At 37.6% G+C, this 72089-nt stretch overlaps 1 protein-coding gene across 2 annotated transcripts; it reads left to right on the top strand.

The window, feature by feature from the left end:
• The first annotated feature begins 39729 nt into the window (after window positions 1-39729).
• Window positions 39730-51456, top strand: HMGN5 (high mobility group nucleosome binding domain 5). 2 transcript variants are annotated; one of them, XM_064278610.1, is made up of 6 exons: window positions 39730-39891; window positions 41611-41640; window positions 42200-42229; window positions 42688-42741; window positions 44746-44877; window positions 49078-51456. In XM_064278610.1, exons 1-6 carry the CDS (start codon window positions 39877-39879, stop codon window positions 49792-49794), a joined length of 978 nt encoding a protein of 325 aa, XP_064134680.1. In that variant the 5' UTR covers window positions 39730-39876; the 3' UTR covers window positions 49795-51456. The 2 variants fall into 2 exon arrangements, with proteins under 2 accessions (XP_064134680.1, XP_064134681.1); XM_064278611.1 differs by lacking the exon at window positions 41611-41640.
• Window positions 51457-72089: the final 20633 nt, after the last annotated feature.

Here is a 72089-nt window from a genome sequence, read left to right as displayed (position 1 = left end):
CTTTTTACTCTTTCGGTGAAGTCTTTTGATGAGCATAAGTGTTTAATTTTTAGAAGATCCTAGTTATCTAGCTTATATTCTGGAGTTTGTGTGTTGTTGGTTATGGTTTGAATCCTGTTAGTGCTGCGTAGGGCCTCTAGCATTGATCCTATTTTTTCTTCTATGATCTTATAGTTTTTGGTTTTATATTTAGGTCTTTGATTCATTTTGAGTTAGTTTTTGTGTATGGTGTGACTTATGGGTCCTGTTTCATTGTTATGCAGATGGACATCCAGTTTTTCCAGCACCATTTGTTAAAAAGAGTGTCTTTTCCCATTTAATAGACTTTGGGCCCTTGTCGAAGATCAGGTGACCATGCATGGATAGATTTACATGTGGGTTCTCAATTCTGTTCCATTAGTCAATGTATCTGTTGTTGTACCAGTACCAAGCTGTTTTGACTACCTTAGCTGTATAGTAGGTTCTGAGGTCAGGGAGTACAAGTCCTCTTACTTTTTTCATCTTCAATTGTGCTTTGCTTATCTGGAGCTTCTTCCCTTTCCATATAAAGCTAAAGATTAGTTTCTCCATCTCTTTAAAAAATGTTGTTGGTATTTGGATCAGGATTGCATTGTATGTGTACATTACTTTGGGTAGAATTGTCATTTGCACAATGTTGATTCTACCTATCCATGAACATGATATGTTTTTTCCATTTATGTAGATCTCTTTTGGTTTCTTGCAGTAGCATTTTGTAGTTTTCTTTGTACATGTCTTTTACATACCTGGTTAGATTTATTCCTAAGTATTTTATTTTTTAGGGGTTATTTTAAATTGTATTGTTTTCCTGATTTCCTTTTCATCATTCTCTTTATTGGTGTGTAGGAATCCAACTGATTTTTGTATGTTTATCTTAAATCCTACTACTCTGCTGAATCTTTCCTTTAGTTCCACTAGTTTTTTTGTGGAGTGTTTTGGGTTTTCTATGTATAGTATTATATCATCCACAAATAGGGACAGTTTAACTTCTTCATTACCAATATTGGATGCCCTTTATTTCTTTCTCTTGCCTTATTGCTCTAGCTAGGACTTCCAGCACAATGTTAAATAGGAGTGGTCATAAAGGGCATCCTTGTCTTGTTTCTGTTCTCAAGGGGAATGTTTTCATCCTCTCTCCATTAAGATTGATGTTGGCTGTTGGTTTAGCATAACCTGTAACCAAAAAAAACCCATTGCTGTTGCATAGATGCCCTTTATTATGTTGAGCAATTTCCCTTCTATACCTATTTTATTGAGAATTCTTTTTTATCAGGAAGAGGTGTTGGACTTTACCAAATGCCTTTTCTGTGTAGAGATAATCATGGGATTCTTTTATTTATGTGGTGGATTACATTGATTGATTTTCAAATGTTGAACCATCCTTGCATACCTGGTACGAACCCTATTTGGTCATGGTATATTATTTTTTTATATAATGCTGAATTCTATTGGCAAAAATTTTGTTGAGAATTTTTGCAGCTATATTCATGAGAGATATTGGCCTGTAATTTTCTTTTTTGGTGGTATCTTTGCCTGGTTTTGGTATCAGGCTTACACTGTCTTCATAGAATGAGTTAGGAAGTATCGCTTCCTTTTCTATATTCTGAAATTGTTTGAATAGTGTTGTGTAAGCTCTTCTCTGAATGTTTGGTAGAATTCTCCAGTGAGGCCACCTGAGCCAGGGCTTTTTATTTTTTAATGTTTTTTATTACCTTTTCGATCTCATCTCTTGTTACGGGTCTTTTCAGATTTTCAACATCATTTTGTGTTAGTTTGGGTAGGCAGTGTGTTTCTAAAAATTTGTCCATTTCCTCTAGGTTTTCAGAATTTTTGGAGTATGGTTTTTCATAATACTGTCTTATGAGCCTTTGTATTTCAGTTGGGCCTGTTGTAATGTCCCCCGTTTCATTTCTTATTTGGGTTATTTGCATCCTGTCCTGTTTTTCTTTTGCCAATATGGCCAGTGATTTGTTGATTTTATTAATCCTTTCAAAGAACTAACTTTGGTTTTGTTAATTCTTTCTATTGTTTTCTATTCTTTTTTTCATTTATTTCTGCTCTGATCTTTATAATTTCCTTTCTTCTGGTGGTCGTGTTTTTTTTTTTTTTCTCTTCTCTTTCTGTTTGAGTTATGTGGCTAATGTTTTGATTTTGTCCCTTTTTTCTTTTTGATGTGTACATCCATTGCTATAAACTGACCTCTGAACACTGCCTTTGCTGTGTCCCAAAGGTTTTGGTATGATGTGTTTTCATTCTTATTTGATTCTAGTTATTTTTTGATTCCATCTCTGATTTCTTCTATTATCCAGTGGTTTTTAAGCAGGTTGTTATTCAGGTTCCATGTAATTGATTTTTTTTTCCTTGTTCTTCCTGTTGTTAATTTCTACCTTGATGGCTTTGTGGTCAAAGAAGATACTTTGTATTATCTCAATGTTTTGTATTTTGTTGAGGGTTGCTCTGTGGCCTAAGAAGCATCCTATTCTGGAGAATGCTCCAAGTGCACTGGAAAAGAATGTGTACTTTGCAGCTGTTGGGTGGAGTGTTCTATACATGTCTATGAGGTCAAGTTGGCTGATTGTGCCCTTTAGCTCTTCTGTATCTTTTGTCAGTTTCTTTCTAGATGTTCTGTCCTTATCGAGAGTGGTGTGTTGAAGTCTCCTACTATCATTGGAACTGTCATTTTCTCTTTTCAGTTCTATTAGGGTTTGTTTTATGTATTTGGAGCCCTGTCATTGGGACCATAGGTGTTTATTATGACCTTCTTTGTATTTTATGGTGAATTTTGTTTTAAACTCTGTGATCTGAGCTTAGTATTGCCATTCTTGCTCTTTTTTGGTAGCTGTTTGCTGGATGTTTTCCTTGTTCTTCTTATTCTCCTGTGCTAAATTTCTTTTTGTTTGTGGATTTTTTTTTTCATTTATTTTGTTTTGGTAGATTTAGTTTTAACTGAGACTTTATGTTTTTCTTCTTTATTTTAATGAGTAAATTTGTTAAATTTCTTTGTGATTACCTTGATATTTACCCTTATCTTCCTAGGTTTGAAACAGTCTCTTATTACTTGATATCGCCTTGCCTTCTTCTTCATTAGAAAGTTCTGTACATACACTGTTTATTCCCTCTTTTATTGTTCTGACATTGTTGTCATTTACAGATTAATTTCTCTGGTTCCCTGTTGTAATTCTTTTGGCTTTGAATAGTCCTTGTGAGTTCATTTCCTAGGTTGGTATCTAGCTGGTATGGTTTTGCATCCTAGATTCAGGTTGTAGTCTGATGTTTGTTCTCAAACTGAAGGACTCCCTCTAATAATTCTTGTAAGTTTGGTTTTTACATATTCCCTTAATTTCTGTTTATCTGGAAATGTCCTAAATTCACCATGATATGTGAACAATAATTTTGCAGAATATATTATTCTTGGTTTGCATTTTTTTTCTTTCAAAGTTTCGTATATGTCATCCCATTGCCTTCTTACCTGCATGGTTTCTGCTGAATAATCAGAGTTTAGTCTTATTGTTTCCCCTCTACATGTGACTTTTCTTTTTTCTCAAGCTACTCTCAGGGTTCTTTCTTTGTCTTTGCTTTTAGTGAGTGTGATTATGGTACGCCTTGATGATTTTCTTTAGGGGTTTATCCTATATGGGGTTCATTGAGCTTTGTGGATGGTCACCTCTTCAGCTTTCATGATAGTAGGGAAGTTTTCTGTCAGCAATTCTTCCATGACCCTCTCTGTGTTTTCTGTTTTCTCCCTCTGTTCTGAAACTTCAGTCACTTGCACATTTTTGCTTTTGATTGTATCCCACATAATTCTCAGGGTTTCTACATTTTTATTCATTCTTTTTTAAAATTTTTCCTCAAACAAAGTTGTATCCAAGTGTTTGTCTTCAATTTCGCTGATCCCATCTTCCATCATTTCAAACCTTCTCCTCAGACCTTCTATGACACTGTCGATTTCTGAAATCTTGTGTTTTATCTTTTGGATTTCTAATTATTGTTTTTATACGATTTCTAGTTGGGAATTTATTTTGACATTTTGTTCCTGTATTATTTTCCTGAATGCTTCCTTTTTTTTTTTTTTTTTGGTTTGTGTTTTCCATGAATTTGTCTTATTTTCCTCATTTTTATCTGTTTTTTTGCTTCAAGTCTTGGATAGCTCTGAATATTAGAGATTTGAATTCCCTATCAGGTAGTTCTAGCACCTCTTCTTCTACTGGAATGTCATCTGGCATTTTATTTTGGATGTCTACTGGAACCATTCTGTCCTTTTTTTTTTTTTTTTAATATGTTTTGGTATTGTCTGCTGTCTTTGGGACATTCAGTAGTTATTTTCTTTGTTTATTGATTATAGCTTTGTTTGTTTCATCCTGCTTTGTTGTTTTCTTTGGTTATATCTGAACAGGCGGGCTGTGTGTTCTTTGTTGTTTGCTTGTCTGTGGGCATGATATTTTCACCTCCTTGTTCAATGGGCAGGGCTAGTCGCTTAGCTATGGTGCAGCAGGGAAAGTCCAGCTTAAGGGGAAGATCCAGCTGAAGGGGAAGGTCCAGCTGAAGGGGAAGGTCCAGCTGAAGGGGAAGGGCTGGGATGGGTTGTTTGTGGCATGTCCTAGGGCTGACAGTGTGGGCTGGGAGTCAGTGCAGGCAGGTTCCAGTAGGCTGTGCCTGTGCTACTTGGGGGTGTGATGTTCATCACATGGTACAGGGAGGCAGGAAGGAGGGGGGAGGTTGTGATGTGTGGAGCTAAAATGGGTATGGGAAAGAAGAGAGAGGAGAGAGAAATAGGAGCCAGAAACAAACGAATAAAAAAAGAGTGCCATTGGTTTGGAGAGATGAGAAACCGAGAAATGGAGAAAAACAAAAAGGAAAAAGAAAAAGAGAAAAAAATAAAATAAATAAAAATCAGAAAAAAAGGAAAAGGAAAAGGGATCCCACTGGTGTGGCTGCGAAGACCGGGGAAGTGGCTTCCAGGCCATGCAGTACAGCTTGGCTAGAAGGGGCAGAGATGCCACACAGTGCCAAGTATTCAGGAGACAGAAAATGAACGTAAGTATAGAGAGGCGAGAAACTGAGAAATGAAGAAAGATAAAAAGGAAAAAAGAGAAGAAGAAGAAAAAAAAGAAATGCCCCCAGGGATCCCATCAGTGTGGCTGTGAAGTCCTGGGAAGTGCCTCTCAAGCCTCGCAGTACAGCCCAGATAGAAGGGTCTCCCAAGCTGCAAAAAGAAAAAGAAAACTAACAGTAAAACAAAACAAAAAACCCCAGGAATCCCACCAGGGTGGTGGTACTGACTGGAGAAGCAGTTCTCCAGCTGAACAGTGTTTCACAGCCTTTCAAGAAGGAGCAAAAATGGCACATGGAGCCAGGTATTCAAGAGAAAGGAAGGGGGGGAGGTAAGAGGCAGGGAAGAAACCAAAAAAAGCAGGAAAAAAGCAACACCAGCAAAAGAAACAAATGGCACCGAAGGCACCAGCCAGTGTGGGCAGGGCAAATCCAAGCGCATGGAGCTGGAGACAGGGCCTCCCAGAGGCTGAGTGAGGGGAAGAAAAATGAGGGGTAGTAAAACATATATCACTGGATTCTGGGTGCTCTTTCTCCTGCTGGGAGCCCCGTGAAGCTGCTGTCCAGTACTGCATGTTCACAGATCTCCGACAGGAATCCAAGATGGTGAATCTGTGCTGCGTTAGCTGATAGGGGACCTACACATGTATCTCTCCTGGCTCTCTGTTCTCTGTCAGCTTCTTATTCCATTCGGTGCTTGGTTGAGTTCTTTATCTCTTCATTTGATGCTTAGGGTTCCAGGATTGATGTTTGTCTCTGTTTCACTTAGTTTTTTTGGGTCTCTGCTGTGGAGGGACGGCATGGTGCTTCTGTCTACAGCACCATGTTCGCTCCGCCTCTGCAAATGATTTTTGTGCATTGATCGTCTATCTTCCCATATTGCTGAATTCACTTATTAGTTCTAGGACTTTTTGTTTGTCTGTTTATTTATAAATACCAGTAGATTTTCTATGTAGGCAATCATATGATGTGCAAATAGAGACAGCTTTATTTCCTCCTTTTCAGTCTGTATGCCTTTCATTTCTTTTTCTTGCTTTATTGTGCTGGCTAGGACTTCCTGTACTACATTGAGTAAGAGTGGTGGGAATGTATGTCCTTTCCTCTTCATTATTTGGAAGAAATTGTGTAAAGTCCATGTTAATTCTTTCTTAAATGTTAGAATTCTCCAATGAAACCACTTAGGTTTGGAGAGCTCTTTTTCTGAAGGTTTTGCATTATGAATTTGATTTATTTAATGGTTATAGGAACATAGGATTATTTCATCTTGGTTGAGGTTTTGTGGTTTGTGGCTTTTGAAAAACTGTTCCAATCTATAAGCGTAAAGTTGTTTGTAGTATTCCTTTGTTTTCTTCTCAATAGCTGGAGGATCTGTAGTGATATCCTCTATTTTATTCCTGATATTGGTGTTTTGTGTCATCTCTATTTTTATCTTGTCAGTTTTAGTTATAGCTTTATCAATTTTATTGATTTTTTTAGCTTTTTATTTCATTGATTTTTCTCCAATGTTTTCCTATTTGTAATTTCATTGATTTATCCCCTTTATTTATTCATTCCATCTGCATATTTTGGGTTAATGTTCCTCTTCTTTTTCTAGATTCTTGAAGTAAAATCTTAGATTATTGATTTGAGAATGTTCCTCTTTTTTAACGTAAAAGCATTTTGTGTGTGTGCTTTTCTCTCCCAGCACAGCTATAACTGCGTATCTATTTTGATATGTTGTATTCTTATTTTCTCTTAGTTCTATGCATTTTTAATTTACCTAGAAATTTCCTCTTTGATCCATGGATTATGTAGAAGTGTGTCATTTAATTTTCAAGTGTTCGGTAATTTCCCTGTTGTATTTCTGTTATTGACTTCTAGTTTGATTCCATTATAGTCAGAGAACATATTCTGCTTCATTTCAATTCTTTTACATTTGTTGAGGTTTGTTTTATGGCCTTGGATATGGCCTATCTTAGTTAATGTTCCATGGGCACTTAAAAAGTATGTATTCTGCTGTTTTTTGGGTGGGGTGTTCAATACATGTCAATTAGATTCTGTTGGTTGATTGTACTGTTCAGATCTTTCATATTCTTGCTGATTTTCTATTAGCTCTGTCAGTTGCTGAGAGGAATGTCTTGAAATCCCCAAGTAGAATTGTGTCTAATGCTTGCTTCAGCTCAATCAGTTTTTGTTTCATATACCTATTTCAAGGCTCTGTTGTTTGGTGCATACACATTTAGGATCATTATGTCTTCCAGATAGATTGATCCTTTTATTCATAATATAATGTCCTTCTGTCTCTGGTAATTTTCTTTGCTCTGAAGATTCCTTTGTTGTTGTTTTTTGAAGATTCTTTTTTTTTTGTTGTTGTTGTTAGGTACAGTTGAGTTGGTTTCAACTCACAGGAGTCCTATGTACAACAGAACAAAACACTGTCAGGTCCTATGCCATCCTCACAATCGTTGTTATGCTTGAGCCCATTGTTGCAGCCACTGTATCAGTCTATCTCATCGAGGGTCTTCCTCTTTTTCACTGACCCTCTACTTTACCAAACATGACGTCCTTTTCCAGGGACTAGTCCCTCCTGATAACATGTCCAAAGTATGTGAGACAAAGTCTCACCATCCTTGCTTCTAAGGAGAACTCTGGATGTACTTCTTCTAAGACAGACTTGTTTGTTCTTCTGGCAGTCCTCGGTAGCAACTCCTAATTTTTCTGTGTGTGCTTTAAGTGAAAGTTTACAATTCAAGTCAGATTACCACACAAAAACTTATACACACATTGTTATGCGACCCTAGTTGCTCTCCCTACAATGTGACAGCACACTCCTCTCCACCCTGTATTTCCCGTGTCCATTCAACTAGCTCCTATCTCCCTCTAACTTCTTATCTCACCTCCAGACAGGAGCTACCCACATAGTCTCATGTGTCTACTTGAGACTATGCTGAGAAGCACATTCCTCAACAGTATCATTTTATGTCTTATAGTGCAGTCTAATCTTTGTCTGAAGAGTTGGCTTTGGAAATTGTCCCAGCCCTGGGCCAACAGAGAGTTTGGGGGCCATGACCTGTGGGGTTCCCTCTAGGCTCAGTCAGACCATTAAGTCTGGTCTTTTTACTAGAATTTGAGGTCTGCATCCCACTTTTCTCCTGCTCCATCAGGGATTCTTTGTTGTGTTCCCTATCAAGCAGTCATTGGTGGTAGCCGGGCACTATCAAGTTCTTCTGGTCTCAGGCTGATGGAGTCTCTGGTTTATGTGGCCCTTTCTGTCTTTTGGGCTCATGTTTTCCTTTTCTCTTTGGTTTTCTTCATTGTCATTTGCTCCAGGTGGGTTGAGACCAATTGATGCATCTTACACGGCCGCTTGCCAGCTTTTAAGACCCAGACACCACTCACCAAAGTGGGATGCAGAACATTTTCTTAATACACTTTGTTATGCCAATTGACCTGGGCATCCTCTGAAACCATGGTCCCCAGACCCCTGCCCCTGCTACTCTGTCCCTCAAAGTGTTTGGTTGTGTTCAGGAAACTTCTTAGCTTTTGGTTTAGTCCAGTTGTGCTGACTTCCCCTATATTGTGTGTTGTCCTTCACTTCACCTAAAACAATTCTTGTCTACTATCTAATTAGTGAATACCCCTTTCCCTCCCTCCCCACCTTCATAAACATCAAAGAATGTTTTCTTCTGTATTTAAACTTTTTCTTGAGTTCTTGTAATAGTGGTCTCATACAATATTTGTCCTTTTGCAACTGACTAATTTCACTCAGCGTAATGCCTTCCAGATTCCTCCACGTTATGAGATGTTTCACAGATTCATCACTGTTCTTTATCAATGCATAGTTTTCTATTGTGTGAATATACCATAATTTATTTATCCATTCATCCGTTAATGGGCACCTCGGTTGCTTCCATCTTTTTGCCATTGTAAACAGTGCTGCAATGAACATGGGTGTGCATATATCTGTTCTGTAAAAGCTCTTATTTCTCTAGGATATATTCCGAGGAGTGGGATTGCTGGATAGTATGGTAGTTATATTTCTAGCTTTTTAAGGAAGTGCCAATCGATTTCCAAAGCGGTTGTGCCATTTTACATTCCCACCAGCAGTGTATAAGAGATCCAATCTCTCCACAGCCTCTCCAACATTTATTATTTTGTGTTTTTTGGATTATTGCCAGCCTTGTTGGAGTGAGATGGAATCTCATTGTAGTTTTGATTTGCATTTCTCTAATGGCTAATGATCAAGAGCATTTCCTCATGTATCTGTTAGCTGCTTGAATGTCTTCTTTACTGAAGTGCCTGTTCATATACTTGGTCCATTTTTTTATTTGGGTTGTTTGTCTTTTCGTGGTTGAGTTTTAGCAGAATCATGTAGATGTTAGAGATCAGGCGCTGGTCGGAGATGTCGTAGCTGAAAATGTTTTCCCGGTCTGTAGGTGGTCTTTTTACTCTTTTGGTGAAGTGTTTAGGTGAGCATAGATGTTTGATTTGTAGGAGCTCCCAGTTATTTGGTTTCTCTTTGGTGTTTTTAGTAATGTATTGTATTCTGTTTATGCCATGTATTAGGGCTCCTAACCTCCCCATTTTTTCTTCCATGATCTTTATCGTTTTAGACTTTACGTTTAGGTCTTTGATCCATTTGGAGTTAGTTTTTGTGCATGGTGTGAGGTATGGGTCCTGTTTCCTTTTTTTGCAGATGGATATCCAGTTATGCCAGCACCATTTGTTAAAAAGATTATCTTTTCCCCAATTTACTGACACTGGGCCTTTGTCAAATATCAGCTGCTCATATGTGGATGGATTTATATCTGGATTCTTAATTCTGTTCCAATGGTCTATGAGTCTGTTGTTGTACCAGCACCAGGCTGTTTTGACTACTGTGGTGGTATAATAGGTTCGAGGCCTCCCACTTTCTTCTTCTTTTTCAGTAATGCTTTACTTATCTGAGGCCTCTTTCCCTTCCATATGAAGTTGGTGATTTGTTTCTCCATCTCATTAAAAAATGTCATTGGAATTTGGATCAGAAGTGTATTGTATATATAGATGCCTTTGGTAGAATAGACATTTTTATAATGTTAAGTCTTCCTATCCATTAGCAAGATATTTTTTTTGACTTATGTAGGTCCCTTTTGGTTTCTCTCAATAGTACCTTGTAGTTTTCTTTGTATAGGTCTTTTCCGTCTCTGGTTAGATTTATTCCTAAGTATTTTTCTTCTTGGGGGCTACTGTGAATGGTATTGATTTGGTGATTTCTTCTTCAATGGTTCTTTTTGTTGATGTAGAGGAATTCAACTGATTTTTGTATGTTTATCTTGTAACCTTATACTCTGGTGAACTCTTCGTTTCAGTAGTGTTCTTGAGAATTCCTTAGGGTTTTCTGTGTGTAAGATCATGTCGTCTGGAAGTAGAGATAATTTTACTTCTTCCTTGCCAATCTGGATGCCCTTTATTTCTTTGTCTAGCCTAATTGCTATGGCTAGGACCTCCAGCGCAATGTTGAATTAGAGTGGTGATAAAAGGGCATCCTCGTCTGGTTCCCATTCTCCAGGGAAATGCTTTCAGGCTCTCTCCATTTAGGATGATGTTGGTTGTTGGCTTTGTATAAAAGCCCTTTATTATGTTGAGGAATTTTCCTTCTATTCCTACTTTGCTGAGAGTTTTTATCATGAATGAGTGTTGAACTTTGATTTCTTCAGCTGCTTTATCTGTGTGTTCCTTGGCTTTTTTTGTACATTGCCTGATTTCATTTTTCGGGTGATCCCTGACATTTTGAAGCATTCAGTATGTTAGTTTTTTATATTCTACATCTGGCAATTCCAGGAATGTATTTCATCTGGGAAACATTTTGATTCTTTGATTCGGGGGTTTGTAGAAGCAATCATGGTCTGCTTCTTTATGTGATTTGATATCGACTGCTGTCTCCAAGCAATCTATAAGATATTGTAAGGATTTCTTTTATATTTGCTCACTGAGTCTCATCTTCTTGTTTTGTTTTGTTTCAATACACCGAGATGGGCTACTAGATTGTGCTAACTTGATTGTCGTATCCTTTGAATCACTTATGTCCTGTTACCAGCTCATTTGAGCTTTTACCAGGTATATAAGTCTATGAGTCCATTCACTTTCCTTGAATAGAATCAGCTCAGGTGTCCTGATAGTGGGTCACCTAGTGTGTGGTGTAGACTCTTACCTATTAACTCAGAGGAGTAGGGGTGACGGTTGTATGCGCCAGTTTCTAGTAGCAGCAGGGGGTCATACTCTGAGGAGGGCAGGATGCTGACAGCCTTCCCCCAATGCCAGTGAGGTAGGAGTGTCGCTGTTCTCTAGAGTGCTCTGGTGGGTGGACTCTGCAGCTGTACCTTAGGCACCCAATGCTTGTACCTCTAAAGATTGGTAGGCATCACTATCCTCAGACCCCTTTAGCAGGTGGCTAGGTGGTGTGGGTGGAGCCTCAGCCCTCAGTTCCCTGCTGTGGATCCGTGAGGGCTCTGTTTAATAGGTAGAGAGGTATCTGACCTCCAAAACTTACCTTTCCACTGCTCAGCTAAAACAATTACAGTCAGATCTCTATCGGAATTGCCTTTGCATTATAATAGCCATCTGGTTCCCTGTACGGGTGAAAACCAAAGACCGTAGATCTCTTATGTCTGGATGGAGCTGGTTCTGTATTGTTATTCCAGTTTAGGGAAGTCAGGGAAGGATTTTTCCCCTGATTGTTAATTGCTGCTTTTCTCAGGTCAAGAGAATGGGTTAGGAAAGGGGAAAAAAAAAAAAAAAAACGACATAGCACTTCACTCTCTAGTAGGGAATTCCAATGTTAATGAAGCCGCCTGGGGCAGGGAGGGTAGGGATCAGATAGGAGAGAGTTGTGCGGCAAGATAGACAAAGTTACTTATCTTGTTTGGTGAGAACTGTTTTATCTGAGATTCCAGAGGCGTGTGTAGCCTGTGTGTGTTGGCTGGGTCCCTGCCGAAATTGCCCCAGAGGGTTAGGAGTGCATCCTATGCTTGCACTGTCTCAGGAAGCCGCAATCAGCCCCTCCGAGCTTAGTCCAAAGCCCAGTGCCAAGGGCTCCTGGCTGCGAAGCTGTACTCCAGGCTCCGAAACCAGTCGCTGCTTCCCTGTGGTTTCTCTTTCCCCTGTCAGCCACGTAGGTGTGCAACTGGCGTGCACTGGCTGGATCCCCACTGAGGTTGCTCCAGGGGGTTAGGGCTGTGTCCTGTGCTTGCCCCGTCTCAGTAAGCCACGATCAGCCCCACTCTTGCACCAGGGAACCACAAGTGCTCAAGGCTGCGGCACAGCAAGCCAGCTCCAGAAGCTGTCACTGCTTCAGCTTTTCGCTCCCCTGTCACTCAGGTCAACTCCTTAGTTCTGTGTTTGATGTTCAGGGTTCGTAGATTGTCATATATGTAATCAATTCACTTGTTTTTTCTAGTCTTTGTTGCAAGAAGGATCAGCGGAAGCTTCTACCTAGTCAGCCATCTTGGTCCTGCCTCATGTGATGGCTCTTATTTCTCTAGGATATATTCCAAGGAGTGGGATTGCTGGATTGTATGGTAGTTCTATTTGTAGCTTTTTAAGGGGAAGCACCAAATCTATTTCCAAAGTGGTTGTACCATTTTACATTCCCACCAGCAGTGTATAAGTGTATAAGTGTTCCAGTCTCTCCACAACCTCTCCCACATTTATTCTTTTGTGTTTTTTGGATTAATGCCAGCCTTGTTGGGTGAGATGGTATCTCATTGTAGTTTTGATTTGCATTTCTCTAATGGCTAATGTTCATGAACATTTCCTCATGTATCTGTCAGCCGCCTGAATGTCTTCTTTGGTGAAGTGCCTGTTCATATCCTTTGCCCATTTTTCAATTGGGTTATTTGCCTTTTTGTTGTTGAGGTTTTACGGTATCTTGTATATTTTAGAGATTAGATGTGGATTAGATTTGTCATATCTAAATATTTTTTCTCAGTCTGTAGGTTGTCTTTTTACTCTTTTGGTCAAGTCTTTGGATGAGTATAAGTGTTTGATTTTTAGGAGCTCCAAGTTATCTAGTTTCTCTTCTTCTGATTTTTTAAAAAGGAATGTTTGCACTATATATCTTTCTCCATCCTGTTGAAAAATACACCTATGAAGTGAATTTCCTGTAAACGGTATATAGTTAAATCATGCTTTTTTTCCACTCTGCCAATCTCTGTCTTTTGACTGGGTGTATTTAGACTATATTCAAGACTATAATTGATATGTTAGAGCTTAAGTCTGCCATATTATTATTTGTTTTCTGTTTGTTTTTTCTGGTTCTCATTACTTGAACATTTCTCATTATTCTATCTTCAATTATTTACAGTTTTTTTGAATGAATCACTTTGATTTTCATAGAGCTTGCTGTAGGCATTACAATATATGTATGTGATTTATCACAGTCTACTGGTTTCAACATTTTGCCACTTCGAATGAAGTATGGAAACCATACTCCCACTGAGGCCCCTTGACTTTCCTAAATTTTTAAATATCATTCCTTGGCATCAGATGGTGTTATAACTTTTATTCAAACATGAAATATAATTTTCAAAACTCCTGAGAAAAAGGATAGCTCATTGTATGTACTCATATTTCTTTTGTTAACAGTTTTATTTAGAACTCATATGAGTCACTCATTTAAACTGTACAGTTCAATGTATTTTAGTATAACAGGGTTGGGCAACCATCACCACTATCAATTTTAGAATGTTTTTGTCACTTTAAAAAGAAACCCCATACTCATTAGCAGTCACTCTTAGTGTCCTCCCCTCTCCCCAATCCCAGGCAACTACTATTTTCTATCTCTGCATATTTGCCTTTTTTGGAAATTTCACATAAATGGAATCATATCATAAGTTATGTTTTCATCACCGTCTTCTTCCACTTTGCACAATGTTTTCGAGCCTCATCTATATTGTACCATGTATTGCTACTTCATTCCTTTCTATTATTAATTCATATTCCATCGCTTGGATATACCAACATATTTTATTTATCCACTCATCAGCTGATGGGCATTTGAATTGTTTTCACTTGTTGGCTATTATGAATAATGCTGCCATGAGCACAGTGTAAAAATTTTTGTGTGAATTTATGTTTTTACTTTTCTTGGATATAAATCTAGACGTGCAATTGCTCAGTCATATCAGATCTTTTGTCTATTTTTAAATTGGGCTATCTGTCTCCTTTTATTGAGTTGTTAGAGTTCTTTAAAGGAGCCCCGGTGGTGCAGTGGTTAAGCACTCGAGTGCTAACCAAAAGGTCAGCAGTTTGAATCCACCAGCTGTGCCACAGTAGACAGATGTGGCAGTTTGCTTCTGTAAAGATTACAGCCTTGGAAATCGTATGGGGCAGTTCTACTCTGTCCTATAGGGTCGCTATGAGTCAGAATTGGCTCAACATCAAGGATTTTTCTTAAGAGTTCTTTATATATTCTGGGTAAAAATCCCTTATCAGATATACGATTTGAGAATAGTTTCTTCATTGTGTTGTCTTTCAACACATTTGATGATATTTTTGTAGCACGAGAGTTTTTAATTTTGATGAAGTCCAATTTATCTATTTTTCTTTTGTTGACTGTGTTCTAAGAAACCATTTCTTATCCCAAGTTCACAAAGATTTACTTCTGTGTTTTCTTTCTAAGATTTTTATAGTTTTAGCTCTTACATTTAGGTCTATGATCCCTTTTGATTTAATTTTTGTGTCTGGTGTGAGGATGAAGCCCGACTTCATTTGTTTACACATGGATATTCACTTTTTCCAGTGCCGTTAATTGAAAATACTATTTTTCCATATTCAATTTTCTTTGCAACCTTGTAGAAAATTAGTTGATCATAACTGTAATGGTTTATTTCTAGACTCTCAATTATCCTCCACTGACCTGTATGTCTGTCCTTATACTACTGTCTTGATTGATATTACTTTGTACTATGTTTCAAAACAGGAATTGTGATGCCTCCAACTTTATTTTTCTTTTCCAAGATTAATTTGACTATTCTTGGCCCCTTTAATTTCCACATGAACTTAGAGATTGTGTTGAATTTGTAGATCAGTGGGGGGGGGGTTAGGGGAGAATGAGGAGTGTCTGCTAACATGTACAGGAATTCTTGTGTGGGTGATGAAAATGTTCTAAAATTGATTGTGGTGATGGTTGTACAATTCTGTGAATGTACAAAAACCATTGAATTATGTCCTTCAAATGAGTAAATTGTGTAGTATGCGAATTGTATCCCATTGCTTATTGAGAGAAAAAAGACAAATCTGGGAAATGTGGAGTTTTAAGATAAATAAATCATTAAAGAAGCTAAATAGTAAATTCAAAACTCATCGCAACACTCAAGTTTAATATGAAATCAAATGATAGTGTCCAAATTCAATGAGAAGGTCCTAAACTGGTTATTATCAATCCTTGTAACCAAAAAACACCACCACACAATTGAGAAATGGCAGTACAGAACAGAACATAATTTCTAACAGACTAAAGTTCAATTTTTAGTCAACTGCTACGTTTATATTAGAGAAGTTTTCTAACGTGTGTTTTTTTAGTGTCACTCTTGTTTTGCAGATGTAAATCCAATCATAGAGCCATCATCAATAGATTCATTAACTTCTTGTACTCATTAACAACAAACAGGTATTTCCATGCTCGTCATAATTAAAAAATTTAGTTAATATTTTATTTTTTGGTGAAAATATACACAGCAAAACCTGCTCCCATTCAACAGTTTCTAGGCATAATGATCAGTGGCATCTGTTAAGTTCTTCACATTGTGTTAAAATGCTTGTCCTGTTCTAGTTGCTTCATTCCCATTAATTTAAACTCCCTGCCACCCCCCAACGTTCTCATCTATGCTTTAAAATAGCTGTTGTCTATTTGGTCTTATACAGATAATAATAATAATAATAATAATAATAATAATAATAATAATAATAAAAGAATGCAATAGTCAAGGGTAACAATCTTTGCTTTTTAAGCTAACTTGTTACTTATTTTAAAGGTGAATTCAGGGGATAGTTTCAATTTAAGGTTTGAAGAGTAACTCAGGTCCCTAATATTGGGAACTCCACCAGCCTCAATAGGTCCAGTAAGTCTGGATTTTTTAAGAATTTGAAGTTCTATTCCACATTTCTCTCCCTTTCTATCAGGATGCATCTATTGTGTCCCTGACCAGAACTTTCGGTAGTGGTAGCCAGGTGCCATCTAGTTCTTCTGGTCTCAAGGTAGAGAAGGCAGTGATTCATGGAAACATTTAGTCCTGTAGTCTGGTTCTTTCTCTGATTCTTGAGCTTCCTTCTCTCTCCATTGTTCCAAAAGAAGAGTGAAAATACTTGTATCTTAGATGGCCACTTGTAAGCTTTTAAGACCCCAGTCACTACTCATCATACTGGGAGAACATAAACTTTAAAAACTATATTATGTCAATTGCCTGCATTGTCCCAGGAGACCATGACCCTAAAGCCCTCAAACCAAGAGATTGGTTATGTCTAATTAGTATCAACAACTGTAGCCTCCCCTTTTTTGGTTGTTGTTATTGTTGCAAAATTATGTGTAACTTAGTATTTGCCAATTCATGCTTTTTTCTTCTGTACAGTTTATTGGCATCAGTTATATTAGTCAAGCTGTGAAAACTTCACCCACATTTGGTGCAACTTTTCCCATCACTATAAACAAAAAATGATTACTACCTAGGGAATACTTCCTTCTCTTTTCTCCTCCTCCCAGCACCCTTGGTACCCACCAATGAACACTAACCCAACCCAGTGCCGTCGAGTCAATTCTGACTCATAACAACCCTATAAGACAGACTAGTCTCTGTATATTTACCTATTTTGTCACTTTATAAGAATTAGAATATACAACATTTGTCATTTTGTTATTAACATTTCGTTCAACATAATGTCCTCCAGGTTCATGCACGTAGTAAGATGTTTCAGGCACTCAATTTTCTTTATCACCGAGTAGTAGTCCATTGTATGTATGTACCACATTTTGCTTATCCATTAATCCTTTGATGGGCACTTAGGTTGTCTCCATCTTTTTGCTATTGTGAATAGTGCTGCAATGAACATAGGTGTGCATATGTCTCTTTGTGTCACTTCTATTAGATACGTAGGAGGGGAATTGCTGGGTCATTTGGTAGTTCTATTTTTAGATTTTGAAGAACCACCAGACTTTTTCTACAATGGCTATGCCATTTTGCATTCCCACCAGCAATTGATGAGTGTTCCAATTTCCCTACATTCTCGCCAGCATTTATTTTTCATGATTTTTATTATTTATCTTAGCTGTCCCTAGTGGGAAATGGTATCTGACTGTGGTTTTGATTTGCATTTCTCTGATGACTAATAACATTGAATGTCTTTTCACTTGTTTATTGGCCATTTGAAGTGTCTTTTCATGTCCTTCGCCCATTTTTTGATTGAGTTATTTGTATTTTTGTGGTTAAGTTGTAGAATTTTTATATATATTTTAGATATTTGACCCTTATCGGTTATATTGTTCCTGAAGACTTATTCCCTCTCTGTAGGTTGTTGCTTTACTATTTTGATAAGGTCTTTTCATGACCATAAGTATTTAACTTATATGAGATCCCAGTTATCTATTTTCTTTTCTGGTGCTCATGAATTTGTTGTTGTGTTTGAGAAATCTATCAATGAAGAAAAATAGGTTCCATAGCTTTGCCCCTATATTATATTCCAAGAACTTTAAGGTTTTAAATTTAAAATTTAGGTCCTTGATTTAATTTGAATTACTTTTCATGTATATCATGAGGTATAGATCTTGTTTCATTTTTCTGCATGTGGAAATCCAGTTTTGCCAGCACCATTGGTTGAAGAGTCTGTTCCTTCCCCATTGAATGGCTTTGGCTCCCTTGTCAAAAATTAATTGACCATAGATGTTTGGATTTATTTCTGGGTTTTCAATTCTATTCATTGGTCTGTATGTCTATCATTAAACCAGTACCAGGCTGTTTTGAAATTTGGAAGACAGCTACCTAGCCAATCGACTAGAAGAGATCCGAATTTATGCCTATTTCAAAGAAAGGCAATCCAACAAAATGCAGAAATTATTGAACAATATCATTAATATCACATGCAAATCAGTAAAATTTTGCTGAATATCATTTAAAAGCACTTAGAACAGTACATCAATAGGAAACTGCCAGAAATTCAAGGTAGATTCAGGAGAGGATGTGGAATATCACTGCCGATGTCAGATAGATCATGGCTGAAAGCAGAGAATACCAGAAAGATGTTTACCTGTGTTTTATTGACTATGCAAAGGCATTCAACTGTGTGGATCATAACAAATTATGGATAACGTTGTGAAGAATGCGAATTCCAGAACACCTACTTGTACTCATGAGGAACCTATACTTAGACCAAGAAGCCATCGTTTGAACAGAACAAGGGGATACTGCGTGGTTTGGAGTCAGGAAGGGTGTGCCTCGGGGTCGTGTCTTTTCACCATACTTATTCAATCTGTATACTGAGCAAATAATCCAAGAAGCTGGACTGTATGAAGAAGAACGTGGCATCAGGATTGGAGGAAGATTCACTAACAACCTGTGATATGCAGATGACACAACCTTGCTTGCTGAAAATGAAGAGGACTTGAAGCACTTACTGATGAAGATCAGAGACTACAGCTCTCAGTATGGATTGCACCTCACAACTGGGATCAATAAGCAACATCATGATAAATGGAGAAGAGGCTGAAGTTGTCAAGGATTTCATTTTACTTGGATCCTCAATCAACACCCATGGAAGCAGCAGTCAAAAAATTAAAGGATGCATTGTATTGGGCAAATCTGCTGCAAAAGACCCCTTTAACACGTTAAAAAGCAAAAACGTCACTCTAAGAACTAAGGTGCACCTGATCCAAGCCATGGTGTTTTCAATCTCCTCATATGCATGAGAAAGCTGGACAGTGAATAAGGAAGACCAAAGAATTGATGCCTTTGAATTATGGTGCTGGGCAAGAATATTGAATATGCCACTGTCTTAGTCATCTAGCGCTGCTATAACAGAAATATCACAGGTGGATGGCTTTGACAAAGAGAAATTTACTTCCTCACAGCCTGGTAGGCTAGAAGTCCAAATTCAGGGCCTCAGCTCCAGGTGAAGGCCTTCTCTCTCTGTGGGCTCTGGAGGGAGGTCCTTCTCCTCAATCTTCCCCTAGACTAGGAGCTTCTCCACATAGGAGCCCTGGGTCCAAAGGACATGCTCTGCTCCTGGCACTACTTTCTTGGTGGTATGAGGTCCCCAACTCTCTCCTTGCTTCCCTTTCCTTTTTATCTCTTTTAAGATAAACTGTGGTGCAGGCCACACCCCAGGGAAACTCACTTTACTTTGGATCTGGGATGTGACCTGAGCAAGGGTGTTACATCCCACCCTAATCCTTTTTAACATAATCTAATCTTGCCTCATTAACCACAGGCAGAGATTAGGATGTACAACACATAGGGAAATTATATCAATCACAAAATGGAGGACAACCACTCAATACTTGGAATCATGGCCTAACCAAGTTGACAAATATTTTGGGGGGACATAATTCAATCCATGACAAGCATGGACTGCCGGAAGAATGAACAAATCTTTCATGGAAGAAGTACAGCCAGAATGGTCATTAGAAGCAAGGATGGTGAGACTTCATCTAACTTACTTTGGACATGTTATCAGGAGGGATCAGTTCCTGGAGAAGGACATCATGCTTGGTAAAGTACGGGGTCAGCAAAAAAGAGGAAGACCTTCAACAAGATGGCTGCAAGAATGGGCTCAAGCATAACAACGAATGTGAGTATGAAGCAGGACCAGACAGTGTTTTGTTCTGTTGTATATAGGGTCGCTGTTTTGGAACCGACTCGAAGGCACCTAGCAACAACCACAGGCTGTTTTGATTACTGTAGCTGTGCAATATATTTTGAATTCAGAAAATGTGAGTCTTCCTACTTTGTTCTTCTTCAAAATTGCTTTGGATATTCAGGGTCTTTTGTGTTTCCATATAAAATTGAGGATTAGTTTGTTTTTTTTTTTTCATTTCTGAAAAGAATACTTTTGGAATTTTGATCAGGATTGTGTTGTATCTGTGTATCACTTTGGGCAGTATTGACGTCTTGACTGTATCGTCTTCCAATCCATAAGCACGGAACATCTTTCCATGTATTTACATCTTCTTTAGTCTCTTTTCAGCAGTGTTTTATAATTTTTATTGTATAAGTCTTTCACATCCCTGGTTAAAAAGCTTTTCTAGACAATTTATTACCTTAGATGCTATTTTAAATGAAGCTGTTTTATTACTCTCTTTTTCAAATTTCTCATTGCTGGTATATAGAAATCCAACTGATTTGAATGTGTTAACATTGTGTCCTGCAACTTTGCTAAATCCCTCTATTAGATATAGAAGCTTTTTAGTAGATTATTTGATATTTTCTACACATAGGATCATGTCATCTGCAAATAAGGATAGTTTTACCTTTTCTTTTCCAACTTGGATAGTTTAATTTCTTTTTATTGCCTTATTGCTCTGGATAGAACTTCCAACACAATATTGAATAGGAGTGATGAGAATGGGCATCCTTGACTTGTTCCCATTTTCAAGGGGAAAGTTCTCAATCTTTCTCCATTGAATATAATGTTGGCTGTAGGTTTTTTTTTTATAAATGCCCTTAATCGTGTTGAGGGACTTTCCTTTTATTCCTATCTTAAGAGTTTTTATCAAGAAAGCGTGCTGAATTGTATCGGATGCCTTTTCTGCATCAATTGAGATGATCATGTGGTTCTTTTCCTTTGTTTTATTAATGTGGCATACCATACCGACTAATTTTGTAATGTTGAACCAACTTTGCATTCCTGGACTAAATGTCACTTGATCATGATGTATAATTCTTTCGATATGTTGTTGGATTCTGTTTGCTAATATTTTGTTGAAAATTTTGGCATCTGTATTCATAAGGGAGCTCTGGTGGCTAGTGGTTAAGAGCTTGACTGTTAACCAGTTCAAATCTACCAGCTGCTTCTTGGAAACCCTATGGGGCAGTTCTACTCTGTCCTATAGGGTCGCTATGAGTTGGAATCAACTTGACAGCAACGGGTTTTCAGGTATTCATAAAGGATACTAGTCTGTAGTGTTCTTTTCTTGTGGTGTTTTTGTCTGGCTTTGGTACCAGGATAATGCTGGCTTCATAGAAAGAGTTAGGGAGTATTTTTTCTTCTATATTTGGAAAAGTTTGAATAGGATTGGTGTCAATTTTTCTCTAAATGATGGTAGAATTCCCCAGTGAAGCCATCTGATCCTGGGCCTTTCTTTGTTGGTAGGCTTTTTATTACTGATTCAATCTGTTCACTTGTTATGGGTCTGTTGAGGTTTTCTACTTCATTTTGAGTCAGTTTAGGTCAGTTACGTGTCTCTAAGAATCTGTCCATTTCATCAGGTTTATCAATTTTGTTGGAGTATTAGTTGTGTGGAGTATTCTTTTGCATCCTTTTACTTTCAGTCTCTTTGTATCCTTGGGTCTAAGGTGTCTCTTTTAGGCAAGATAATGATGGACGATATTTTTTTTTGGTCCATTCTGTCACTCTCTGCCTTTTGAATAAAGAGTAAACCATTACATTTAAGGTAATTACTGAAAATGAAGAATCTACTTGATTCACTTTGCTATTTTTTTTGTGTGTGTGTGTCTTGTATCTTCTTGCCCCACTTTTCCCATATTTTTGTTATTTTTGTGTTCAGCTGCTTTTTTGTGTGTGTGTTGAGCCTTTTTGATTTCTTCCTTCTTCCCTTCTGTGTATATTTTCTAAGTATTTTCTTAATTGTTACCATAAATATTACATCAAACAACTTATAATTGCATCAGCTTAATTCAGTTTAATGCCAACATTTAAAATACAAACAACAAGCATCATACAACATTAACATACTAAAATTCTATTTCTGTTTTGCTCTTCTCTCTCTCATTTCTGTTGCTGAGTCTCCAGTTATATCATTATACATCTGATCTCTGATAGGTTTAATTTGTACTTATTTCTTATATACTTTGTGTTGTATTATTGCTTGTAGAACTTAACTACTAAGTTTACTCCCTGGAAATATCATATACTTGATTCTTACGTTTGTCCATTTTGTTACCTCTATTGGAGATCTCTCTCTGTTTCTTTTCTTTCCCATGTGCAGATTTCAGTATTTGTCTAGTTATCTTTCATTTCCATCTGAAAAATTTCCCTTAAGTAATACTTGCAAAACAGGTCTGGTAGTAACAAGTTGCCACAGCCTCTGTTTATTTGGGAATGTCTTGATTTTTCTCTCATTTTTGAATGATGACTTTGCTGGCAAACAATTCTTGGTTGACAATTGTTTTCCTTCAATACTTTATATATCTTGCTCCATTGTCTTCTGGCCTCCAGGTTTTCTGAGGAGAAATCCTGACTAATTCTTCTGAGGGATCCTTGATATGTTATATTGTGCTTTTCTCTTGCTGCTTTCAATATTCTCTCCTTGTCTTTGGTTTTCAAGAATTTTATTTAAAAATGTATGTTGGTGTAGAACTCTTTGTATTCCTTCTGCTTGGAGTTCACGTAGCTTCCTGGATTTGCAGGCTCAATCCCTTATTGAGATCTCAGAAATTCTCTATAATTGTCTCTTTGAAAATTCTTTCTATGTCTTTTTTACTATCCTGTTGTTCTGGAATTTCAATAATCCTGATGATGGATTTCGTAATTGAGTCCTACAGTTTCATTTGGCTTTTTTTTTTTTTTTGCTTTGCTTTGTTATTTTCTTTTGTTTCTCTTAAGACTTGATAAGTTCACTTACTCTGTCTTCTAGTTTGCTTATTCTTTCCCATGTCTGCTTGAATCTATTGTTGAATGTTTCTCTTGCCTTTTCCAATTCAAATGTTTTATTCTTCAATTCCAGTATTTCTCTTTGTTGTTGTTGTTTTTTTAATGTTTGCTATTTTCTTATTGGCTTTCTCATTTTGTTTCTTAATCTCCATTAGTTTGATTTCTGTGTGTTCTTTGTTTTGTTTGAATATATTTAACATTGTTGCCTGGAGGTCCTTTATCTTTCCCATTAACCTGGTCTCCATTAGAGAAATTTCTTCTTCTTCATGGTTTTCTTTTCATTGGGCCATCTTCTCTTGTGATCTTGTATGTTTTCTAATTTTTTGTTTAACATGGGGCATTTGTGTATTTTACTGTGATAATCTGGAACTCAACATTTTCTGTATTTCCAGGGTTTTTTTTTTTTTTTTTCATTCGTTTCCACCATCTTTCCCTAAGTTCCACTAGAGGGCACTCTGGACCTTTGATTCTTCCAGCACTGACTCAGCCACCTTGGGGATGTGTGTCTCTCCTACCTCCCCTGTGGTGTGGCCCCAGGCACTTCACCTACTGACCCAGGGCTACACAGATCCCAGGAAACTGGCTGACTGTGCAGGTATGGGACTCTCTGCAGGTCACTAGTAGAAGGAGTGGGATGCATTTTTCCTGAGGCAGTGGGGAGTGCTGTGTCCTTTCTGTATGGGCAACTCTGAGCAGACTGTCCTGCAGTGTCTAGTCATTAGATAAGGAGCCAGCTGGTTCTCAGTGGGCTGCCTATTTGATAAGTTTCCCACCCTGGCTCATGGATGGGTGTTGCAACTGATTTATAAACCAAGGTCCTAGTGCACTTCTGTCTCTGTTCATAGTGAGAAACAGTAGCACTCACCTGAACCATTGCAGCTTCCCTGTGCCCCTACCCAAGTGCATGTTTAGGCTCCGCTGCTCCCTGCTCCTGAATTCCCACAGCCAATTTGCACCACTTTAATATGGCTGCACTTTCATTGGTTTCTTGGATTTCAAAGCTATGTTGTCCTGATATGCCATTGTCCCTCAGTTCTGTCCTGACCAAATATGCTCCTTACCTCTCTTGCCACTTCTTTCCAAGGCTGTTTACCCAGTATCTCTGAGGTAGTCTGTGTCTTCAGTGTAGCTTTGGTCATGTGTTCTTTATTCAGGGTGTTGTCTGTCTACATATCAAAATGGGTGCAGTGAGCCAAGCTGGCAGGTAGAGTGCATGCAGTCAGTGAATCTCAACTTTTCAGCTGTCCTTGTTCAATCTCTCTCTTGATTTGGGATTCACCTCAGTTTTTCAACTCTTTAACAGCTGTCTAGGCCTTCAAAATCTCTGTTGTGTTTGTATTTGTTATATACTGGTTGGTTTAGTTGCAGGGGGATGTGAGGGTACAAATGCTTACACAGCCATCTTGTCAGTATAATAACAAAACAAAGAAAAATTCAATTTACTAAAATTCCAACCCTTTTTATATTTAAAAATTTTAATTGAAAGATTGAAATGTATTGGCAGAAAAACAAAAAACAGAAATATTAAGTTAAATCATAATGGTTTTAATTTTTCATATGTCAGTGGAATTTTCTGGCATACATAAAATGGTATATATGTCTCACGTTTGCCAGTCTTGTCTAGTCCAAATATTATGCAAGGAGGCTGAATTCTTCCACAAATCAGCTTGTTGATGCACTATTGTTCCTGATTGCCTAAGATGGTAGCTTGGCCAAAGTCATATTTTCTATCCATTCAGGGCACTAATATATAGTCCTCTACAACCCCAACACAGTTCTCTCTTCTCAGGGAACATCTTGACATCAGACTTGCCCTTTGGATTCTGGATGGGTGTCCTAGGACCCTAGGTGGTGGCTCCACTTTTGAGACACACTGGGACAGTGACTTCACCCGCTGAAGCTTTGGGTAACTCCATTCTCCTAGCCCACTGAATGGCAGTCTTATCTTCTGGAACTGAGGTGACAGCTACACTTTGAACCCTAGGTTGTAACACCATTCTTTAAAACTTTGGAAGTGGAAGCCCTGACCCCATGCTTTTTCCAACAGTCCTCCTGGTCTCTGAATTTCTCCCTGGATGGTCCTTTCGTTTTCTTAGAGGACAAAAGATGATCATAACCAAGTAGCTCAGGTGGTCTGTTACCTCTCTACAGAATTCCAGGAGGCAGAGAACTTTCCTTCATTTTGCCCTGTCTTTGTCCCTTTCAGTCTAAGCTGACAGAGTGTCCCCTGAGATGGTTGATTAGATCCATCTGTCACAGGCCTAATCTCTTTAGCAAACAGTGTGTAGCCATACCCTTGGTGTCCTTTCAGGGCATACTCCCTTAATTTTTACAATAGAATTTTCCAAATCTTCAAGTTGTGGTTTCTTTTTGCATAGCTTATTTCTCAATCTCCTCCCATCCACATTTTACTGTAAACAGCAAGGAGAAGCCATGCACTCCTTCAAGATCTTGCTTTGAAATCTCCTCAGCCAAATATGGAAGTTCATCACTTTCAAGTTTGGCTTTCCACAGCACATTCAAACATAATTTAAATTCTTTGACACTTTATAACAAGGACTGCTTTTCCTACAGTGTTCAATAACATACCCATCATTTCCTTTTAAAGCCTCACCAGAAGCACATTTAATGTCCACATTTTCAACAACATTCTGCTCATGGTAATAGAAGCTTCTCTGCAATTCTTCATTTCTTTCTGAACTCTCCCCTAGAGCTGGTGCCCTGACTTCTAGCCTCCTAAACTGTGAGAAAATACATTTTTGTTTGTTAAATCCATCCACTTGTGGAATTTCTGTCATAGCAACACTAGATAACTAAGACATGATGTAATAAAGTGGTTATTTAAGTTAAGAGTGGCAGGGTCTGTGCATGCAGAGCTGAGTACTTGACCCCTTCCTTTTCCCATCAAGCTGTATAAGCTGGTGTTTTCCATGCAGAGAACATATTTAATTCAATATTGCTTTGACTATGTGGGTGGGCCATTAAGTACCCATGAACATATCTTTTCCATCATCATTGGGTTAACAGTATACCAGCCACTTTTTATGCTTCTGGACCTCAGAGGGGATGTGTTATGCCAGTCCTAATGCATTTAGCATCAAGGTGGGTCCCTTTTGAAATGCATGAAGCTCGGCAGACCAGACTTGAAGCCTCATTGTTGTGTAGGTTGAGCATTCTATTAAGTGATGCTTCCTGGACATCTTAGTTTTGTAAACTTTTGCTTTTTTTCCCTTTATTTTCTTTATTTCTGTGAGATAAGGCTTGCAAGCATAATTATGGCTTCCCTGTTTGATAGTTAGGGAGCCCTGTGTCATATTTGGAAAACCAGAGGCTCCCCCATGTAACCTAATGGGAAGGTGCCCACAATGAATTATTTATATAGCTCTCATTGTTATATTGTGACACCACAGATTGGTGGAACTACAGTACCACATATCTCATTGGTGGCTTGTATTACCAGATCACAGTTCTCAAAATCCACACTACCAACCAAAAATTTAAACACACTCAATTAGCATTCATTCTAATACTGAAAACACATTCCATCAAAAAAAAATTAAGGAGAAAAAATGTAGTAATGAAAGGGATTTAAACTACCCAAATACCACTGGGACAATGGATTTGAGTAATAATGTCATATTCCTTCAAAGAGGCAGAAACAGATTGGTTATAGACCACCTGTAGGAACAATGTTTGGTAGAGGTGTTCCAGCCATCAGGTTTAGTCATTCTTGGGATCATTTGAGAAAAGGGCAAGCTAAGGAGAAAAGATGAAAATCTATCCAGAGAGAACAAGAGTAATTGGGTTATGTGTCAAGTAGTGGTGCAAGGTAAGGGCATAAAGGGAAGCCAAACAACAGGGAGGTAGTCATAGAGAACAGGGCAAGAGCAGGATTTATAGCTGAGGAAACCTAGGAATTCAAGATCTTAATCTGTGATTATTGGGAATATGACCATGCAGTAATTTTACTTGGCACCCCATTTGCCCTTGTCACTGCTTCTCTATTTACCAGGGACTTAGTCTTTCTATATAGTCCTGGGAAATAATATATTTCCAGTTCTAGAGAAAATTTCTTGAGTCCTCTGTGCTCAAATTCTGCCCTCTCCATCACTAATCATTCAAAGCCCAAAATCTAGATAGCAAACATCATTTAGTCCTAGGTCCATAAGACTACAACTGGCTCTCTCCTAACACAGTTTTAATCACTTACGCAAAAAAAAAAAAAAAAAAAACACCAAATCATTTCCTGGGCATATTCAAGGTCACGGAATCATAAAAAAAGTGAGTCCCATTACCTTCTACCCCCAACTTCCCATTATCCTTTATATACATATCCACCCATGGCCTATCATTCTGTTATGCTTGGCTCACATGGTATCTGCTCTATACCCCATGCACACAAGACCTGCACTGAGAACTCAAGACTGAATGCAAGTCAGAGTATAAGATGAAAGTGACTTGATTGACTCAAGATCTATGAGTAGTTCCATCCAGAATCCTACAAAAACGGCTATGGATCAGAAGGAAGGCCATAAAAAACAGTGTCCACCTTAAAAGTGCAGAAATTCAATCAAGCCTTTTGCTGGCAGACCTCATTTGCATCTCATTCATACAGGATTTTCCCCTGTACCTGCCTGTGTCTATATACTCTCAGTTCCAACTATTTTGGTTTGAGGGTCTTGCTTCCAGACATCCTTCTTCCCTGATCAACTAACTGTCTTCACTGCCTCACCAACTTTCCATTTCATACTTCTAAAGGCCTGGCACACCAACATAAAACCACCACCATTTCTTGTCCATAAGTCATGAAATTCAGTGATTTCAGAAAATTTCCAACTTTTTAGCCTGGCACATAAAATTTTTCATAATCTGGACCCACTATAACCTTCCAGACATACCTCATACCACTCGCTGTCCATCTTACCTGCTATGTTCTGACCATACAGAATTATTAGTAATTCCTTTAATTGGAATGGCGATCTCTTTTCTTTTGTCTTTACTATGTCAGTAAAACCTTCCTTAACCTTCCTGCTTCCAGACAATGGTTAGTTTCTTCTTTCTCTGATTCCCATACTATTTTGTGCATATCTATATTACACAACACCTCAGATTACAAAAAAAAAGAAATAGTTTTTTTTTTTTTATATTACACAACACCTCAGATTACATTGTAAATTTTGTAGGCACACCTATCCCTGTACTAGACTGTGAGCTCCTCAAAAACCAGAGTCAAAATTTTGAATCCTCAGTACCTAATAGAGTAGCTAGACCTTGGTAAGTACTCAATGAATATTTGTGGAATGAATGAATATGAATTACAGCTGCGGTCACGTTAATCACATTCTACAAGCAATGATATAGTAGCTGTTTCTCAGTTGGAAGCAATACAGTACTGTGTCCCAGGGAGAATTGAAAAATTTTAACTGAAAAACAGGAAATCAAACATAATTCTTTATCTAATTATTTTTACAAAACTTTATAAGTTTTCTTATAATGATAAATTTCAGAAGTAATATTCAAAAGCAGGATTATTGGAAAAATAAAGTTGAGATAACTAAGGTATAATTCAAAATGCACAGGCTCTGGAGTCAAACTTATTTGAATTTAAGTTATCAGAGATAATGCTTATAAAGCCTAACATATAAACTTTTAATACATGATAGCTATTATTATTAATTTAATCTGAATAAAACTGAGTATCTTACTAATAATCTTCAAATAGAGGCTATGTGAAAGTCTGACCCAAGGGAAAAAAAGAAAAGTCCAGTACCCACCTCTTATCTCCTTCCCATTACTCCCCCAACCCCTCTCCTAAGAGTATTGTGATCATTACCTTCCCAACTTACGCTAAGCACCAGTCTAAAACACAGAGGTCTCTCTGAAGTTCTGGCATAGATCTTCCCTAAGTAAGGAAATAAATCATTTTCTAATTCACACTTTCCTGGTGGCAAGCAGATAATTGTTTATAATTAAAAAGCTTTTTCATCCAATTTCTACTGAGTTAGAGTAAATCACAGTGTTGTCAAGCCAGGAGAGTAATTAAGCAGAGGAGGTGACAATGAATCAGTGTATTTTGTTGGAAAAATTACAGACCAAAAGTTGAAGTCAGGAGACCTGATTTCTAGTCTTTGCGAATAACTTCTTAAGAAATCTTAGGTGAGTTACTTCATCGCTCTAGGTCTCAACTTCCTAGCTTTTAGATGACAATTTCTATGCAGAGAGAATTGGGTCATCTTTTGGAGAAAAAAATAAAGCTGGATCCCCACACATTCCTTAAATCAAAATAAATTTCAGAGAACTGAACAAAGAGTTAACTATCAAAACTGAAACCATAAAATTTTAGAAAGATGTATGAAAGGATATATTTATAATCTTGGAATGGGGAAGGTTTTTCTAAAAGAAAATAAAACTCAGATTCATAAAAAAGTGATGACTACATAAAAATTTAAAAATTCTGTATGAAAAAAAATGCCACTCTAAAGAGTTTGAAAGAAGGCAAATAAAAATCCAATAAAAAAACAGGTAAAGGGTATGATCAACAATTCACAGAAAAGGAATACAAAAAGCCACCAAACAAATGAAAAGATATTCAACTTCACTCATAATTAAAGATGTGCAAATTGAAGGAGTTATTTTAATCTATCCAATTGGTAAAAATTAAAAAGTTTAAAGATACTAATGCTGAGAATGTAAATTGAGTCTACTCTTCAGTCTGGTTCTTGCTACCCATTTCTGAAGCACTTCTGCCCCAATCATTCACTAAGATGCCCCTCTTACAGTATTTCTACTATCTACTTTTGTATCCCGCAGTCATATTTTAATCAGGGACACTACGTGCAAATAGGCACACCTATCTCATTACCCCATACCTTGTTCCCTCCTCTGTCTTGGGGAAAGTTCAAAGTCTCCCTCTGTGTGGCTGTTTTCCTCTCTTTTACTCTTTGCTTTCCCTTCCTGTCTTTGACAAAAAAAAAAAAAAAAGCTCCACAAATTTAAAGAACCTAGCCATTACAACTTGAGGCTTGAATTTTTTCTTTAGTTCTTTCAGTTTGAGAAATGCCGAGCCTGTTCTTCTGTTTTGGTTTTCTATCTCCAGGTCTTTGCACATTCCATTATGATATTTTACTTTGTCTTCTCGAGTTCCCCTATGAAAACTTCTGTTCAGCTCGTTTACTTCATCATTTCTTCCATTCACTTTAGCTACTCTCCTTTTGAAGAGCAACTTTCAGTGTCTCTTCTGATATTCATTTTCTTTTCTTTCTTTCCTGTCTTTTTAACCACATTTTGTTTTCTTCAGGAAACCCTGGTGGTGTAATGGAGAAGAGCTACTGCTACTAACCAAAATGTCAGCAGTTAAAATCCACCAGGTGCTCCTTGGAAACTTGATGGGGCAATTCTACCCTGTCCTATAGGGTCATTATGAGTAGGAATCTACTCGACAGCAATGGGTTTTGTTTTCTTCATGTATGATGTCCTTGATGTCATTCCACTACTTATTTGGTCTTTGGTCATTAGTGTTTAATGAGTCAAATCTATTCTTGAGATGGTCTCTAAATTCAGGTGGAATACATTCAATATTCTACTTTGGCTTCTGTGGACTTGTTCTAATTTTCTTCAATTTGAACTTACATATGACCAATTGATGGCCTGTTCCACAGTCGGCCCCTGGCCTTGTTCTGACTGATGATATTGAGATTTTCTGTTGTTTCTTTCCACAGATGTAGCCAATTTGATTCCTCTGTATTCCATCTGGTGAGGTCCACTTGTACAGTCCCCTTTTAAGTTGTTGAAAGAAGGTATTTGCAATGAAGAAGTCAATGGTCTTAAAAAATTCTATCATGTGATCTCCGGCATCGTTTCTATCACCAAGGCCACATTTTCCAACTACCAATCCTTCTTCTTTGTTTCCAGCTTTTGCATATTTATTGCATGTTTGACCAATTCCAGGCTGCAGAAGTTGGTAAAAATCTACTTCTTCATCTTTGGTCTTAGTAGTTGGTGCAAAATTTGACTAATAAATCTTATTAACTGGTCTTCCTTGTAGGTGTATGGATATTATCTTATCACTGACAGGGTTGTACTTCAGGATAAGCTTGAAATGCTCTTTTTGATGATGTACATGACTCCACTCCTTTTTAATTTCTCATTCTAAGCACAGTAGACCATATGATTGTCTGATTTAAGATTGCCAATACCAGTCCATTTCAGCTCACTAATGTGTGGGGTATCGATTTTTATGTGTTCCATTTCATTTTTGACAACTTCCAATTTTCCTAGATTCATACTTCGTACATTCCCATGTTCCTATTATTAACGGATGCTTGCAGCTGTTTCTTCTCATTTTGAGTCTTGCAATATTGAAGGATTCTGTGAGGAAAATATTAAACAATGCAGGAAGCATCAAAAGAAGATGGAAGGAATACACAGAGTCACTATACCAAAAAGAATTGGTCAATGTTTAAACATTTCAAAAGGCAGCATATGATCAAGAACTGATAGTATTGAAGGAAGAAGTCCAAGCTGCACTGAAGGCATTTGGCAAAAAACAAGGCTCCAGGAATTGACAGAATATCAATTGAGATGTTTCAACAAACAGATGCAGTGCTGGAAGTGCTCATTCATCTATGCCAAGGAATTTGGAAGACAGCTACCTGGCCAACCAACTGCAAGAGATCCATATTTGTACCCATTCCAAATAAAGGCGATCCAACAGAATGCAGAAATTATTGAGCGATATCATTAATATCATACAAAAGTAATATTTTGCTGAAGATCATTCAAAAGCAGTTGTTGCAGTGCATCGACAGGGAACTGCCAGAAATTCAAGCTGGATTCAGAGAAAGATGTGGAACAAGGGATATCATTGCTGATGTCAGATGGATCCTGGCTGAAAGCAGAGAATACCAGAAAGATGCTTACCTGTGTTTTATTGACTATGCAAAGGCATTCGACAGTGTGGATCATAACAAATTATGGATAACATTGTGAAGAATTGGAATTCCAGAACACTTAATTGTGCTCATGAGGAACCTGTACTTAGACCAAGAGACAGTCGTTTGAACAGAACAAGGGGATACTGCGTGGTTTGGAGTCAGGAAGGGTGTGCGTCAGGGTTGATTCTTTTCATCATAGTTATTCAATCTGTATACTGAGCAAATAATCCAAGAATCTGGACTGTATGAAGAACGCAGGATCAGGATTGGAGGAAGACTCATTAACAACCTGTGATACGCAGATGACACAACCTTGCTTGCTGAAAATGAAGAGGACTTGAAGTACTTACTGATGAAGATCAAAGACCGCAGCCTTCGGTATGGATTACATCTCAACATAAAGAAAACAAAACTCCTCACTACAGGGACCAATAAGCAACATTATGATAAATGGAGAACAGATTGAAGTTGCCAAGGATTTCATTTTACTTGGATCCACAATCATCACTCACGGAAGCAGTAGTCAAGAAATCAAAGGACAGATTGCATTCAGCAAATCTGCAAAAGATCTCTTTAAAGTGTTCAAAACTAAAGGTATTACTTTAAGGACTAAGGTGCACCTGACAGAAACCATGGTGTTTTCAGTCTCCTCATGTGCATGTGAAAGCTGGACAATGAACAAGGAATACCAAAGAAGATTTGATGCCTTTGGATTATGGTGTTGGTGAAGAATATTGACTATGCCATGGACTGCCAGAAGAATGAACAAATCCGTCTTGAAAGAAGTACAGCTAGGATACTCATTAGAAGCAAGGATGGAAAGACTTTGTCTCACATACTTTGGACATGTTATGAGTAGAGACCGGTCCCTGGAGAAGGACAACATGCTTAGTAAAGTATAGGGTCAGCAAAAAAGAGGAAGGCCCTCAATGAGATGGATTGACACGGTGGCCACAACAACGGGCTCAAGCATAACAACGATTGTGAGGATGGCGCAAGATGGGGCAGTGTTTCGTTCTGTTGTACACAGGGCTGCTATGAGTTGGAAAAGACTCGATGGCACCGAACAACAACAGCCAATGCAATTGTTAAAGCATAGCCATCAACAACTGTTTGAGGAGAGGCAACACAAAGGGTTTGGTAAGTACTTGAAATGGAAATAAGACATTAATTAATACTTCAAGAAATTGTCCTGCCACCGTTATTTTAAGGGTGAAATTAAATGACCAAATATAATAGCATACTACCTTTTACGGTGGCAAATGTTAGCATGAACAAACAAAATAATGTTTTTCTTTTCAAGAGCTGCACAAACGTTAATAATTTTTCTCAAAGCAAAGCATACCTCATGATCCAAAATACCATGCAATGTATATATTTTCTTATTTTTTTTTTAGCTCTAGTGTGGACCTTATGCAGAAGAGATTAAGTGATGAATGGCACCTAATATCACAATAAATTTAGATGTCAAGTAGAACATAAAAACAACAAAAATTTAAAAAAAAGGAGAAGTAATTCCATTTTCTTTCAACCTCAATTAGCAATAAGTCCATGTATGAAGTAAATGACATGTAACTCAACAAGTAAACTATTTAGTAAACCAAAGGAAGATGTTCCAAATACATGTTTAGTTTATTGGAAATAATTAAAATATGTAAATGTAGATTTATTCTACCATCATTAAAATATGTAAAAATTGAGCATGTCCATCTGTTTGAATGGTTAGCATTTCAATATAAAATGTAATTTCCCAGGTTTTAAGTACGTGGGAAACAAATGAAGCATGTCAGCTATTGTTTAACAAAGGAATTGAACATAGACCAATGTAATAAAAAGAGGATAGAAACAAAACAAGAAATATTGCTTGAAAAAGAATGGGACCCCTGCAATAAATGTTTTCCACCATGTCCTTAGAAGGTAAGAACCCAGAAAAAAATGATCCCACTCAAATAACTCCTAAGTGTTAATTTCTCAGGGATTCTTCTCCCAGGGAATCTAGCTTTCTCTCTTTCTCCCTGCACTCTTCTTTTCCTAACATTCTGGAGCATTTTCAGACTACACAACTTTATTGAACAGCTGTTTGTTTTTTAATTCTCTTGGAGAAATGTACAGTTAATAATAACAACTGTCAATTCCCCCAAATCAGGAAATCTACTTGACTCTACTACTTCATCTGAGCATTCATGTGTATAGTTTAAGGATGAAAAAATATTATTTTTAACTTTATGCTGTCACTCTTTGGTAATGTCTAAATTGAAATAAGCTCCAGCTGATAGCCCATGTGTTTTTTTAGTAATTTACAATAAAATAAAAAATTTCAGAGGATTATATGGTACTTACTATAAAATTATTTGCTATGTAAGGGTCCAAGTGATCATATGAAGCCCCGAAAAGAAAAAATAAAATAAAGCAAAACAAAAAATCTTAGCATGGTATAAAGAGAATTGGTTGTCTATGGGCACCTTGAAAATCCAGTATTTAACTCTAATCTCAATTTACTAAATTGAATAATTTTCTTAGTGAGATCTTTGGTTTCTGACACACAACCTACCTGACAAGTCATCACTATTTTCTCAGTGAAGGGTGATTGGAACAATCAACTCTCATTGATGGACAGCTGGATTACACACACAAAAAAACTGATGGATATTTTCTTGAAAATAAGCTGTTGTCTCATATGGGCACCCTGGAGCATTTATCAGCTTTCTTTTTTTTTTTTTTAATGAAGCTAACCAACACTAGTGCATTAATGAGCTTTCTAAGGAGAGAGAAGAAACCTGGAATACTAAGGCTGATTAAAATACATCAACCCAAAACAATTGTTTCGAACTAAAGATGCCATTGTCTCAATGTACCACAATATTCACAGAAATTGTGGAAGTGTCCCAATCTACATCTTAGTATTTTATAAACTACAGATTAAGTTCTGTGCTTCTGTGAGATAAGGCTGAAGGTAAAAAATTATTAAGATTTTTTAAATTCATAGTTCATGTAAAAACATACATATTATTTATACCAAAAATACATACTAAGTTCAATAGATGGAATATAGTAAATTTGAAGGAATCAGAAGACTTTATAGCTAAAGCAGGAAGCTTTGGAATTCTTTCCAAGTAAATGAGAACAACTTTTGTTTTAGTGGAAGTTGGAAATCCTCAATAACTTTTAGACAATGAGACAGCTGACCTGCAATTTTATTTGAAAAGATTTCTGATGGCAAATGGAATAAGAAAACGTGACTAATATTTGGCAATTTCAAGACTAAAAACTCACATTCACTGGAATTTCTTTAGGGCACAAAGAAAAAAGGAAGAGGTGAAAGAGTTTCTCTCATTAAGTTTTCCACCTTTTTGAGGTAATTGAAAACTGACTGGAGGATTCAAGCTTAAGGTCATAGATGAACGGAGGATCTAGTGAATAAGCGGAAAGATATATCTGAAATGGGCTGACAGCCAGAGTTTCTTCTTGAGTTTTGAAATCACTGGGATTGGTTGAAACTTGTCTTTACCAAATAAAGTCACTAACATTTTTGTATAAATTGTGTAATTGCCAATAGCGCAACCATAGATAAAACTTTTAGTATAAAAACAAAAGGAACTGCTCCACATTTAATAGATGATCTTGGGCAAGTCATTTAAACTTTCTGGGTTTGAGTTTAATTGAGTGGTGGGGATTAAACTGAATTATCTCTATAGTCCCCTTTAACTTCAATGTTGTGAGAGCCTAATTATTGCACTCTTTTATTACTTTAAAAGTAGGTAAAAATTTTGCAATTAGAAACAATATTTTATTATATTTCTCTTTTTCTCCCATAAAGCAACCCTATTTTTTTTTTTTAACCACTGGAAACATACCTTTCAGATTCTTCGTATCAGGCGCCACTTACGAATTCAGTACCTTATTAGTCTTGGGCCTTCTGAACTTGGGAAATGAGAAGCCTTGGGTTTTCAGGATTAGGGATTTTCCAGAGTCAGTTTCTGCTCAGTGCCATCATCAGTCTAAGTAAATCCCTCAGGTTAATCTTAAACAAAGCTCAGAAATAAGTGCATTGATGCATTTGGCTCACTACAGAGTTACCATTTATTTTGCCCTCTGACAATACTAGCCAACAGTACATTTAAAACACAGTATTTTAATTATATACTAGAAATCTTGAGTCATTATTTGCTAACAACATTTGGTCATTTTCTGAAAGATTTCAGTTTTTGGAAACATAATGGAAATCATAATGCTAATGGAGGAGGCCAAATTAGAGCTATTTTAACAGGGAAAAGAAAATATTTATTACTTGTCAATCAGTTTTTTTGATATCCCATTGCATGCAAAGCAGTATATATAGCATATTCTTTATTATACATCATATATATTTCATTATAAACTATGAATATACAGAACATTTTAAAACCTCTTTTGTCTTAACTGTCTAGCATCCCTTTTATCATAAACACACAATATTTTCTTTTGCATTGTCTGTCTCAAATATTTTAATATTGGTTTTTTATTCTGTAATTTTTCATATCTTTCTGTTTCATTTCCCAGTGGTTACTAAATGGACATGCTAAAGCTCCTGTAAGTTTTGAGAGTGACGGAAGGCATGCTTAACAGCCAGGGGAAATAACGGAGTCATGTGAAGAATTGTCAGGCACTCAACTCTCATAGTCATTAATAAATAACTAAAAAAGAAACAAACTAGTGTAATTTTAGAAAAGACGAACCGGTAAATCATTTCACTTTGATGACAATTACACAAAAATGAAAACTTTACTCACAGAATGATTTAGCAGTGTTGGATAAGTATTTTTAAAGCAGTAAAATCTACAGGAGTTATGTACAGAGTTATGTGCTGAGAAGGTATTTAGAAAAAAGGAAATAAGTACATGTCAGTTTGAATCAGTGTGAAGAAGTAGGACTGACCGGTTGGGGAAAGCAGGAAAAAATCAAGGTTGCTTGTGTCATATGAGTGATGTGATCTAAGTTCTACAGCACAACAGGAGAAAAGGATCTTTTAGAGCTAAGATGATTGGAGCAGGCTTTTGTCAAGGAGGTGACATTTGACTGGCATCTGAGCAGTTGGCTAGACTTAGAATGGGGCTATACCAAAGGCAAAGATCCCAGTCCAGGTTGCCTGCTTCAGAGCATAAGCCTGATTAATGGTTGGAAAGAAGAGCATGAAGTGAGTGTTGTAGTGTGCTGTCGAGTTGATTCCCACTCATAGCAACCCCATGTGAGAGAGTAGAACTGCCTCACAGGGTTTTCGTAGCTGTAATCTTTATGGAAGCAGATTGTGGGGTCCTTCTCCCGCGCATCAGCTGAGCTGTTTCAAACTACCAAATCGCCAAACTTTTGGTTAATAGTCGAGCACTTAACCCTTTGCACCACCAGGGCTCCTCTTAAGATGGGTGGCAGGGAGCAAGAAATAGAAGCATGCCTACACTTAGAAAATTTTCTTAAGCATACATACATGACTATTTCTTCAATCTGATAAGATATAAATCAGTTTCAATAGGGTAAACAGCAAGGACAAAAAAACTGACCAAAAATGAGAGAAAACTTCCAACAAACATAAAAGGAATCTTACAGCCCATTGACCTGCACATTTTGCCCTGCCTCCAAACTCCAAGCCTTACCTCCCAAGGCTCTTCATGATCATTTGTTTCAACTTACTTGGACTAGCCACTCTGTTCTCTGAACAAGTACAAACATTCCCTACCTCTGCTGTTGCTATAATGTAACAGTCTGCCCAACAGTTCAGAGCAAGTCAATATCACTCCTCAACAAAAGCCTTCTCCAGTCATCTCAGCCCTAAAAGAACATTCCCTCCTGTTCTACTATTGAACTTAGATTGCACCACTCATATGATGCAAGCAACCTCGATTTGTAAATGTTTATGCATCTGTTTGCTCCATCCTGCAAAATTATAAACTCCTTAAGGGCAGAAACTATAAAGCAAATTTGCATACAAGGGGGTTTTGCTTTTTCATAACGGGCTAGTCCACAAAAGCAAAATCCAACTCACAAAATAATACTAAATAAGAATTTATTGAATGAATCTGTTCCAGTGCTGGCATTTTTCATTCTCTTCATTTTCTCCTTATCCTAATGAGGCAATTCTTACACTGAATGCAACTTTTACGTTTACCTTCTAACACTTGGAAAATAAAATGATTGAAACATATCGAGGTTCGCCCAACAATACTTTCACCATAAGCGTGAAAAGAGGCATCAAAAGCATCTAGTAATGATTCCAATAACCGTGGGCAAAAGGGGCAAATTTAATGTCTTTCTGATTTGCCTACTTGATTCAGAACACAATATAAAGGTAGGGTGAGGGAAATTCAGCTGCGAAGTCTGAACCTACTGATCTGTTTAATTGTGCACTGTGGGTGCTGGGGGAAAATAGGCAGAAATAAAAACGACGGGTTCTTTGGTTAAACTGTAAGTTAATTTGAAAGGATGGTTTTGTATTTTGTAGCAGCCCTTTACCCTCCCTCCGTCTTCCATTCAGTCCATCACGGAATCAAACTATAAACCAAAAAAAAAAAAAATCTCTGCCAATTAGGGAATACGTATTTCAGCAGCTAATCCCCCTTCCCACCTCAATGTCCTCACCCTAATCGCCTGAGTTTTTGGTACCTCCTTAAATTTTGCACCAGAGGTCAGTGCCTCACTCACTTCCCTAGTCCAGACTGAGTCCTAAACACTTATGTGTGGCACCTTTCCAGATTCCTTAACTAAATGCCACCTTTGGATTCAAAATACACTCTATCAGTATTTTTCCTCTAGATAACCCACTGCGTGGAGTCACTCCAACTCCTGGCGACCCTACAGGACAGAGTAGAACTGTCCCCATAGAGTTTCCAAGGCTGTAAATCTTTACGGAAGCTGACTGCCACATCTTTCTCCCTCAGAGCAGCAGATGGGTTCGAACCCCCCATCTTTTGTTTAGCAGCCCAACTCTGTAACTGCTGCGCCACCTAGGCCTCCTTGTTTCCTATGGATAGACCTCTGCTATTATAAACTTCACACAGGATCCTATTGAATTCTTGGTGGACTAGCTCCAAGTGGCATAAAAAAAAAATAGCGGTACTTAAAAGGTATCTTTGCCTCCAGGAGTCTCCCGCTCTCCCAGCTAGGTTTTTGTAGCTACTTTCTATCTTCCAAACATGAGGGCCATTTTTGGCGCCCTGCTCATGCCACTCCCCCCCAGTGGCCGTTGAGTGGGTCCCGACTCATAACGATCCCGACTCATAACGACCCTATAGGGCAGAGTAGAACTGCCCCATAGGGTTTCCAAGGGGTGGCTGGTGGATTCAAACTGCTGACCTTTTGGTTAGCAGCCAAACGCTTAACCACTGCGCCACCAGGGCTCCCTCTTCATGCCAGGACCACATTTATGCTTTGGCGCGAAGTTTGCACAACCAGAGACACAGCATCACTCTTTTCCACTCTTGAAATGAGTGCATCTGTCAGTCGATCTACACTCCAGCCAAAGGTGGAAGAACTAGAGTTCTGACTCAACTCCGGTCTCAAAAGTACTTTCCCGCTGGGAGAAAAGGGGAAGGTATTAGAGACCTCGGAGAAAGTAAGTGTAGTGGCTTTCGTCTGTTACTACAACAAAAAAGAAAGTTAAAAAAAAAAGATGAAGACAAGTCCTGCCTTCTTGCCGGTTTTAGGCTTGAAGCACTTTGCCTCTACTAAGTCCGCGTGCTCCTCCACCCCACCAGCGGTCAGAGCAGGCAGAGTAAGAGGGCTTCTGGCAAATCCACGGGCCACGCCCCCCCGGCCGGCCACTTCCTCTTATTGGCCTGATGATCTGTCACTCCAACCTAGCTCCCAGTCATACCCCCTTTCCACGTAGTTTGGTTGCGTCTTGGTGTACTTAGTGTTGCCAATAACGAGGGATTTTTTTTTTTTTTTTTGAGGAGAGTACAGGTCGTGCTGCAATTAGTTCATTGAAAACTCAGTAGCTCTCGGAGCAGTCGGACGGAGACTGCTTTCGGCTTTTTTGTGCTGTTAAAATCTCCTGTATAGAGCTGTAACTATGCCCAAAAGAAAGGTAAGTGAAATGAGAAAACAGAAGGGTGATTAGTTGCTGAAACATATTTTATAATCGGCATAATTTTTTTTTTTGGCATTTTGGCTTATAGTTCGATTTTGTGATGTACTGAATGAAAAGGGAGGGAAGGGCGAAGAGCAGTGTGTGTAAGGTTTAGGATGGTCTTGCATGCAACTAGTAGTTCACTTTTGGATTGTTTTGTTTAAAGGAAAGAATCGCTTGAGAGGTGTCTCCATGCTGAATTACAAACAGCCATAGCGCTTTGCTGTCGCTTCCTACCCCACCCCCCTCCCTCCGCTTACCCTATTGGAGAACACTTCTCCCAGCCACACTTCCAGGCACCAGCTCCCTCCTCTCCCTTCGGCTTTTCTTGGGGAACTGTCTTGTTTGGGGAACGAAAGCCATGGCTTGCTGCCCTATTTGCCTTTGTTCTTCCCGTTTTCTTTTTCTTTTTTCCTCCTCGTCCACTTCTTGTCAAGCCAGATGGCTGTGCAATGGTAATCCTATGCCATTAGGCGGCGCAGACTTCAAACTGTCCTAGAGAAGGGGGAGATTCACCGCTGTAATTAGCAAATTTAGGGCTGAGAGATCTGGCGCTCTCCAAGCTCTCTAGCTAAAGGTAGAAAGGGCTTGAGAGAACTGTGTCTGATATACTGTTGCTGATGTTGGGCGTAGCGTGGATCTCTGTTCACTTGAAACATAGGAATTGATTCAATGTATAGGGTTACAGGGCTCCTGCAAATCTCACTTCAAAATTTCTGGCTCCTCTTTTAGACAGGAAGTAAATTCACACCTGGTGTTTTTCCTGGGGCCCTTAGAAGTAAAACCGAATGCTGTTTAACTGCTTGGTAAAACTGTAAAACACTATATGCTAATGCAACCGTTATGATTGTTTTGATATTTTTCCTATATATCCGCCCCGCCTTCTCTAGTCCTAGAACATAGGAATATGACTGAGATTCCCTGGGGCTCCGGGGCTGTATGAATAGTGCAATAACTTGATCATTCTCAGACTAAACGGCTGCTCATCTATGGAAATAAATCGTTTCTAATCACCTTCGCCCTTCCTGGGATTCCCGCTGCTGCGCTTTTCTGGGCTTGTCAGTGGGTCTTGCTGTTTTACGTAGCTGACAGCAACCTTGTAGCAGGTAGTGGCGGGAAGTTTTAAAACCCGCGGCCGGCTCTTTGGAATAACGCATTGACGTTGGAACAAAGAGAGTTTTTTTTTTCCCCAAAGCATTGTGGGGGTTGTAGTTTTGTAATGCATAACTTGAAGGGGAGAATAGTCCAGCGTCCGGAGAGGGTTACATAGGCACAACGTAAGACCAGAGAGATAGGGAAATTGCACAAAGTCCCGCCTTCATTCTCCCCACCCCCACAGTTTTTTGAGGCTTTAACACTGTCAGACTACAACAGGTGGATTTCAAAATTAAGATTTGTTTTTAGGACATGAGATTTACACAAAAGGATGAAATTGACTATCGGTTGTGTAAACTTTTGTCTGAGCATGCTTTTGCTTCTGGGTGCACATTTGCACTTTTTTTTTTTAAACAGCAGTATGTGGCATTACTACTGGGAAACAACAGGTGGCTGCTTGAGCAGAAACCAAGGAAAAAGTCAGAAACGGTTATTTTGCAACTGTAATCCATAGGCATTATTTTTTGATTTGTATATTTATATCGATGACCTTTTTTCTGTGTGATTTTTTCATCTGTATAGGCTGCAGGTGAAGGTGATGAGAGGCAGGAGGTGAGTTTCTTTAGTTTTAGAATTTGTCCCCCACCAAAAAAAAAAATCCACTGATTTTATAAATTTGAGCCACATAAGTAGCTTAAAATAGGTGCTGGTTGGTATATTTGTACCAAATAAGTACCAATATGGTATGCCAGTAAGCTGTCTCAGAGATATAATAAATATTGAAAACTCCAAACTTCTTGTAATTTAGGACTTTATTGAGCTATCACAATCTGGAGAGAGCTTCTTCCCTTTAAGCAAAAGAAATGCTTTGTCAGTTGGTAAGATGGGGTCATATTTTCATTTCTAAATATGTTCCTTGTTAGTAGTCACTGTGACAATTTACCCTAGCAATTAAATTTTAATTTGGGATATTTTCCTTAGCTTATGAAGGGCCCAGAAGAAGGAAAAATCAGAACTGATATTTCTACTGCAATATTTTCTAAAAAAGTTCAAAATTGTTTCTTTAATGGTAATATTTATGCAGTTTCACTAAATATTTTCACCAAGATACAAATAATTCTAGTTTTGTGTACCCATAATTTTATTATCTGATAATTTTTTTCGTTTATAGCCCAAAAGAAGATCAGCTAGACTGTCTGCTGTAAGTACCTTTTTTTTTTTTTTTTATAGCTGCCCAAGCATTGGGAACCCTGGTGGTGTAGTGGTTAAGTGATATGGCTGCTAACCAAAGGGTCTGCTAACCAAAGGGTCGGCAGTTGGAATCCGCCAGGCGCTCCTTGGAAACTCTATGGGGCAGTTCTACTCAGTCCTATAGGGTCGCTATGAGTCGGAATCGACTTGACGGCACTGGGCCCAAGCATTGTGAAATGTAATTTTAAAATCCAGTTGTACAATATTATATTTAATATGAAATTTATTTTTGAAATTTTAAGAAAAAATTTCACACCGGGAAATGTTTTTTTTTTACTCCCCAGTGCTCAATTTGAACTACACCCCTTTATTTTAATTCAAAAAGTTGAATTTCATTGTTAGTCATCTTTCTTCGATTACATTTTTTTTCTTATTTTCTTTTTCCACAACTTGTGTTTTCTGATACAGATGCCTGCGCCCATTCCACTGGAGTTGAAGCCAAAAAGAATAGTAACTCCAAGGGTAAATATTCAACTAGGAAAGCAATTTGAAAGGAAATTGCTTTTTTTTCCAAATAATTTTTCAGAAAGGCATACAGCTGATAATTTTCCTTTGTTTTCTGTTCAGTTAGTAATATATTTTATTATACCATATAGTATATATAAGTCCTTTGGGTGGGATATTTCTTCATGTTTTGTGATATGTCCACTCCGTTTTGGCATTTTCATTGGTAAGAGACAAAACAAAATTTCACTTGGATAAGACCCATTAAATGTACATGCCTTTGGCATGATAGAGACACAATATTGATATTCCTGGGAAAACAAAATGTGTAAACTGTAGGAACCAGAGTAGTGCTTTGTAATAATAGTAATAATTAACATTTGATAGCACTTTACTGTTTGCAAAGTGTTTTCACATACATTATTTTTAAATGGACACAATGGATTTCATGCAGGCTTCTGTGTTCTGATGGTGTGGCTAAAGACATATAGAAATAGCCCCAATATTAAGTTCATTGTTAATTGCCTAATGCATAAGAATGTTTTAAGGATTGAACTCCTAAAATCATAAAAGTTTAAAGCTAAGAGGGATATTAGTAATAATCATCTAAATCCTATCATTTTATAGTTGAGGAAACTGTAAACTATAGTCATGTTCATAAAATGCTTTGAAATCCTTGATTAAAAGATATTGCTAAAACTAGGGTAAGTGAAGTTTTAGTAATAGTTGATCTATTAATTGTGACAGCAGAAAAGAAAGTTATTTTTCTTTTTTTTCTATTTTACTTTTTAAGTTCCCTGTTCTGTAAAAGTAGGCCCTCAATTTATCAGTTGTTAAAATATTAAGTACAGCTTGTTTCTTTAAAAAAAGAGGAGAGATTGCTGGAACAGAACAGATATGCAATCATGGACAAACTACTTTAACCTCTTTGGCTCTCAGTTTCTCATATGTTAAAAGAGTAATAACTTATATCTGTATCGCATTTTATAATTTCTAAAGAAATTTCATGTGTTTTCTCATTTGTTCTTTAGAACATCCCTGTTGAAGTGAGGTAGGAGGTATTACTCTCTTTATACACATGAAAAAACAGGCTCAAAGAGATATATGCTTTTACTCAAGATCATAGCAAGTAAGTGGCAGATCCAGAATTCAAACACAAGTTTTTTGACCCCTTAAATAAGTGCTCTTTCCAGGTCCATAAAACAAGCAGTAATACACATAGCTCAACCATGTATATGAGAGTAAATGGGCACACCAGCCCAGGGGCAAGGACAAGAAGGCAGGAGGGGACAGGAAAGCTGGACAAATGGAAATGGGGAACCCAAGTGGAGAGTGGCAGGGTTTCTAACCAATGCCACAAAACAATATGTGTATTGTTTAATGAGAAGCTAATTTTGCTCTGTAAACCTTCATCCAAAGCTCAATTTAAAAAAAAAAAAGGTTCTTTCTGCTACATATACACTTAGGCAAAGAGGTTTCTTAGTAAGGTAACCATGATTCGAAGCATTCCAAAACTTGGAGATATCACCCATATCCTCAGGTCATCTCTTTCAAATATATTTAAATTGATGCTCTTACTAATATAGCATTTCTTTTAATTATTATCAGTGAGGCTTTATAATAAAAAAAAACTCTGTTACTAATTATCAGACTTGAAAGTGATAAACTGGTCCACTATAGTCAGAGAGAGTTCATTTATCAAAGTTAACCTGATGCTTGCAATTGTCCCTTAGTGGCCACTGGTCAGCATTTTAGTTTGTGGCCTCTCATCTATATCACTCAACATAAAAAAAAATCATTGATTTATATCAGAAGCACACTGTTAATTTTTAATGTTGCTTTAGATTTATAGTGGAACAAAGTGTTAAGTGATAGTTCTGTTGATACCAGGGCTATATGTGGTATTTTAAGGGTTTTTTTTTTTTAACAAATAATTGCAACTGGTAAAATAACTTTGGCCTTTTAATCAACACCATAGTTAAATTGTATATTTCATTTCTATTCTTTTGTGTTGATGAACAGAAAATGAAGACAAAAAATGATATGATGGAAAAAAACGTGGCTACAAGTGCCAAAGCCGTGGCTGAAACCAAGCAAGAAGAAGTTGTTAAAGAAGAATACAATAGTGAAAATGAAGAAGCCAAGATTATCGAGGTATCCTACAATGTTAACAAATTTGACCATTTAAAAATTTAAGAATAGGTGCAACTGGAAGAAATCTTATTTGCCTTTTTTTGTTTTTTGAGGTGATATATATTTTTTCTTTTTTTATTATGATGAAAACATACATACCAAAACATCTGCCAACACAACAACTTCCACATTTACAACTCAATGATATTGAATATATTTTTCATGTTGTAGCCATTAATAATCTTTGGTTTCTATATATTTGCTTATTTCATATAAGTGAGACCATACAGTATTTGTCCCTTTGTGACTGATTTATTTCACTCAGCATAACATTTTCAAGGTTGCTCTGTGTTGTGGCATGTATCAGGACTTCATTTCTCTTTATGGATGAGTAATATTCCGCTGTATGTATATACCACGTTTTGATTATTCATCTTTCTGTTGATGGACATTTGGGTTGTTTCCACCTTGGCTATTGTGAAAAGTGCTGCAATGAACACTGGTGTACAGGTTTCTGTTTGCATTCCTGCCTTTACTTCTTCTGAGTATATACCTAGGATAGGGGTTGCTGAGTTATGTGGTAATTCTATGTTCAACTTTTTGAGGAACTGCCAAACTGTTTTCCACAGTGGCTGCAGCATTTTATATTCCCACCAGCAATGGATGAGGGTTCCAGTTTCTCCACAACCTCAACAACACCTAATGCTTTCCTTTTTTTTTTTTCTTGATCATTGCCATTTTAATGGGGTTGAGGAGGCATCTCATTACGGCTATTAGTCGGAATCGACTTGATGGCATCGAGTTTGGTTTGGGTTTAATGGCTCATGATGTTGAGCATCTTTTCACGTATGTATTGGCCATTTGAGTATATTTTCTTCAGTGAACTGTCTGTTCAAGTCCTTTGCCTATTTTTTTTTAAATGGGCATTTTGTCTTTTTGTTGTTAAATTGTCGAAGTTATATATATTTTGAATATTAGGCTCCTTTTTATCCAATATGTAGTTCCAGATAATTTTCTCCCAGTTTTTAGGTTTTCTTTTCACTTCACTGATAAAGTCCTTTGATGTATAAAAGTATTTAATTTTTATGAGGTTCCGTCTATCTATTTTGTCATTTGCTGCTTGGGCTTTTATTATCATATCTGATAATCTGTGGCTAAACACTAGGTCCCAGAGCCTTGCCCCTACATTTTCTTCTAAGAATGTTATGGTTTTAGTTTTCACATTTAGATCCTTGATCCATTTTGAATTGTTTTTTCTGTATGGTGTGAGGTATACGTTCAGCTTCATTCTTTTGCATGTGGAAATCCACTTTTCCCAGCATCATTTATTAAAAAGAATCCTTTCTCCCCATTGAATGGATTTAGCACCCTTGTCAAAAATCAGTTGACCATAGATGTATGGGTGTATTTCTGGACTCTCAATTCTAGTCCATTGGTTTATATGTCTATCGTTATACCAGTACCAGATTGTTATTACTGTAGCTTTATAGTATATTTTGAAATCAGGAAGTATGAGTCTTCCTACTCTATCCTTCTTTTTCAAGATTGCTTTGGCTATTTGGGGCCCCTTCCAATTCCTTATAAATTTAAAGATTTGCTTTTCCATTTCTTTAAAGAAGAAATGTTCAAATTTTGTTGGGGATTGCATTGAATTTACAGATTGCTTTGGGCAGTATTGATGTCTTGCAGTGTGATGGATCGATTTTGTGTGGCCTTTCTTGCTGTAGTCTTGTATCTCCCACCCAAGTGATTGGGTAGGACTATGCAAATAAGGTAATTGTGGCCCACCAAGGGGATTGATCGGTTTTGCCACCCCACTGGGCTTGAAATGAACCATACCAGAGTCAGGAAGGGGAGGATCCCACCACCACGAAGGAAGGAGAGCCAACAACAGAGCGTGTCCAGTGGACCCGGGATCCCTGTGCCAGAAGCTCCTGGAACCAGGAGACTAAAAGATAGATAGAGCTGTAACACTGAAGAAGTGAGAAGTGGTGGCAGAGAAATAGTGGCAAGAGATGGTGCAGTGGGCATCCTAGCCCATGGAACCAGAAAGCTGAGTGCCTTTGGGCAAAAGGCTTGCTGGGAAGAGTAGGGTGCTTCTGGTCACTTGGTGGAGCTAGGTTTGCTTACCCATGCAGCTAGAGCTGAGTGCCTTTGGGCCGAGGCTTACTGGCAGAGTGGGGTACCTCTGGGCACTTATTGGGAGACCTAAAACAGTTTTGTAACAGTTGCCTCTGAGCAAGGCAGAGGCCGAGGAGCCAGAGAGAAGTGTGCCTGTGGCACAGCTGGGAAGAGGCTGTCCCGATGGAAGAACTGTGTCCTGAGTGTTCCTGAACCTGAATTGTAACCTGCTACTTGCCTAATGAACCCCATAATAATGAGTATTGTCTGTGAGTTCTGTGTGGCCGTTGCAATGAATTATCGAACCCAGCAGACTAGAGAGTGCCTTAGGAGGGACAGTTGGTGTCAGAATTAGTAAAGATGGCAGAGGGAGGAGGCATGTCTGACCTCTGCCTCATAGGAATCAGCATTGGGCCATTGATCTTGATTCTCTTCCCACCTTGTGAAGTTAGAGGAGGTCAGATGCCACCACCACACCATTTTTACACATCTTAACTACATTAAGCCTTCCAGTCCATGAACACAGAATGGCCTTCCAGTTATTTAGGACTTCTTTAATTTCTTTTAGTAATGTTTTATAGTTTTCTGAGGACAAGTTTTCACCTTCTTGGCTAAATTTATCCCTAGGTACGTTATTCTTTTGGAAGTTATTGTAAATGGTAATGTTTCCTTAATTTCCCTTTCAGATTGCTCATTGCTGAAGTATAGAAACCCAACTGATTTTTGTCTGTTAACTTTGTATCCTGCTACACCACTGAATTAATTTATTAGTTCTAATAGGTTTCTTGTAGAATATTTGGGATTTTCTATGTATAGTATCATGTCATCTGCAAAACATAATAGTTTTACTTCCTCTTTCCTGATTTGAGTACCCTTTATTTATTTATTTCTAGCCTAATTGCTCTGGCTAGGACTTCCAGAATGATGTTGAATAGAAATAGTGAGAGTGGGCATCCTTGTCTTTTTCCTAATCTTAACCTATTTGCGTTTTAGATTAAACAAACAAACAAACAAAACACCAAACCCATTGCCGTCAAGTCGATTTTGACTCATAGCAACCCTATAGGACAGAGTAGAACTGTCCCGTATAGTTTGCAAGGAGTGCCTGGTGGATTTGAACTGCCAGCCTTTTGGTTAGCAGCCATAGCTCTTAACCACTATGCCACCAGGGTTTCCTTTAGGTTCAGAATAAATGAGTAGTGGCTCTGTCATTTAATGGTACTTGAGGTAAAAATAAAGGAAATTAATTTAAAACATGAGCATTTACAGGTACAGGTAATGGGAGGAGTGGGTTAGCATTGCTGTTAATAGAAAAATACCAGTAGTCATGATGTAGTACTGATGTAATGACCCTCTTATTAAACACAAGGTAATCCTCCATTCCTTTTGTCAGCCATGGACTATTTGTAAATCCCTTTTCCAGAACATATGGTTCTTTTTTTTTTTCCTTCTTCTGGTTACAAAATAAAACATTATATAATTTTTTAGTATGTCCTATTTTGCAATTTCATGCATACCATATTTCTGGATAAAACAGTAAAACACTAAAAATGGGATGTAGTACCCAAATCTAAAACAAACAAAAAAATGTGTATATATGGAGAATCTTTTGTAAGTGAAATTATGACACCTTGTACAAGACTTTTCAAGTGACTTTGCGCCAAAAAATCCCAAATCTCCCCATTATAGAAGCAATACGTTATTTTTCCAAGGACTGTATTTTGTTTACATGCATGCTACTCATTGGGAATTGCTGATATAGAATAAATGTGTCATTTTTTGAGGTATTCCTTTTGTGTTTCCTTATATTTGTAATGAAAATCAATCATATGAATGAGTTTTCCTGAATTTATTGTTCCGAATATCTATTTGTTGACATTTGTGTAGAGATATTTTAGTTAATCCTATTTCTTAGAATGTTTTTCCTGATTATGTGATACTTAGGAGGCCTTTTTCACAGGAAAATTTATTTTTTGTAAATGAAGTATTATTCTTCCTGTAAAATAGATATAAAAAAAAATAATCCTGTCTAAATATCTAGGAAAAATAGTTCCAAATTTACAAATAGAATCTTGTTTTCTTTTTTCTCTATACAACTAGGCACCTGAAAAAGATATCGATGAAAAAATAAAAGATGTTGAAGAGGAAGAAGGAGAAAAGAAAGAAGCAGTGACAGCAGAAGGAAAAGAAGATGAAAAACAAGATCAGAAAGGGGATGAGGAAAACCAAAATGAAGAAGAAGAGGAAAGAGGAGATGGAAAAGAGAAAGAAGGTGGAAAAGAGGACAAAAATGGAAAAGAGAAAGAAGATGGAAAAGAGGACAAAAATGAAAAAGAGAAAGAAGATGGAAAAGAGGACAAAAATGGAAAAGAGAAAGAAGATGGAAAAGAGGACAAAGATGCAAAAGAGAAAGAAGATGGAAAAGAGGACAAAGATGCAAAAGAGAAAGAAGATGGAAAAGAGGACAAAGACACAAAAGAGAAAAGAGAAGATGGAAAAGACGAAGACACAAAAGGTAATGAAGATGGGAAAGAGGACGAAGATGGAAAAGGGCAAGGAGAAGATGGAAAAGATAAAGGAGAAGACGAAAAAGAGGAAGAATACAGAAAAAAGAAAGGAGATGGAAGAGGGAAAGAAGATGAAGATAGAAAAGAGGATGAAGATGGAAAAGAGGAAGAAGTAAAGGAGGAGGAAAATAGTAAAGAAGAAGGTGGAAAAAGAGAAGGGAAAGATGGAGGTAATGAAAAGGAAGATGAAAACGACACTGAAGTTGGAAAGAAAGAAGTTGGAAAAGAAGAGTCTCAGAGTATTATTTAAAGCTGCCCTATATAGCTTCATAATTTGGTAATATGTACCCCCATGATGAAATGTTAATAGAGATGGATATTTTTATCAAATATTTTATAAACACAGCTTTTCTTTAGCATCGATTTAATTACAGAACATCTCCGTACTGCTGATTAGCCACAAAATTCCTAATATGAAACCTTTATAAATTTTGTGATTGTAATAGTTGAATATATACAAAAAATATGCAGTGATAGCTTTCAACTTTGTCGAAGAATTCACTTTTGTGTAAATTATGTGTTAAATCTTTGGATTTTAATTTTACTTCTACATATATGGGGCCCTGGTGGCACAGTGGTTAAGGAGCTCGGCTGCTAACCAAAAGGTCAGCAGTTCAGATCCACCAGCCACTCCTTGGAAACCCTATGGTGCAGTTCTACTCTGTCCTGTGGGGTCGCTCTGAAAAGGAATCACCTCCACAGCAACGGGTTTGGTTTTTCTACATACATGATAATTTCACAAAGGGGAGATTCCAAAAGAAAGAACTTCAATATTTCTGCAGTTCTCTAGATTGCTTTTATAAAGAATGTAAACTATTTTCATGTAATACTAAGAGTTAGAATTATCTTTCCCAAATATAACTTTATTATAAACTTTGGAAAAAATAAGATTGGAATCTCATTTTGAAAATAAATACAAATGTTTATTTCAGAAGGGCAGTTTTGATTATATATGTATCCAAAAAGTTTAACTGGATTTATCTTAATAAAAAGACTCTTCAAAGATGATTGTGGTTTGTTATGTCTCCAATTTTTTTTTTCTTTTTTGACATTCAGGAAAACATTTAATTTTTTTATTCAGTTAGAATCGACATAACATAAAACTCACCATTTTAAAATACACAATTGAGTGACTTTTAGTATATTCACATTGCTGTGCAACCATTGCCACTACCTAATTCCAGAACATTTTCATCACCTGAATAAGAAACACAGTACTCATTTGCAGTAACTCCCCATTTCCTGTAAAAGTCTCCGTCACCCCCCAGGCCCTAGTAAGCACTAATCTACCTTCTGTCTCTATGGATTTTCCTATTCTGGATTTCGCATAAATGAAATCATACAGTATGTGGCTTTTTGTGTCTGATTTTTTTTTTACTTAACATAATGTTTTTGAGGTTCATCCATGTTGTAGAATGTATTAGCACTTCATTATACATTTTGTTTATCCATTCCTTAGTTGATGGACATTTAGGTTGTTTCCAAATTCTGTCTATTATGAATAATGCTGCTATTTGTGTACACATTCTTGTGAAGATGTATATTTTCATTTCTATCTAAGAGTGCAATTGCTGGGTCATATATTAACTCTATGTTTAATTTTTTGAGGAAATTATAGACTGATTTCCAAAATGACTGCAGCATTTTATATTCCCACCAGCAATGTAAAAGGGTTCCAGTTTCTATACATCTTCTCCAACACTTGTCTTTTTTACTATAGCCGTCCAAATGAGTGTAAAGTGGTATCTCATTGTGATTTTGATTTGCATTTTGCCAGTGACTAATGATGTTGAGCATCTTTTTGTATGCTTATTGGCCATTTGTATATCTTCTTTGGAGAAATGTCTATTCAAATCCTTTGCCATTAGGTTGCATTCTTAGCATTTAGTTGTAAGATTTTTTTTTATATCATGTAGATACATGTCCCTTATCAGATATATGATTAGCAAAATTTTTTTTTCCCATTCTAAGAGTTGTCTTTTCACATCTTGGTCACATCCTTTGATGCACAAAAGTTTTTTTAAAATTTTGATTAAGTCCAATTTATATGTTTTCTTTTTGTTGCTTGTGATTTTGGGGTCATATCTACAAATCCATTGCCAAATCTGAGGCCATGAAAACTTACCCCTGTTTTCTTCTAGGGGTTTTGTGGTTTTAGCTCTTATATTCAGCTTCCTGATCCATTTTCAGTTAATTTTTATATATGGTATGAGGTAGGGGTCTAAATTCATTATTTTGCATGAGGCTATCCAGTTGCCCCAGCAACATTTATTGGAGAAACTGTTCTTTGCCCCATTGAATGATCACGGCACTCTTACCAGAAGTCAATTACCTATAGATGTATGTATGGTTTATATCTGGGCTGTCAATTCTATTCCATTTTCCTATATGCCTATCCTTATGCCAGTACCAAACTTTTTATAACTAGCACTATAGTAAGTTTGATATTGGAAGTGTGAGTCCTCCAGCTTTGTTCTTTTTAAAGATAGGTTTTACTATTCTGGGTGTCTTATAATTCTGTATGAATTTTAGGATCAGCTTGCCCATTTCTGGAAAAAAAAAGGCACTTAGAATTTTCGATAGGGATTACATCAAGACTGTAGACCATTTTGGGGAGTATTGCCATCTTAAAAATATTATGTCTCCAATCCATGTACGTAGGATGTCTCCATTTATTTAGGTGTCCTTTAGTTTCAACAATGTTTAATAGTTTTCAGTGTACAAGTCTTACACTTCATGGTTAAGTCCATTCCTAAGTATTTTATTGTTTCTGATGCTATTTTAAATAGAATTGTTTTTGTTTGTTTTAATGTTGTCATCTTTTACATATTGACATCTGTTTCCCTATTTTCAGTGTTTTAGCTTTGATATATTTTTGTGACTTTGCTATCTGGGTTGATACCTGGTTGCCCTGTCCTGTGTTGTAGTCTTGGGTTGTTATCTGATACTTATTTTCTAACCAGAGGACTCCCTTTAGTATTTCTTGAGATTTGGTTTGGTTTTTGCAAATTCCCTAAACTTCCGTTTATCTGCAAATGCCCTAATTTCAGCATCATGTTTGAGAGACAGTTTTGCTGGATATATAATTCTTGGCTGGCATTTTTTTTTCCTTCAAGGCTTTATATAGGTCATACCATTGCCTTCTTGCCTGCATAGTTTCTGTTGAGTATTCTGAGCTCAGTCTTATTGACTCTCCTTTGTAGGTGACTTTTTGGTTATGCCTAGCCACTCTTAAAATTCTTTTTTATCTTTGGTTTTGGCAAGTTTGATTATAATATGTCTTGATTACTCTCTTTTGGGATCTACCTTGTGTGGGGTTCGATGAGTGTCTTGGATAGATATCTTCTCATCTTTCACAATATCAAGGAATTTTTCTGCCAACAAATCTTCAAAAATTATCTGTATTTTCTGTTATCCTCCCCCTGTTCTGATACTCCAATTACTCGTAGGTTATTCCACTTGATAAAGTCACACATAATTCTTGGGGTTTCTTCATTTTTTTTAATTCTTTTGTCTGATTTTACCTCAAATAAGTTGGTGTCAAGTGCTTGGTCTTCAGTTTCACTAATTCTGACTTCTACTGCCTCAATTTTGCTTCTACAACTTTCTATTGAGCTGTCTAATTCTGAAAATTTATTGTTAATTTTCTGGATTTCTGTTTGCTTTCTATGGATTCTTGCAGCCTGTTAAATTTGTCATTATGCTCTTCTACAATCTTAAGTTCCTTTTTTTGCTTTGTCCATGTGTTCTTTGGCTTGTTCTGTGTTTTGCCTGACCTTACTGATCTGTCGAAGAGTTCTGTGTATTAATCTTTTGTATTCTACCTCAGGTAATTCCAGCAAGTTCTCTTCCTCCAGAAGATTTCTTGATTCCTTTTTTGGGGAGCTTGCTGAAGCCATCATGGTCTGCCTGTTTATGTGACTTGATATTGACTATTGTCTCAGAGCTATCAATAAGTTATTATATTTATGTTTGCTTACTGTGTCCTAGCTTCTTGTTTTGTTTTGATATGCCCAAATAGGCTGCTCGTGTGAGCTAGTTTGATTATTGGCCCCTTTGAAGCTCTAACATCATTTCACCAGGTGGTTAGATCTGTTACTAGATATGTGAGCCCAGGAATCCACTTAATTTTCATGTATAGATTCAGCTCAGGTATCCAGGTAGTCGATCACCAAGTGTGTGGTGCAGGCTCTCATCTACAGTCCTAGAGAGGCAGGAGTGATTGGTGTAGGCACAAGTATCTGGCTGCAGTAGGGGGTCACATGCTGAGCAAGGCAGGGGGCTGATGGCTGCCCCTGAGTGTCTAGGAGGAAAGCATGTCCTTGTTCCCTAGAGCATGTAGGTGAGCGGGTTTTGCAGCTAGACTGTGGGCACCCAATACTGTTGGCTGTAAAGGACTGGGAGTCACCACTTATTCTTGGACCTCTGTCATGGGTGGCTAGGTGGTGTGGGTGGAGCCACCAGTCCACAGGCCCCTGATGTGGGTAGGCGAGGACCCTGCTTAATAGGCAGAAAACCAAAAAAACCCGCATAGTGCTACTCCACCATATAGCTGATGCAGTTGAAGTTAGGTTTCAGGTATATACCCTGTTGTACTGTGCTAATGAGGGCCTACGCTGTTGAAATGGGGCCACACAGGTCTGTGCAGAGGTGAAAGGCATTCAGAGTCCGTGGACCCCTTATGCCTGTGCAAAGGAGCTGTTTCCACCCTGAGTTCCAGGCTTCAGGTAGCTGGCAGATTATTTTTTCATTTTGTTAATTTATTCCCTCTCCAAGGCTAGGAGAATGGCTTGGGGCAAGTGATAGGTCCTACTTACAGCCCAGGGAATGCAGCAATCTCTGACGTCAGCCAAGAACCCAGTGCAGAGCAGGCAGGGGGCAGGTAAATGGGAGAGAGGTTTTTCCCAAAGGGGTATTTTTTGATCCACGTGGTGGGTTAGACACATGTATTTATCTTCTGCCGATTGAGCGCCACTTTTCACTACTTCTGGAGGCTTGAGTAGACTCTCTGCTGCTTGGTCTCTCCTGATGTGGAAAACATGTCCCAAACGCCACTGCTTGCCTCACCACTTACACCAGCCAATCCAGCATGCGGGGTGCCGGTTCCCACTGGGTCAGGTCTAGCAACTTCTTGCTGCTTTTGAACCATCTGTCCCTCTCCCTGCCACTCAGTCCGATTCCTCAACTTTGCCTCTGATGTTCAGGGCTCCTAGATTGTCATATATAATCAATTTACTTTTTTTTTCAGGTCTTTGTTGTAAGAGGGACCTCAGGAAGCATCTGACTACTCTGCCATCTTGGCCCTATCTCTGGAATTGTTTTGTTAATTTCCTTTTAAGATTGCTCATTGCTAGTATATAGAAATACAACTGATTTTTGTGCATTGACATTGTATCCCACCATGTTTCTTAACTTTTTATTAGCTCTAGTAGGTGTTTTGTGGGTTCTTTACAGTTCCCTATATATAAAATTGTGTCATCTGTAAGTAGACGTAGTTGTATTTCTTTCTATCCAGTAGGGTTGTCTTTTATTTTATTTATCTATTTACCTAATTGCTCTGCTTACAACATTACTTTGTCCAATGTTGAATAGAAGTGGTGAGAGTGGATATTCTTATCTTAGTTTTGATATTAAGGGGAAAGCTTTCAGTCTTTCATCATTAATATGATGTTAGCTGAGGTTTTTTTTTTTCATAGATACCTGTTATCAGATTGAGGAAGTTCCCTTCCATTGATAGTTTCTTGAGTGTTTTTACTATGAAAGGTTGTTGGATTTTGTTAAGTGCTTTTTCTGCATCAATTGAGATAAATGTGCTTTTTTTGTTTCATTCTATTAATATGGTGGAATATACTTATTAAGTTTCATATGTTGAACCTCCCTTGAATTTCTGGGATAAATCCCCACTGGTCATGGTGTATCATGCTCTGAGTATGCTGATAGATTCACATAGCTACTATTTTTTGAGGATTTTTGCATGTATATTCCTAAGGGATACTGGTCTGTAGTTTCCTTTCATTGTGATGTCTTTATTTGGCTTTGTTGTCAGGGTAATATTGGACTACAGAATGAGTTAGAAAGCATCCCCTCCTCTTCTATTTTTTGAAAAAGTTTAAGGATTGTTGTTACTTTTACTTTAAATGTTTGGTAGAATTCACCAGTGAATCCATCTAGTTCTGGTCTTTGTTAGAGTTTTTTGGATTAACGATTCAATCACTTCCTTTCCTATTGGTCTATTCATAATTTCTATTTCTTCATGAGTCAGTTTGGTAGATTGTGTGTTTCTAGGAATTTTTCCTTTTGTCTAGGTTAACTAATAGGCTGGTATATTATTGTTCTTAATATTCTCTTATGATCCTTTTTATTCCTTAAGGTCAGTAGTAATGTTCTCACTTTCATTCCTGATTTTGATAATTTGAGTCTTTTTCTTACCTGTCAAGCTGCAGTTTAAGTCTATTTTGTTGATTTTTTTCCAAAGAACTAACATTTGCTTTTTTTGATGCTTTCTATTGTTTTTCTCTTTTTTAATTTATTTCTGCTCTAATATTTAATCTTTCCTTTTCTTAGCTGGCATTGGGTTTACTTTGTCCTTTTTCTAATTTCTTATGGTTAGAAAGTTAGATTATCGATTTGAGATCATTCTTTTTTTTTTTTTTTTAAATTTTTATTAAGCTTCAAGTGAACATTTACCATTCCAATCAGTCTGTCACATGTAGGTTTACATACATCTTACTCCCTTCTCCCACTTGCTCTCCCCCTATTGAGTCAGCCCTTACAGTCTCTCGTTTCGTGCCAATTTTACCTTCTTCCATCTCTCTCTATCTTCCCATCCCCCCTCCAGTCAAGAGTTGCCAACACACTCTCCCGTGTCCACCTGATTTAATTAGCTCGCTCTTCATCAGTATCTCTCTCCCCCCCACTGACCAGTCCTTTTCATGCCTGATGATTTGTCTTCGGGGTTGGTTCCTGTCCTGTGCCATCAGAAGTTCTGGGGAGCATTGTCTCTGGGATTCCTCTAGTCGCAATCATACCATTAGGTGTGGTCTTTTAATGAGAATTTGGGGTCTGTATCCCATTGGTCTCCTGCTCCCTCAGGAGTTGTCTCTTGTGCTCCCTGACAGGGCAGACATCGATTGTGGCCGGGCACCAACTTGTTCTTCTGGTCTCAGGATATTGTAGGTCTCTGGTTCAAGTGGCCCTTTCTGTCTCTTGGGTTCTTAGTTGTCGTGTGACCTTGGTGTTCTTCCTTTGCCTTTGCTCCCGGTGGGTTGAGACCAATTAATGTATTTTAGATGGCTGCTTGTTGGCATTTAGGACCCCAGGTGCCACAATTCAAAGTGGGATGCAGAGTGTTTTCATAATAGAATTGTTTTGCCCATTGATTTAGAAGTCCTCTCAAACCAAGTTCCCCAGACCCCAGCCCCTGCTTCGCTATCCTTTGAAGCTTTCATTTTATCTCGGAAACCTCTTTACTTTTAATCCTGTCCAATTAGGCTGACCTTCCTTGTTTTGAGTGTTGTCTTTCCCTTCACCCAAAGCAGTTCCCATCTACAGATTGATCAATAAAAAGCCCTCTCCCTCCCTCCCTCCCTCCCTCCCCCCTTTGTAACCACAAAAGTATGTGTTCTTTTCCGTTTTTTCTATTCCTCAAGATCTTATAATAGTGGTCTTATACAATATTTGTCCTTTTGCAACTGACTCATTTCGCTCAGCATAATGCCTTCCAGATTCCTCCATGTTATGAAATGTTTCAGAGATTCGTCACTGTTCTTTATCGATGCGTAGTATTCCATTGTGTGAATATACCACAATTTATTTACCCATTCGTCCGTTGATGGACATCTTGGTTGCTTCCAGCTTTTTGCTATTGTAAACAGAGCTGCAATAAACATGGGTGTGCATATATCTGTTTGTGTGAAGGGTCTTGTATTTTTAGGGTATATTCCGAGGAGTGGGATTTCTGGTTTGTATGGTAGTTCTATTTCTAACTGTTTAAGATAACGCCAGATGGATTTCCACAGTGGTTGTACCATTTTACAATCCCACCAGCAGTGTATGAGAGTTCCAGTCTCTCCGCAGCCTCTCCAACATTTATTATTTTGTGATTTTTGAATTAATGCCAGTCTAGTTGGTGTCAGATGGAATCTCATCGTAGTTTTAATTTGCATTTCTCTAATGACTAATGATCGAGAGCATTTTCTCATGTATCTGTTGGCTGCCTGAATATCTTCTTTAGTGAAATGTGTGTTCATATCCTTTGCCCACTTCTTGATTGGGTTGTTTGTCTTTTTGTGGTTGAGTTTTGACAGAATCATGTAGATTTTAGAGATCAGGCGCTGGTCTGAGATGTCATAGCTGAATATTCTTTCCCAGTCTGTAGGTGGTCTTTTTACTCTTTTGGTGAAGTCTTTAGATGAGCATAGGTGTTTGATTTTTAGGAGCTCCCAGTTATTGGGTTTCTCTTCATCATTTTTGGTAATGTTTTGTATTCTGTTTATGCCCTGTATTAGGGCTCCTAGGGTAGATCCTATTTTTTCTTCCAAGATTTTTATCGTTTTAGTCTTTATGTTTAGGTCTTTGATCCACTTGGAGTTAGTTTTTGTGCATGGTGTGAGGTATGGGTCCTGTTTCATTCTTTTGCAAATGGATATCCAGGTATGCCAGCACCATTTGTTAAAAAGACTATTATTTCCCCAATTGACTGACACTGGTCCTTTGTCAAATATCAGCTGCTCATACGTGGATGGATTTATATCTGGATTCTCAATTCTGTTCCATTGGTCTATGTGCCTGTTGTTGTACCAGTACCAGGCTGTTTTGACTACTGTAGCTATATAATAGGTTCTGAAATCAGGTAGGGTGAGGCCTCCCACTTTCTTCTTCTTTTTCAGTAATGTTTTGCTTATCCGGGGATTCTTTCCTTTCCATATGAAGTTAGTGATTTGTTTCTCTATTCCCTTAAAGTATGACATTGGTATTTGGATTGGAAGTGCGTTATATGTATAAATGGCTTTTGGTAGAACAGACATTTTTACTATGTTGAGTCTTCCTATCCATGAGCAGGGTATGTTTTTCCATTTAAGCGTGTCCTTTTGAATTTCTTGTAGCAGAGTTTTATAGTTTTCTTTGTATAGGTCTTTTACTTCCTTGGTAAGATTTATTCCTAAGTATTTTATCTTCTTGGGGGCTACTGTGAATGGTATTGATTTGGTTATTTCCTCTTCGGTGTTCTTTTTGTTGGTGTAGAGGAATCCAAGTGATTTTTGTATGTTTATTTTATATCCTGAGACTCTTCCAAACTCTTCTATTAGTTTCAGTAGTTTTCTGGAGGATTTCTTAGGGTTTTCCATGTATACGATCATTTCATCTGCAAATAGTGATAGCTTTACTTCCTCCTTACCAATCTGAATACCCTTTATTTCTTTGTCTAGCCTAATTGCCCTGGCTAGGACTTCAAGTACGATGTTGAATAAGAGCGGTGATAAAGGGCATCCTTGTCTGGTTCCCGTTCTCAAGGGAAATGCTTTCAGGTTCTCTCCATTTAGAGTGATATTGGCTGTTGGCTTTGCATATATGCCCTTTATTATGTTGAGGAATTTTCCTTCAATTCCTATTTTGGTGAGAGTTTTTATCATAAATGGGTGTTGGACTTTGTCAAATGCCTTTTCTGCATCAATTGATAAGATCATGTGGTTTTTGTCTTTTGTTTTATTTATGTGATGGATTACATTAATGGTTTTTCTGATATTAAACCAGCCTTGCATACCTGGTATAAATCCCACTTGATCAGGGTGAATTATTTTTTTGATGTGTTGTTGGATTCTATTGGCTAGAATTTTATTAAGGATTTTTGCATCTATGTTCATGAGGGATATAGGTCTAAAATTTTCTTTTTTTGTAATGTCTTTACCTGGTTTTGGTATCAGGGAGATGGTGGCTTCATAGAATGAGTTGGGTAGTATTCCGTCTTTTTCTATACTTTGAAATACCTTCAATAGTAATGGTGTTAAGTCTTCTCTGAAGGTTTGGTAGAACTCTGCAGTGAAGCCATCTGGGCCAGGACTTTTTTTTGTTGGGAGTTTTTTGATTACCATTTCAATCTCTTTTTTTGTTATGGGTCTATTTAGTTGTTCTACTTCTGTATGTGTTAGTTTAGGTAAGTAGTGTTGTTCCAAGAATTTATCCATTTCTTCTAGGTTTTCAAATTTGTTAGAGTACAATTTTATGTAGTAATCTGATATGATTCTTTTGATTTCATTTGGTTCTGTTGTGATGTGGTCCTTCTCGTTTCTTATTCGGGTTATTTGTTTCCTTTCCTGTTTTTCTTTAGTCAGTCTAGCCAATGGTTTATCAATTTTGTTAATTTTTTCAAAGAACCAGCTTTTGGCTTTGTTAATTCTTTCAATTGTTTTTCTGTTCTCTAATTCATTTAGTTCAGCTCTAATTTTTATTATTTGTTTTCTTCGGGTGCCTGATGGATTCTTTTGTTGCTCACTTTCTATTTGCTCAAGTTGTCGGGACAGTTCTCTGATTTTGTCTCTTTCTTCTTTTTGTATGTGTGCATTTATCGATATAAATTGGCCTCTGAGCACTGCTTTTGCTGTGTCCCAGAGGTTTTGATAGGAAGTATTTTCATTCTCGTTGTTTTCTAAGAATTTCCTTATTCCCTCCTTGATGTCTTCTATAACCCAGTCTTTTTTCAGGAGGGTATTGTTCATTTTCCAAGTATTTGATTTCTTTTCCCTAGTTTTTCTGTTATTGATTTCTAGCTTCATTGCCTTGTGGTCTGAGAAGATGCTTTGTAATATTTCGATGTTTTGGATTCTGCAAAGATTTGTTTTATGCCCTAATATGTGGTCTATTCTAGAGAATGTTCCATGTGCGCTAGAAAAAAAAGTATATTTTGCAGCAGTTGGGTGGAGAGTTCTGTATAAGTCAATGAGGTCAAGTTGGTTGATTGTTGTAAGTAGGTCTTCAGTGTCTCTATTGAGCTTCTTACTGGATGTCCTGTCCTTCTCCGAAAGTGGTGTGTTGAAGTCTCCTACTATATATGTGGAGGTGTCTATCTCACTTTTCAATTCTGTTAAAATTTGATTTATGTATCTTGCAGCCCTGTCATTAGGTGCGTAAATATTTAATATGGTTATGTCTTCCTGATCAATTGTCCCTTTTATCATTATATAGTGTCCTTCTTTATCCTTTGTGGTGGATTTAAGTCTAAAGTCTATTTTGTCAGAAATTAATATTGCTACTCCTCTTCTTTTTTGCTTATTGTTTGCTTGATATACTTTTTTCCATCCTTTGAGTTTTAGTTTGTTTGTGTCTCTAAGTCTAAGGTGTGTCTCTTGTAGGCAGCATATAGATGGATCGTGTTTTTTTATCCAGTCCGTGACTCTCTGTCTCTTTATTGGTGCATTTAGTCCATTTACATTCAGCGTAATTATAGATAAGTAAGTTTTTAGTGCTGTCATTTTGATGCCTTTTTATGTGTGTTGTTGGCCATTTCATTTTTCCACATGCTTTTTTGTGCTGAGACGTTTTTCTTAGTAGCTTGTGAGATCCTCATTTTCATAATGTTTAACTTTGTGTTTATTGAGTCGTTACGTTTTTCTTGGCTTTTTTCTTGAGTTATGGAATTGATATTCCTTTTTGTGGTTACCTTTTTATTTACCCCTATTTTTCTAAGTAAAACCCTAACTTGTATCCTTCTATTTCGCCTTGTATCACTCTCCATCTGGCAGTTCAATGCCTCCTATATTTAGTCCCTCTTTTTGATTATTTTGATCGTTTAGCTATTGATTTCCATGATTTCCTGTTGTGTGTATTATTTTGTTTATTTATTTATTTTTTAGAATTAGTCTTAATTTGTTTGTTTTTGTGCTTTCTCTGTTTGAGTTGCGTTGATATCAGGACGTTCTGTTTTGTGACCTTGTATTGTGCTGGTACCTGATATTATTGGTCATCAGGCCAAACAATCTCCTTTAGCATTTCTTGCAGTCTTGGTTTAGTTTTTGCAAATTCTCTAAACTTGTGTTTATCTGTAAATATCTTAATTTCTCCTTCATATTTCAGAGAGAGTTTTGCTGGATATATGATCCTTGGTTGGCAGTTTTTCTCGTTTAGTGCTCTGTATATGTCGTCCCATTCCCTTCTTGCCTGCATAGTTTCTGCTGAGTAGTCTGAACTTATTCTTATTGATTCTCCCTTGAAGGAAACCTTTCTTTTCTCCCTGGCTGCTTTTAAAATTTTCTGTTTGTCTTTGGTTTTGGCAAGTTTGATGATGATATGTCTTGGTGTTTTTCTTTTTGGATCAATCTTAAATGGGGTTCGATGAGCATCTTGGATAGATATCCTTTCTTCTTTCATGATGTCAGGGAAGTTTTGTGTCAGGAGTTCTTCAACTATTTTCTCTGTGTTTTCTGTCCCCCCTCCCTGTTCTGGGACTCCAATCACTCGCAAGTTATCCTTCTTGATAGAGTCCCACATGATTCTTAGGGTTTCTTCATTTTTTTTAATTCTTTTATCTGATTTTTTTCCAGCTATGTTGGTGTTGTTTCCCTGGTCCTCCAGAAGTCCCAGTCTACATTCTAATTGCTCGAGTCTGCTCCTCTGACTTTCTATTGCGTTGTCAAATTCTGTAATTTTATTGTTAATCTTTTGGATTTCTACATGCTGTCTCTCTATGGATTCTTGCAACTTGTTAATTTTTCCACTATGTTCTTGAATAATCTTTTTGAGTTCTTCAACAGTTTTATCAGTGTGTTCCTTGGCTTTTTCTGCATTTATCCTAATTTCATTCGTGATATCTTTAAGCATTTTGTAAATTAGTTTTTTATATTCTGTATCTGATAATTCCAGGATTGTATCTTCATTTGGGAAAGATTTTGATTCTTTTGTTTGGGGGGTTGGAGAAGCTGTCATGGTCTGTTTCTTTATGTGGTTTGATATGGACTGCTGTCTCCGAGCCATCACTGGGAAACTAGATTTTCCAAGTAGTCAGCTGGTGCGCTGGCTCCTAGTTCTGAAAACAGTCGCTGTCTGCCCGTATTTGTTCGTCCTCCGTCTCTAAGTCTGTGCTTGTTGTTCAGAGTTCATAGATTGTTATGTATGTGATCGATTCCCTTGTTTTTCCGAGTCTTTGTTGCAAGAGGGATCCGCGGGAGCGTCCACCTAGTCCGCCATCTTGGCCCCCCTCCTCATTCTTTTTAATATAGGTGTTTACAGCTATACATTTTTCTTTGAGCACTGCTTTTGCTACATGCCATAAGTTTTGATATATTGTGTTTTCATTTTCATTCATCTCAAAGTGTTTCTAATTTCTCTTTTGAGTTCTTGTTTGACCCACTGATTATTTAGGAGTATGTTGAATTTTTCATATTACCTTGTGTTATTAACTTCTAATTTCATTCAACTGTATAATAGGAGATACTTTGAAAGACTTCAATATTTTAAAATGTTTTTAGACTTGTTTTGTGGTCTAATATATGCCCTGTCCTGGGTAAAGTTTCATGTGCACTAGAGAAGACTTTGTATTCTGCTGTCATTGAGTGGAGTGTTCTGTACAGGTCTGTTAGGTCTAGTTGGTTTATAATGTAGTTCAAGTCTTTGAATCCCTTTCTGATTTTCTATCCATTATTGAAGTAGGGTAGTGAAGTCTCCAATTATTATTGTATACTGTTTATCATTTCCTTCAATTCTGTCATTTTTTGCTTCATGTATTTTGGGACTCTTGTTTGCTGCCTATATATTTATAATTATTATAACTGTTTGATGTGTTGACCCTTTTATAATTTCATAATCTCCTTTTTATCTCTTTTTAAACAAGTTTTGTCTTAAAATCTCTTTGTCTAATTTGTCTTAAAGTCTGTTTTGTCTTTAGGCTGCTGTTTGCATGGAATATCTTTTCCATCCTTTCATTTTAATCATATTTCATCCTTAAATCTAAAGTGAGTCACTTGTAGACTGCACATAGTAGTATTTTTTTTCCATTTTTCCAATCTCTTTTAACTGTACACTTAACCCATTTACTCTTAATGTAATCATTGATAACGATGAACTTATTTCTGCCATTCAGCCTTTCCTTCCAAGCTTTATTTCACTCAATGTTTGTTTCCTGCATTGCTCTGTTTTGTGTTAAACAGATATTTTCTAGTGTGCCAATTTAATTCACTTATTGTTTCTTTTACTATATATTTTTTAGTTATTTTATTAATGGATTTCCTGGAGATTACAATTAACATTTTAATTTATAGAAATTTAGTTCATATTAGTACCAGTTTGCTCCTATATAGCTCTGTCCCTCTGTGATACTGATATTGCCACAAATTACATCCTTATATATTGTGTGTCCATCAACATCAATTTATAGTTATTATTTTAGGCATTTGTCTTTTAAATACCATACATAAAAATGGAGAGTTACAAATAAAAATATGTTAATACTATATATTTGCCTATACAGTTACTTTTACTGTTGGTCTTTATATCTTCATGTAGATTCAAGTTACTGTCTAGTGTCCTTTCATTTCAGTGTCCTAACATTTCTTGTAGGGAAGGTATGCTACGAAGGACTTTCAGTTTTTGTTTATCTGGCAATGGTTTAATATTCCTTCATATCTCTGGATATAAAATTCTTGGGTGTCAGGTTTTTTTTTCAGTACTTTCAATATGTCATCCCACAGACTTCTGACTTCCATGGTTTCTGAAGAGAAATCAGCTGTTAATCTTATGGAGAATTCATTGAACATGATGACTCACCCCTCGCTGCTTTCAAAATTCTTTCTTGTCTTTGGCTTTTCGCAGTTTGATTATAATGTGTCTCAGTGTGGATCTCATTCAGTTTATTTTACCTGGAGTTTGTTGAGCTCCTTGGATAGGTAGATTAATGTCTTTCATCAAATTTAGGGAGTTTTGGGCCATTATTCTTTCTGTCATTTTCTCTCTCTCCTTTTCTGGGACCCTCATTATTCATATGTTGATAAGCTTGATGGTGTCTAACAGGATTCTCAGGCTCTGTTCAGTTTTTTCGTTCTGCTTCTTGGACTGGATAATCTTAATTGACCGATCTTCAATTTCACTGATTCTTCTGCCTACTCAAGTCTTCCATTAAGGCCCTCTAATAAATTTTTCATTTTAGTTATTATATTTTTTGGTTCCAAAATTCCCATTTTGTTCCTTTTTTATAATTTCTCTTTATTAATGATCTGTATTTGGTGAGAATATTCTCATGGTTTCCTTTAGCTCTGTGAGCACACTTTGAACTGTTGATTTAAATTCTTTATCTGGTAAGTCCAATGTGTGGACTTACTCAGGACAAAATACTCAGGGACAGTTTCTATTAATTGATTTTTTTCTGTGTATTATCAACACTTTCTTATTTCTTGGCATGCTTTGTAAGTTTTTGTTGAAAACCTAAATATTTAAAATATTATATTGTATCAACTGTAGATATCAGATCCTCCTCTCTCCCCAGGTTTGTAGTTGCTGTTCCTTGTTGCTGTTTAGTGGTCTTTCTAAACTTATTTTGTGAAGTCGATATTCTTTGTTGTCTCAGCAATTTAAGTCTATGTTCTGTCAGCTTAGTGGTCAGCTAGTGCTTAAAAAAAGATGGAGGTTTTCTTAAATGTTTGGAACCAAAGGGGGGGGACCAGTCTGCAGATGGAATACATGTGATGGGACCTGCCTTTAACACTCAGTGAGGCCGATTACAACTCTCTCTTTTCCTTCACTTCCTGCTTCTGTAAAGCTTGAAAAACAGCCAGAGGTGAGAGCTTAGGGCCTTCTCAAGTTTTTGCTGAGCATGTGCCCAGCCCCGGGCATGTACAGGTTATTCTAGATTTCAAGGAATATGTCAAAACTTTTCAAAGCTCTTATTCCACAAATTATCTCACCCCCTTGATTTTCCTCCCAGTTTTTCGTTAGTCTATTGCTTTTCCCCAAGTGTTTTCCATTGTCCCAGGCAACAGTATGACAAATATTTTTGTCTTTAAATGTTTTGACAAATACCCATACCCAGGTACCTGCATCAAGATGCAGAGAGTTAAAATTTAGATAAGACAAAAACAGAGCCTTAGCCAGTCCTCCAAGGAGTCACTATACATGTAAACAAACAAACAAACAAATGAAACATCATTCTTTAAGAATAAGGTTCATATTGCTTCCTCTGGTAACTGATACCTATACTGGAAATGCAGGCTGTTGTCTTCAAGGCCACCACCTTGCTGGGGAGCGGGAGACGGGACCAGGAAGTTAAAACACCAAAGAATCTCTTAGTGATTTTTTTTCTTGATTAAGTATTGCTGAAAAAACTAAAGAAGACCTAAATAAATGGAAAGACATTTCATGTTCATTAACTGGAAGATATAATATTCTTAAGATGTCAATACTACCCAAAGAAATACACAGATTCATAACAACTCCTATCAAAATTCCAGCAGCCCTTTTGTTCAGAAATGGAAGAGCTGATCCTCAAATTCAGATGGAATTGTAAGGGGCCTAAAATAGCCACAGCAATCTTACAAAAGAAGAACAAAGTAGTACTCACACTTCCCAACTTCAAAATATGCTATGAAAATAGAGTAATCAAAACAGCATGATACTGGCATAAGGATAGACATATAGATCAATGAAATAAAATTTAGAGTCTAGAAATAAATCCATACACTTACGGCCAATTGATTTTCAAGGAGGGTGCCAAGCCCATTCAATGAGGAAGTAATTGTCTTGTCAACAAATGGTACTGTGACAATTGGATCTCCACATGCAAAAGAGTGAAGTTGGACCCATACCTCACATTGTATGATGGTTAAAGTTGTGTGTCAATTTGGCTGGGCCATGATTCTCGGTGGTTTGGCAGTTATGATGTATTTTGGTAGTCGTATGATGTTGTGATCACTTCCATGATAAGATTTGATATAATGTGATCACCTACATGATGGGATCTGCTGCGAGTAGCCAGTCAGTTGAAAGGGAGTTTCCTTGGGCATGTGGTCTGCATTGAATATAAGTGGGCATTCTGGCAAGGCTCATGGGGTTTTGCTGTCTCTGGATCCTGCAGCTGGCTCGCATTCATCTGACCTCCAGTTCTTGGAACTTGAGCTAGCAGCTTACCTGCATTCTTGCCTTCCAATCCTGGGATTCGTTGATCTTCGCAGCTTGTGAGCAAGACCCTTACTCTATGACCTGCTGATCTTGGGTTCACCAGGCCCTGTGGCTATGTGAAACAGGAGAAGCCTCTATCCTGACCCACAGATTTGGAATGTTCCAGCTTCTACAACCGCATGAGCCATTTCCTCAATATAAATCTCTCTATATATTTACTGGTTTTGCTTCTCTAGAGAACCCAGCCTAAGATACATTGTATGCAAAAATTAACTCATAATGAACCAACTACACAAATATAAGGGCTAAAACCATAAAACTCTTTAAAAAATTAAAAATTTAGGGGTAAAGCTTCATGACTTTGTTTTTAACAGTGGGTTGTTATATATGATACCAAAAGCACAACCAACCAAAAAAAGAAAAAAATAGATAGATTGGACTTAATCAAAATTAAATTTTTTTTTGTGCATCAAAAAACATAATCAAGAAAGTGAAGAGATAACCTACAAAACGGGAGAAAATATTTGGTAACCATATATTATGGATTGGTTTGTGTACCCCAAAAAGATATGTTGAAGTCCTAACCCCTAAATTTGTGAATGTGAACCTTCTCACTGGAAAAAGGTTTTTTTTTTTTTTTGCTTTGTTTTGTATTTTGTATCAATTAAGTTAACAAGGTCACACCAGATTAGGGTGGTTCCTAATCCTAATCCCTTCTGAGTGGAGTTTTGTAAAAGGGGAGAACAGACACCGAGATAGACGCACAAGGGTAAGACAGATACCACGTGACAATGGAAGCAGATGCATCATTAAGTTGGAAAGAATGCCAAAGATTGCTGTCAGTCACCAAAAATTAAGGGAAAGGCATAGAACATGTTCTATCTCAAAGCTCTTAGAAATAATTGACATGGCTGATATCCTGATTTGAACTTCCACAACTGTGAGAAAATACATTTCTGTTCTTTAACGCTATCCACTTTGTGGTGTTTTGTTACGGTAGTCTAGGAAACTAAGACACCATATATTTGCTAAGCATTTACTATCCAGAAGATATAAGTAACCTCTATTACTCAACAACAAAAAAAAACAACAAACTCAATTAAAACATAGGCAGAGGACATTGTCTTAGTTATCTAGTGCTGCTATAACAAAAATACCACAAGTGGATGGCTTTAACAAACAGAAATTTACTTTCTCACAGTTTAAAAAACCCATTACCATCAAGTCAATTCCAACTCATAGCAACCCTATAGGACAGAGTAGAACTGCCCCATAGGGTTTCCAAAGAGCGGCTGGCAGATTCTCACAATTTAGAAGGCTGGAATTCCAAATTCAGGGTGCTAGCTCCAGGGGAAGGCTTTCTCTTTTTGTCAGCTCTGGGTGAAGGTCCTTGTCTTCAGTCTTTCCCTGGTCTAGGAGCTTCTCAGTGCAGGCACCCCGGGTCCAAAGGAAGTGATCCCCTCCTGCCACTTCTTTTGTGGTGGTATGAGGTCCCCATGTCTCTCTGTTCACTTGTCTCTTTTATATCTCAAAAGAAATTGGCTTAAGACACTATCTAATCTTGTAGACCTTATTAATGTAACTGCTGCTTATTACATCATAGTGATAGGATTTACAACACATAGGGAAATCACATCAGATGATAAAATGGTAGACAATCATGCAATACTGGTAATCATGACCTAGCCAAGTTGGCAGATATTTTGGGGGGACACAATTCAATCCATGACAATATCCATCACCACTTAGTGTTTTCTGCTTTTCTTATAATAGCCATCCTATTGGTTGTTAAGTGATATCTCATGGTTTTGATTTGCATCTCCACCCTGGTGGCGTAGTGGTTAAGTGCTATGGCTGCTAACCAAAGGGTCAGCAGTTCAAATACACCAGGCACTCCTTGGAAACTCTATGGAGCAGTTCTACTCTGTCCTATAGGGTAGCTGGGTTTGTTTTTTTTTGTTTTAATGACTAATGATGCTGAGAACTTTTTCATGTGCTTATTGGCCATTTGTACATCTTCTTTAGAGAAATGTCTATTCATGTCTGTTACAGATTGAATTGTGTCCCCCCAAAATGTGTGTCAACTTGGCTAGGCCATGATTCCCAGTACTGTGTGTTTGTCCTCCATTTTGTGAGTTGATGTGATTATCATATGTGTTGTAAATTCTGCCAGGAGCAGAGTGCATCTTTTGGACCTGAGGTTCCTGTGCTGAGATGCTCCCAGACCAAGAGAAGACTGATGACAAGGACCTTCCTCCAGAGCTGACAGAGAGAAAGCCTTCCCCTGGAGCTGGCGCCCTGAATTTGGACTCCTAGCCCACTGGACTGTGAGAGAATAAAATTCTGTTTGTTAAAGCATCCATTTGCGGTATTTCTGTTATAGGAGCACTAGATGACTAAGACAGAATTTGGTACTCAGAGTGGGGTGCTGCTGTAACAGATGACTAAATGTGGAAGCAGTTTTGAAACTGTGAATGCATAGAGAAGTGGCAGCAACAGAGGACTGGCAGCAACAGAGAACTGGTGGCAGCGGGGAAACCGCAATGGCAGAGAACCAGCAGCAGCATAGAATCACCAGCAGCAGAACTAGGAGACCAGTGCAAGACAGCACTGGAGCCGAGCAACAGAGCTGAGCACCTTGGAGCAGGAGGTTTCCTGGCAGTGTGGTGCCTCCGGGCACTTATTGGTTGAGCTAGGCTTGCTGACCCATGGAGCAAGAGAGCTGAGTGCCTTCTGGCTGAAGTTTACTGGCAGAGTGGGGTGCCTCCAGGCACTTATTGGTGGAGCTACAGAGCTTTGGAACACTTGTTCCAGCAGGGCAGATGTGGGCATGATGCCTGAGGGCCAAGGGGCCAAGAGGCCAAGGAACCAAGAAGCAGAAGCTGAAGAGACAAGAAACACAGGAAGCCAAGCTGCCTCAGTCTCAAAAGGTATAGCCATGGCCTCTGGTGTTTCTAAGATGTTTTAATGATTTTCTGGAACATCTGGATTTCTGCCATGTGATCTCAGTGGCCAAGTTAGTATTTACGTTTATGATCATATTACTGCCCAGTGATCACTTAAAGTTTTTAAAATTCCTTAAGCGTGTATGGCTTCATTAGGTTGGTATGTCGTAATGTCAAAATGTTAAGAGTCCTGCAACTACAGAATTCATGTTGAATTATTTTGCCTTCATTGTACTTATTATTAGTACCTGAAATTTTTATTTGTATTTACATGGTCTTTTGTACATTGTCTCCCACCACTAGAACGTAAACTCTAGGAGGATAGGGATCTTGCTGTATCTCAAAGCCTACAATAAGGCTGGTACTAGTCAGTGACCAACATATTGTAAGTTGAATGAATAAATGAGAAACAATCCTGATATTCTACTGGACTCCAGTGAAAACTGAATGCTGAACATTGCTCATCAGCTGGCCATATGACTTGAGCTGCACATCGTGAATTATGCACAATAAAATCCATGTATCCATAAAGTATTTCATCAAGTGGAGGAGTTAATTGGATATTTATCCCAAGGAGGTCATGAAGGCCCAGACAAGTTGCACAGGAAGTTTGCTTACATCCTTTAGAATACCTGCTTCTGCCACATTGCTGTTTCTCTCTTGGTTTGCATCTATAGCTTCATGAAGTGTTGACCTAAGATAAGGTTAGCATCAGATACATGGCTTTTTATGATAATACCTGCACCAGCTCCAAGTGGACAGATGTGGCATCACAGCCTCACTCAGGAGTAATAAGAAGTCCGTTAGAGAAGAAAGAGTCCCAAAGTGGGCAGAACATTAAGCAGTATATCCTCCTGTCTACTTTGTCTACAAGGAGAAATAGCCTAAGGCCAGGATATAACACTCATTCCCAGGTAGTAACTAATAGTCAGAAAACCAGGAATTTGGAAGGAACACTACTGGTGATAAGAATAGTTAGGGAAGGGATAGAGGATGAACTTCCTCAAATGGGCCCAAAACAAAAACCAAACCCATTGCTGTTGAGTTGATTCTGAGTCATAGTGACCCTATAGGGACAGAGTAGATCTCCTCCTTTGGACTTCCAAGGAGTGGCTGGTGGATTTGAACCACCGACCTTTTGGTTAGCAGCTGAGCTCTTAACCACTGTGTCATCACAGAATATTCAAGTTCCATATAAATGCTTATCTGAATGTTACCTCTGCAGCAAAAGATTTTTAATAATCAGATGGACAAAATGGCCCATTCTGTAGATGTCAATCTATCATCTTTCTTGGCCATCTCAGTGCTAGTTGAAATGAGAGACCATTTCTTCAGGCAACATGGACTCATAGTTCCTTGAGTTCAGAGCTTAAGGATTTAAGTTGTTAGTTCTCTTACTTTTAATTATCCATGTCATCAGAAGTAACCATGATATTTTGGTGTCTAGTGTTTTTCATTTCATTACATTTTTCCATGAAAAGTCCCCAGATGTGTGCTTTCAGTGGGCCCTTGGTCTTAGATTACCACATGCAACAAATTATCTGTTTTATCACTGCATACCATGGGCTGGAATATGAATGGGTGTCTCACAACTTTATGCCACATCTTAGCTTAATAACTCATCCTAAATGCCCATGTTTCTCTGAGATTCTGTTGCCTACAAACCACTCTTTAGGATAAATTTCTATACCAGTTTGTGTTTTTTGGTTTCAAATAACAGAAATCACCTCTGGATAACTTGAGCAGAAAATAATTTTTTGGAGGAATGATGAGTCACTCACACAATCAAAAGAAAAGCTGAACAATCAAACCTCACAAAGTGCAGGTACAAGGGAAGTTACAAAGATCTAAATAGCAGAAATTCTATGATACTTTGTGTCTTCGTCTGGGTTCTCTAGAGGAGCAAAACCAGTGAAGTGTATATAGCTATATAGACAGAAATTTACTTCAAGAAAATGGCTCATGCAATTGTGAGGAAACGGCTCACACAATTGAGGAGGCTGGCAAGTCCCAAATCCATGAGTCAAATGACAGGCTGATGACCTCTGCTGGCTCACGTGGTTGCGGGGGCTGACAAACCCCAAACCTGCAGGTCAGGCAACAGGCTGGAGGCCTCTGCGGGCTCATGGGGTTGCAGGGGTTGGTAAATCCAATATCTGAAGATTAGGTAGCAGGATGAAGACTTCTGGAGGCCTCTGCTGGATTACATTCCAAGAACTGGAGGTCAGATGCTGTGTTGTATGCATTTGTGCGTGCACGAGATAGAAAGTTTTGTGAGAACATCTGTTTTATCAAGGAAACTCCTCTTCCAACTGATTGGCTGCTTACATCAGATCAGAAAATGTGAGTTATTACATAGTATCTGCCAAACCACTGAGAATCATAGCCTAGCCAAGTTGACACATAATGTTAACCATCACACTTTCGCATGAAACAATGTACACAGTGTAGACTCAACGATAACTGACTTAATCCTTTGGTCCTACTTAAGAGTCAAATTCTC

The sequence above is a fragment of the Loxodonta africana genome, chromosome X (assembly GCF_030014295.1).
Source record: "Loxodonta africana isolate mLoxAfr1 chromosome X, mLoxAfr1.hap2, whole genome shotgun sequence".
In the NCBI taxonomy this organism is placed as follows: domain Eukaryota; kingdom Metazoa; phylum Chordata; class Mammalia; order Proboscidea; family Elephantidae; genus Loxodonta; species Loxodonta africana.
This window is presented reverse-complemented; position numbering and strand designations above follow the sequence as displayed.

Bases quoted from the DNA above. Each gene is read 5' to 3' on its own strand.
- HMGN5 (XM_064278610.1), top strand. The intron at 41,641-42,199 runs GTGAGTTTCTTT...TTTCGTTTATAG, and splicing joins AAGGTGATGAGAGGCAGGAG to CCCAAAAGAAGATCAGCTAG. The intron at 42,742-44,745 runs GTAAATATTCAA...GTTGATGAACAG, and splicing joins AAAGAATAGTAACTCCAAGG to AAAATGAAGACAAAAAATGA.